Source organism: Peromyscus maniculatus, chromosome 23 (genome assembly GCF_049852395.1).
Source record: "Peromyscus maniculatus bairdii isolate BWxNUB_F1_BW_parent chromosome 23, HU_Pman_BW_mat_3.1, whole genome shotgun sequence".
Lineage (NCBI taxonomy): Eukaryota > Metazoa > Chordata > Mammalia > Rodentia > Cricetidae > Peromyscus > Peromyscus maniculatus.
Genome location: NC_134874.1, coordinates 50910152 through 50982240, shown reverse-complemented (window position 1 = coordinate 50982240; position 72089 = coordinate 50910152). Strand labels below are relative to the sequence as shown.

Genomic DNA, 72089 nt, shown 5'->3' with positions numbered 1-72089 from the left:
TATCCTGGGTTTTTTGTTTTTCCATATGAAGTTGAGTATTATTCTTTCCAGGTCTGTGAAGAATTGTGTTGGTATTTTGATGGGGATTGCACTGAATCTGTAAATTGCTTTTGGTAAGATTGCCATTTTTACTATGTTAACCCTGCCTATCCATGAGCATGGGAGATCTTTCCATTTTCTGACATCTTCTTCAATTTCTTTTTTCAGGGACTTAAAGTTCTTGTCATATAGGTTCTTCACTTGCTTGGTTAGTGTTACCCCAAGGTATTTTATGTCATTTTTGGCTATTGTAAAGGGTGATGTATCTCTAATTGCCTTCTCAGCTTCTTTGTCCATTGTATATAGGAGGGCTACCGATTTTTTTGAGTTGATCTTGTATCCTGCTATGTTGCTGAAGGTGTTTCTAAGCTTTATCAGTTCCTGGGTGGAATCTTTGGGGTCACTCAAGTATACTATCATGTCATCTGTAAATAGGGAAAGCTTGACTTCTTCCTTTCCAATTTGAATCCCCTTAATCTCCTTATGTTGTCTTATTGCTCTGGCTAGAACTTCAAGTACTAATTGAATAAGTATGGGGAGAGTGGACAGCCTTGCCTCGTTCCTGATTTTAGTGGAATTGCTTTGATTTTCTCTCCATTTAATTTGATGTTGGCTGTTGGTTTGCTATATATTGCCTTTATTATGTTTAGGTATGTCCCCTGTATTCCTGATCGCTCCAAGACTTTTATCATGAAGGGATGTTGGATTTTGTCAAATGCCTTTTCTGCATCTAGTGAGATGATCATGTGGTTTTTTTCTTTGAGTTTGTTTATATGGTGTATTACATTGATGGACTTTCATATGTTGAACCACCCTTGCATCCCTGGGATGAAGCCTACTTGATCATGGTGGATAATTGTTCTGATGTGTTCTTGGAGTCTGTTTGCCAGTATTTTATTGAGTATTTTTGCATCAATGTTCATGAGGGAGATCGGTCTGTACTTCTCTTTCTTTGTTACATCCTTGTTAGGTTTAGGAATCAGGGTAATTGTAGCCTCATAGAAGGAGTTTGGTAATGTTCCTTCTGTTTCTATTATGTGGAACAATTTAGAGAGTATTGGTATTAACTCTTCTTTGAAGATCTGGTAGAATTCTGCGCTGAAACCATCTGGTCCTGGGCTTTTTTTGGTTGGGAGACTTTTAATGACTGTTTCTATTTCCTTAGGGGTTATTGGACTATTTAAGTAGTTTATCTGGTCTTGATTTAACTTAGGTATCTGGTACCTATCCAGAAAAATGTCCATTTCTTTTAGGTTTTCCAGTTTTGTGGAGTAGAGGTTTTTGAAATATGACCTTATAATTCTCTGGATTTCCTCAATGTCTGTTGTTATGTCCCCCTTTTCATTTCTGATTTTGTTGATTTGGATTCTCTCTGTGTGTCTTTTGGTTAGTTTGGATAAGGGCTTGTCTATCTTGTTGATTTTCTCAAAGAACCAACTCTTTGTTTCATTAATTTTTTGTATTATTCTCTTAGTTTCTAATTTATTAATTTCACCTCTCACTTTGATAATTTCCTGGCGTCTATTCTTCCTGGGAGACTTTGCTTCTTCTTGTTCTAGAGCTTTCAGATGTGCTGTTAAGTCACTAGTGTGGGATTTCTCCAACTTCTTTATGTGGGCATTTAGTGCTATGAATTTCCCTCTTAACACTGCTTTCATAGTGTCCCATAAGTTTGGGTATGTGGTGTCTTCATTTTCATTGATCTCTAGGAAGTCTTTAATTTCTTTCTTTATTTCTTCCTTAACCCATTGGTGATTCAGTTGAGCATTATTCAGTTTCCATGAGATTGTAGGTTTTCTGTAGTTTTTGTTGTTGTTGAAATTTAACTTTAAACCATGGTGGTCTGATAGAACACAGTAGGTTATTGTAATTGTTTTGTATCTGTTGAGATTTGCTTTGTGGCCAAGTATGTGGTCGATTTTAGAGAAAGTTCCATGGGGTGCTGAGAAGAAGGTATATTTTTTCTTGTTAGGATGGAATGTTCTGTAGATATCTATTATGTCCAATTGGGTCATGACATCAGTTAGGTCCTTTATTTCTCTGTTAAGTTTCGATTTGGGAGATCTGTCCAGTGGTGAAAGTGGGGTGTTGAGATCTTCCACTATTAATGTGTGGGGTTTTATATGTGGTTTAAGCTTTAGTAATGTTACTTTTACATATGTGGGTGCCCTTGTGTTTGGGGCATAAATGTTCAGAATTGAAACATCATCTTGGTGGATCTTTCCTGTGGTGAGGATGTAATGTCCTTCTTGATCTCTTTTGATTGATTTTAGTTTGAAGTCTATTTAGTTGGATATCAGGATGGCTACCCCTGCTTGTTTCTTAAGACCATTTGATTGGAAAGTCTTTTCCCAGCCTTTTATTCTTAGGTAGTGTCTGTCTTTGAATTTGAGATGTGTTTCTTGTATGCAGCAGAAAGATGGGTCCTGCTTTCATATCCATTCTGTAAGTCTATGTCTTTTTATAGGTGAATTAAGTCCATTGATATTAAGGGATATTAATGACCAGTGATTCTTCATCCCTGTTATTTTTGGTGGTAGTGTGTGTGTACTTCTCTTCTTTGGGGTTTACTGTTGTGGCTTTATCTATTGCCTGTGTTTTCGTGTGTGTATCTGACTTCCCTCGGTTGGAATTTTCTTTCTAGTGCTTTCTGTAGGGCTGGGTTTGTGGATAGGTATTGTTTAAATCTGGCTTTGTCTTCGAATGTCTTGTTCCTTCCGTCTATGATGATTGAAAGTTTTGCTGTGTATATTAGTCTGGGCTGACATCCATGGTCTCTTAGTGTCTGCATTACATCTGTCCAGGTCGTTCTGGCTTTCAAAGTCTCCATTGAGAAATCGGGTGTTATTCTGATGGGTTTACCTTTATAGGTCACTTGGCCTTTATCCTTGGCTGCTCTTAATATTCTTTCTTTATTCTGTACATTTAGTTGTTTAATTATTATGTGTCGAGGGGACTTTTTTGGGGGGTCTAGTCTGTTTGGTGTTCTATAGGCTTCTAGTATCTTCATAGGCATTTCCTTCTTTAAGTTGGGAAAGTTTTCTTCTATAATTTTGTTGAATATATTTTCTGTGCCTTTGAGTTGGTATTCTTCACCTTCTTCTATCCCTATAATTCGTAGGTTTGGTCTTTTCATGGTGTCCCAAATTTCTTGGACATTTTGGTTCATGACTTTGTTGGCTTTAGTGTTTCCTTCAACTGATGAAACTATTTCTTCTACTGTATCTTCAGTGCCAGAAATCCTCTCTTCCATCTCTTACATTCTGTTGGTTATACTTGCATCTGAAGTTCCTGATCTTTTACTCAGGTTTTCTATTTCCAGCATTCCCTCTGTTTGTGTCTTCTTTATTTTTTCAATTTCCCTTTTTAGTTCTTGGACTGTTTCCTTTGTTTGTTTCATTACTCTTTCATGATTTTCTTTCAGTGCTTTATTGTTTTCTTGCAGGACTTTATTGTTTTCTCCCAGGACTTTATTGTTTTCTTGGAGGGCTTTATTGTTTTCTTCTAATTTGTTTGCCCTTTCCTCTAGTTGTTTACAGCGTTCTTCCAATTTTCTTGTCTTTTCCTCTACACAAGCCTCTACCTTCTTCATGAAGTTACTTATAAGGCTACTTTCTTCTGCTTCTTCCAATTTTTGGTGTTCAGGTCTAGATGTTGGAGGCGGGCTAGGTTCTGATGATGCTGTATTGCTCTTCATTTTGTTGTATGTACTTCTGCCTTGACGTCTGCCCATCTCCTTGTGGTTCCTTCTTGGTCTTATCAGTGTACTTGTTTCAGAAAGAGCTGACAGATTCAGGAAGTCTCTCTCTCTTGTCCAAAAGGAAGTTCTCTTGTCCAACTCTCTCTGGTCCAGAAGGGAAGTTGGGCAACACTATTGAGATTTTTTCTGTTGGCAATCTAGTGTTAGCTTTGCATCCTATACTTAGAAGGAGCTTTTTTTCCCTTAGTGAGACTCTCTTGGAAAAAATTAGACTTTCATTTGCAATTGCTTAGCAATTGGAAACAGCTACTGGGTTAGGAATGGAGGAATGTGAACACATCCACTTTCACCCCATCTGGTACAGACCAGTGCAGGCCCTGTGCATGTTGCCACAGTCTCTGTGAGATCACTTGTGTACCTATCTTGTTGATGTAGAGGGCCTTGTTCTTCTAGTGTCCTGTAGTCCTTCTCCCTCCAACACTCTTTCTGCCTCATCTACCACAGTGATCCCTACATCCTGAGGGGAGGGATTAGATGGAGACATAACATTCAGGGCTGAGAGTTCCCAGGTCTATCTTTCTCAGCACAATGTCCGACTGTGGGTCTCTCTATTTGCTCTCATCTGCTGCAGGAGGAAGCTTCTCTGACAGTGGTTGAGGAAGGCACTGATCTATTGCAGAATGTCATTAGGAGTCATCTTATTGCTATGGCCTTTTAATAGAACAGTGGCATTTGGTTTTACCCTCCTCCCTTGTTCCGTTTACTTTCAGGTGTTTGGCACACACACAAAAGTGTCAGGTGTGTTTTCCATAGAGTGGACCTAAAGTCAAAGCAGATGTTGACTGGTTACTCCCTCAAAATCTATGCCACAGTTGCACTAGCTTATATTGCAGGCAAGACACCTGTGTGTGTAAAAGTGTGTTTGTGTGTGTGTGCCTACCTTTCCATGTGTTCTACACACTACCTAGTTTTGTTGTTGTTTTATTTTGTTCTGGTTGGGTGTTTTTCCTGTTTGTTTCCTAAAGAGAGAGAAAAAGGGGTCAGGGAGTTGGTTGGTTGGCTTTAAGGAGGATCTGGGAGGAGATGAGGGAAGGCAAACCATGATAACAACTTATTGTATGCGAAAACATATTTATATAAGTCACCCTGATGAGCCCATTCACAAAGACAGACTCTGGCTTGTTTTCAGTTTACCTGTAGTGATTGACATAGTTATCCTCTACCTTATTCTTGAAAGTTTACAGCTTGTAAACTACAAAAAAAACTCGACAAATGTCAAGATACAAGGCACACATCACATAATGTCTTACATATTTATGTAAATGTACACTACACAAGAAATTAGAAGAGTCAGAAATGTTGTTCCCAAAGAATTACATATCTCTTAACAATATTGATAAAATATGGAGAAATGAGTACTCATAAATACGCAGGTGTTACACAATAAAGAATATAGAGTATTTTATCAAAATTGAAAAATTGTGAATGAGTGAGTAGAAAAGCCATTTTGATATCTATAGTCAAAGATAGACATGAACACAGATTCTACAGAACTGGTTACAGCAGGACATTTCACAATCTTTACAGATTTAACAGAAGCTTCATGTAATTGGGTAAATATCTTATTAACTGATATCTGACTTTGGGTTATAATTAAACGAATTGGTCTATTCTATTCTAGTATGCAGCTAATTATGCAGTATTTTTGGCAGAGTAATTCCTTCATGTCAAAATCATATTCATTTTAAAAATGTGCCTTCCTTCATAGCAAAAGCATACATGAAATGTAAGCATGATGAATCCAGGAAACATACCAAAGGCATCAAAAACACATGGATCCATATGAAAACATTTGATGCTGTAAAGGCAAAGTTATGCAATTTGGGAGAGTAAAGAATATATACGCATCCCATTCATATTCTCTTTAATATTTATTGAGAGAAACAATGAAATTTTTATGAAAACAGGCTTTCTAGTTTAGAGAACTATGTAAAAACAATAGAAGATGAGAGAATAAAGATCAATTTCATCAGGAAACAGAACCAACAAATATAAAATCTCAAATTGCTATATGAACTCTGACAATTGGATTTGTGCTAAACAGGCTTGAAGACTTCTGTGTAATTAAGAAAAACATGGAGTAATCTATAAGATCCACAGAGGTATGCCAGGAAAGAATGGAAGGCAATAGTGGAGCCCTTGTTGCATATAATAATTATGTGTCCATGCTCAGAGTAAGCATCTGACTCAATAAATGGAGGAGAGGTTCTCAGCCAAATTCCACAGAGCACAAGGTGGATAATGGTGCAGATGGGAATTATGTAGTTAGGTGCTCTTGATACCATTATTCACCTTATTAGTCTCCCTGCAACAGTTATCTTGAAATCCAGAACCACAGTAATAGTTTGGCCAAGACTGTGGAGAGAGCCACCATGAACAGAACTACAAATCTATGTGCTCTGCTGCAGGATACAGGTGGCTGTGTTAGGACGGCCAATGAAGAGCAATGGACAGAGAAAACAGAAGGTCAGAGTGATGAGCTGGATGTAAGTGAGAACCAGATTGTTGGTCTTGACAATGGGAGTGTGGTGGTACTTCACAAAGACACCAAGAACACCTCCTGTTAGTTCAGAGAAGCCCAAGGCCAAGTAGGTGAGTGCCTTTCCCAAAGGGTCTTCATGGTACTGCTTTCTGGATGCAGTGGATCTGCTCTGTGTTTGCATAATGACTTTCTGGACACGTCACACAATGATCCACATCTACTAGGAACAAAAGTTGTTGTGGGTCTCTGCTCAGGTTCTCCTTTTACTTCAAGCCATTTCTCTGCACCAGCTCTCTGGCATTTGCCCACATTTCCTTTGACTTTTCAGACTCAAGTAAATCATTTCTCAATAGTGAAAATCCCCAAATGCTCTCAATTAGCCATTCCAGATTGATATTGCTCATCTACTTTGTTGGACATAAAGTAAACAATCTATCTATTTCATTGTTATACTTTAGTATATTTTCAATTCCGTGATAATTTGTATTTATTTATATTGACAAAAATTATTGAAATAAACTACAAAAACCTAATATGATCATAGAATTTCCTCCTTCTGAATTATGTTGTCTGACTTTTTCATGTGAGTTCAGTATAAGGAGTACGTGCTTTGAATTTCTTCCTTGTAATGTTGTTCTCAGTCATCAGAAACAATTCTATCTATTTCCATAGGATTTATTGAATTCTCCTGTGTGTTCATTCTGTGACTGTACTTGAGAGAATGAGAATTATTAGATTCTTGAAAGCTGGGAAAAACTCCCTTTGTGAAACTGTTTAGTCATTTCCAAGGAGAAAAGATCTTTTTAACAGATAGATATAAAACTCTTGCTTTAGTCTTAGTTGGTTATGAAATAATTTTGTGATACTTGCCCACTTACAATTTGTGACTGTCATCATGAATTCAAAAGATATAACTATCAATATATTTGTTATTTATTTTCATTCTTTAAAAATATCCAGTATATTTGCAAAGTAGATTTTTCAATTTTGCTTTTTCTGAAAAATCTTATTAATATCTATTGAATTCATTATTTTTCTAGTGCCTATCGTATCATTTCCTCCGTTATCAGCATTTTATTTGTTATTTCTTCCAGATGTTCCTAACTGCTACTCTCTACAGAGGCACTCCATCTCTTCTATAACTCGTGTGTTTACTTGTGTTTGTTTCTCACAGAGTATGAATGCTTCATATGCACAACACCGTATCTTCATTAGTAAAAGCACAGGGTATATAAGAAATTGCAAATATTTTATAGAATTTTAAACATATTTTTTAAAGATAGATACACCTTTTCCATAGGATTGGAAGTATATGATTCACTGTTTTGAAATATTTAGCATTTATGTTTTAGTTTCTTCTTTCAAACTAAAAATATTTTTGAAGTGTCTTCTTAAAATGCAACCATGCAGAGTTTGACTTTGATGTTTCTGGTTTCCTCACATCAACGTGTTTAACATAAACTTAAGCATGACTCCAATGTACAGAAAGTACTTATTTGCACATTAAGTTTTGGTGGTCTGTATAATCAGTCTCAATATGCACATTTTGAATTTAGGCATATTAAAGTCACCAAAAAATTGGAAGTTTTTATGTTTATGAAGTAATGTTAAAATATCTGAGTATGGGCTGCAACTGTTGCCTGAGACAGAGCCTGCCAGCACCCAACTGGACTAAGAGGTAAGTCTTTATTCCTCATACCTAAACACTCCAGCCCCTAGGCTTTGGGCCCAGGGACACAACCCTGCGCCCCCACACCACCACCCTGATTCCTAGGCTGAAGTGGCCAGAGGATTACCTAGTAGAGTGTCTCCAGGTATTGGATGGCTGATACAAAGTTGTGGAAATGGGTCAGAGCAGAGTCGGACAAGGTCCCCAGGAAAGAGGACACCTGAGTCTGCCATGAGAATCCCTTTGTATAAAGTAAGGGCATGACCACTCCAAGGTATGGTTGAGGAGAAGGTTCTTAATGTTGAAAGGAAGAAGAGTACAGCCATGGGCATCTGGAAGAGTCTAGAGGAGGGAAAGAAATTAGTAGACTATACGTGGTCGGTAGACTACTGAACTGGGCCATGAAAGGAGAGGGATGGGAATAGAGAGAGAGAAACAGAGAGACAATGACAGAAACAGAGGAGACAGAAGAGGGAGTACAAAGAGGAGAAAGGGTCAAGAGAGAGGGGACCAAGAGGACCACAAGACAGCCAAGAAGGCACAAGACCAAAATTGCAGGGCTATATATGAATGAGAACCTGGAGGAAGAGAACCCATGAATGAAAATTTTATGGTAGGGAGCATTGTGAGAAGAGCTGGTAGGAACCAGGATGCCAGCATGCACTCTGAAAGAGCTACTTCAGATGCTGAGAGAACCTGGAAACCAGTATGTATTTTGTTATGCTGATATGCATCACAGTTAGCAATTGGTTCCAATTTTTTTTTGACATGACACCCTGGAGTCCCCAGGGATAGGAGTCAGGGAGGCAGTATAGGCCCTGGTAATGAAATAAATCCTTTGGAGTCTGTTTAAGGAGTATTGGCGAAATTTATTAGGGTAAATTGAGGAAATACACTCATGAATACAGAACAGAGTAGACAGCTGAAGTCTTCCTCTGATCTGACCAGGGCAAATCCACCTGGCAGTTCAATCACACTAGGAACCAGGCAGCAGGGAACAAGGGCTCATCACACTTCCCCTTTTCCTTTTAAGAGGTCACATACAATGGCAAGAAGCACCACCTCCTACTGTTCCTATAGCCCAAGGTCATGGGCAGAGCAAATACAACTACATTCCCATGAAAGAGGATCTTATTTTCTTTTTGTTGTTCTTCTTGATTTTTAAAGGTTTATCTATTAATTTAAAATTGTTGTTTTCTTTATAAATCCACTTTTCCCCCTCCCTACTCTTTTCCCTCTCCCCCCACATCTCCCCATCCCACTCCCATCCACTACTCGTAGTGGGTAAGACCTCCCTTGAGTATTCAACACAGCCTGTCTCACCAAGTTGGGGCAGACTCAACTCCCTTCCCCTGCATCAAGGCTGAGTAAGGCATGGCACCATAGTGAACAGGCTTTAAAAAAAGTCAGTTCATGCACTCAGGATGAGTCCTGGTCCCATTACTAGGGAACCCACAAACACATCAAGCTGCACAACTTTCACCCTCATTCAGAGGGCCTAGTGTGGTCCCATGCAAACTCCCCAGCTGTCAGTTCAGTATCCATGGATTCCCACTAGCTTGGATCCACCGTCTCTGTGGTCTTTCCCATCATAATCTTGACTCACCTTGCTCCTATAATTTCTCCTCCCTCTTTTCAGCAGAATTCCAGGAGCTTGGCAAAGTGCTTGGCTGTGGGTCTCATATCTGCTTCCATCTGACACTGGATATAGGTTCCATGATGAAAATTAGGGTTGTCACTGATCTGAGTACAGAGGAAGGCTAGTTCAAGCACCCTCTCCACCATTGCTATGAGTCTTAGCTGGGGACATCCTTGTGGATTCCTGGAGATTTCCTTAACACCGCATTTCTCCCTAACCCCATAATGGCTCACTCTGTCAAGATATCTCTGTCATTACCCTCCCTCACTGTCCTTCCCCGAAGTTGGCCATCTCGAACCCTCATGTTCCTCTCATCTCCTCCCTTCTACTCCCCAGCTCCTAGTTTACCCAAGACATCTTAATCCTTTACCCTTCCTGGGATGATCCATGTGTGTTCCTTTTAGGGTCCTCCTCTTTACCGGCTTCTCTGGAGCTGCGGTTTGTAACCTGTTTATCCTTTGCTTTGCCACTAATATTCACTTATAAGTGAGTACATACCATGTTTGTCTCTCTGGGTCTGGGTCATGTGATTCAAAGTAATTTTTTTCTAGTTCCATCAACTGGCTGCAAATTTCATGATGGCATTGTTCTTTTGTTTTGTTTTGTTTTTTGTTTGTTTGTTTTGTTTGTTTTTTACGACTACGTAATACTCCATTGTGTAAATGTGCCAAAATTTCTCTATCCATTCTTCAGTTGAGGGGCAACTATGATGTTTTCAAGTTCTGGCTATTATGAATAGTGCTGCCATGAATATAGTTGAGCAAATGTCCTTGTGGTATGGGTGAGCATCTTTTGAGTATATGTCCAAGAGTGGTATTGCTGGGTCTTGAGGTAGTTTGATTCCCAGTTTTCTGAAATACTGCCATACTGATTTCCAAAATGACTGTACAATATTGCACTCCCACCAGCAGTGGAGAAGTGTTCCCCTTGTTCTATATCCTCTCCTGCATAAGAGGTCATCAGTGTTTTTGATCTTAGCCATTCTGAGAGGCATAAGATGATATCTCAGAGTCATTTTGATTGGCATTTCCCTGATGGCTAAGGATGCTGAACACTTTCTTGCATGTCTTTGGGCCATTTGAGATTTTTCTGTTGAGAATTCTCTGATTAGATCTGTACCCCATTTTTAATTGGATTATTTGGTATTTTGATGTCTAGTTTCTTGAGTTCTTTATATATTTTGGAGATCAGCCCTCTATCAGATGTGGGGTTGGTAAAAATCTCTTCCAATTCTGTAGGCTATTGTTTTGTCTTATTTACTGTGTCCTTTGTCTTACAGAAGCTTCTCAGTTTCAGGAGGTCCCATTTATTAATTATTTCTCTCAGTGTCTGTGCTATGGGTGTTATATTTAGGAAGTGGTCTCCCATGTTAATGCATTCAAGACTACTTCCTACTTTCTCTTCTATCAGGTTCAGTGTAGCTGTATTTATGTTGAAGTCTTTGATCCATATGAACTTGAGTTTTGTGCATGGGGATAGATATGGATCTATTTGAATTTTTCTACACATGTTGACAGCCAGTTATGCCAGCACCATTTGTTGAAGATACTTTCTTTTTTCCATTGTATCGTTTTGGATTCTTTGTCAAAAATCAGGCATTCATAATTGTGTGGATTAATGTAAGGATCTTCAACTTGATTCCATTGGTCCACATGTCAGTTTTTATGTCAATAACAAGCTGTTTTGTTACTATAGCTCTATAGTAGAGCTTGAAGTCAGGGATTTTGATGTATCCAGAAGTTCCTTTATTATACAGGATTGCTTTGACTATACTGTTTTTTATATGAATTTGGGTATTGTTCTTTTGAGGTCTGTGAAGAATTGCTTTGGAATTTTGATGGGGATTGCATTGAACCTTTAGCTTGCTTTTGATAAGATTGCCATGTTTACTATGTTGATCCTACCTACTCAAGAGCATAGGAGATCTTTCCATTTTCTGATATATTCTTCAATTCCTTTCTTCAAAGACTTAAAGTTTTTGTCATACAGGTCTTTCATTTATTAGGTTAGAGTTACCCCAAGATATTTTATGTTATTTTTGGCTATTGTAAAGGGTGATGTTTCTCTAATTCCTTCTCAGCCTGATTATCATTTGTGTATATGAGGGATACTGATTCGAGTTAATCTTGTATCCTGCCACATTACTAAAGGTGTTTATCAGTGGTAGGAATTCCCTGGAAGAGTTTTGGGGGTCACTTATATATACTATCATATCATCTGGAAATAGCGAAAGTTTGACTTCTTCCTTTCCAATTTGTATCCCCTTGATCTTCTTTTATTGTCTTATTGCTCTAGCTAGAACTTTGAGTACTAGATTGAATAGACCTGGAGAGAGTGGACAACCTTGTCTTTTTTCTGATTTTAATGAAATTGCTTTGAGTTTATGTCCATTTAGTTTGATGTTGGCTTGCTTTGTGTTGTTTTATTATGTTTAAGTATGTTCCTTTTCTACCTGATCTCACCAAGACCTTTATGTGAAGGGCTGTTGGATTTTGTTGAGGCTATTTCAAAATCTAATGAGATGATCATGTTTTTTTCTTTCCATTTGTTTATGTGGTAGATTACATTGACAGATTTTTGTATGTTGAACCATCTCTGCATCTCTGGGATGAAGCCTACTTGATCATAGTGGATGATTTTTTGATGTGTTTTTGGATTAAATTTGCCAGTATTTTATTGAGTATTTTTATATAAATGTTCATGAGTGAATTTGGCCTGTAATTCTCTTTCTTCATTGTGTCCTTGTGTGGTTTGTATGTTAGGGTAACTGTAGTTTCATAAAGAGTTAGTCAATGTTCTTTCTGTTTCTATTGTTCAGAACAATTTCAGGAGTATTCATAGTAGCTCTTTGAAATTCTGGTGGAACTCTGCTGAAACTTTCTGGCTCTGGATTTTTTTGGTTGGGAGACTTTTAATATGCTCTGGGCCACAGAAATATGAAGCAGGAATTCAGCTGACTATAACAAATGCTAATACCTGGAAGAAGAAGCAGGGCTCTTTCAGAGGAAAAAGCCAAGGCTCAATTATATATATGCTAATAATATTATATATACATATGCCAGTTCCTGCAATGATTTTCTTGTGTACTATGTTTTCCCAGTTGATTATTTTCCTAAGAACTTCGAACTTCTAAACAGTATGGATTGATCATATACATATACAACTAAGGTATTGGATACACTCAGACAGGCAAGGCTTCCTGCTTCCAGGCTTTCTGCTTATTCTATATAGCATTAGAATTCAGATGTTTGCCTTCTGCAATTATTTTTTTAGCAAGCACATGAAGCCAGAGCCAGCTCTGGACAAAAGAATCCAAGGACAAATGGCAGACAGAATAAGCTCTCCAGAGCACCTACCAGGTAAATATCCATATGGAGACACCACCTAGGTCAGGCAGATGTTAGATGTTAGGTTTGACTCTTGTGCAAATTTAGCTCAGACCCCCCTTTCTCTCACAGCCCAAGTGGCACCCTCAAGCAACTTACTTAGAAGAAAGGGGCTTTTACATACCAGGTTCATCAAGCTATGAGGCATAGTTCCTATCTCTGAGCAGACTTACCCCACCTGACCAGAAAGCAGGAGGGCCAGAGTATTGCTGATGGTAGCTGTATGGACGGGTCGCAGGGAGAGGAGAGGAAGGAACAAGGATGAAGAGAGTAGTGAAGAGAATGAGGAGAATGGAATAGAAAGAACTTAGAACTATGAGAGGACAGGAGGAGAAGGGACAGAGAGGAGCTAAGGATGAGAACAGAATTGAAACTGTGTAGATAGAATTTTGTCTCAGAAGAATAAAGTGAATGAACCTAACAGTTTCATGTAATTAGTTTCATTTGATATCCTTGAGATTGGTAACCCCTGCCTGCACAGCATCTTCCTCAGGACTCTGGAAGAAATCTCAGGGCAGGCACCTGAGGGGAATTTGATATTAACAACTGCTTCTATTTACTTAGGAGTTATGGGTATTTAAATCGTTTATCTGGTGTTGATTAAATTTCGGTATGTGGTACCTATTCAGAAAACTGTCCATTTTTTTAATTTCCCAATTTTATGGAATACAGGTTTTTGAAGTATGACTTGATGATTATCTGGATTTCCTCATTGTCTGTTATGTCTCCCTTTTCATTTCTGATTTTGTTAATTTGGATGCTCTCTCTCTCATTGCCTTTTGGTTAATTTGGATAAGGGTTTATCTATCTTGTTGATTTTTTTCAAAGAACCAACTCTTTGTTTTATTTTTCTCTGTTTCTATTTCATTGATTTTAGCCCTCAATTTGATCATTTCCTAGTACCTATGCCTTCTGGAAGAGTTTTGCTTCTTTTTGTTTTAGAGCTTTCAGGTGAGCTGTTAAGTCATGAGTGTTAGATTTCTCCATCGTCTTTATGTAGGCATTTAGTGCTATGAATTTTCCTCCTAGCCCTGCTTCCATAGTGTTCCATAAGTTTGGGTATGAAGTACTTTCATTTTCATTGAATTCTAGGAAATCTTAATTTCTTTCTTTATTTCTTCCTTGACTCATTGGTGATTCATTTGTGCACTGTCCACTTTCCATGAAGCTTTCTGTAAATTTTGTTGTTGTTGAAATCAAACTTTAAGCCATGGTGGTCCAAAAGGATACAGGAGGCTATTTCAATTTTTTTTATCCATTGAGATTTGCTTTGTGATTGAGCATATGGTCGATTTTAGAGAAGGTTCCATGGGGTGCTGAGAAGAAGGTATATTCTTTTGTGTTTCAGTGAAATGTTCTGTATACATCTATTAAGTCCATTTGAGTCATAACTTCTGTTAGGTCCCTTATTTCTCTGTTAAGTTTCAATCTGGCAGATTCACCCAGTGGTAAATGGGGGTGTTGAAATCTCCCACTATTAATGAGTGGGCCTTGATGTGCAATTTAACCTTTAGTAATGTTTCTTTGGTGTATGTGGGTGCTCTTGTGTTTGGGGCATAAATATTCAGAATTAAGACTTTATCTTTGTGGATTTTCCCTGTGATAAGTATGAAATGTCCTTGCTGATCTCTTTCAATTGATTTTAGTTTGAAGTCTGTTTTCCTGGATATTAGGATAGCTACACCAGCTTGCTTCTTAAATCCATTTTACTGGAAAGTCTTTTCCCAGCCTTTTACTCTGAGGTAGTGTCTGTCTTTAAAGTTGAGGTATGTTTCTTGTATGCATCAGAAGGATTGATCCTGTTTTTGTATCCATTTTGTCAGCCTATGTCTTTTTATAGGTGAATTGAGACCATTGATATTAATGAATATTAATAACAGTGATTGCTAATACCTGTTATTTTTGTTGGTAATTGTTGTTTCTCTTTGTTGGTATGGAATTATCTATTGCCTGTATTTTCATGGTTGTATCTAACTTCTTTAGGTTGGATTTTTCCTTCTAGTGCTTTCTGTAGGGCTGGATATGTGGATAGGTATTGTTTAAGTCTGTTTTTATCATGGAATATTTTGTTTGCTCCATTTATAGTGATTGAGAGTTTTGCTGGATATAATAGTTTGGGTTGGCATCTATTGTCTTTATTTCTGTATTAGTTCTGTCCAGGACCTTCTGGCTTTCAGAGTCTCCATTGAGAAGTCAGGTGTTTTTCTGATGGGTCTGCCTTTATATATTATTTGGCCTTTTTCCTTTGAAGCTCTTAATATTATATCTTTATTCTATATGTTTAGTGGTTTGATTATTATGTGGCAAAGGATCTTTTTTTTTAGATCCAGTCCATTTGGTGTTCTATTAGCTTCTTGTACCTTCATAGGCATTTCCTTCTTTAAGTTGGGAAAGTTTTCTTCTATGACGTTGTTGAATATATTGTCTATGCCTTTGAATTGGTATTCTTTTCCTTCTTCTATCCCTATTATTCTTAGGTCTGGTCTTTTCATAGTGTCCAAGATTTCCTGGATGTTTTATGTTAAGACTTTTTTGACTTTAGTTTTTCTTTGACTGATGAATCTGTTTCCTCTATTGTATCTTCAATGCCAGAGATTCTCTCTTCCATTTCTTGCATCTGTTAGTTATGCTTGCATCTGTAGTTCCTGTTTGTTTACTCAGATATTCCATTTCCAGCCTTCCCTCAGTTTGTGTCTTCTTTATAGCCTCTATTTCAGTTTCCAAATCTGGGACTTTTTCATTCACCTATTTAACTGCTTTTTCTTGGCTTTCTTTAAGGGATTTACTGATTTCTTCCAATTATTTGTCTTTTCTTTGAGTTCTTTAAGGGCAGTCTTCATTTCCTCTTTAAAGGCTTCTATCATCTTCTTAAAGTCATTTTAAAGGTCTATTCCTTCTGTTTCTTCTGCTTTGGGATGTTCAGGTCTTACTGATGTAGCACCACTAGGTTCTGATGGTGCCATATTAGTCTTTATGTTGTTGACTGTATTTTTGTAGTGGTGTCTACCCTCCATTCCATGAAAGTGCTGTCTGGTTTTAAGGGAGACTCTATGTGTTTGAATGATACTTTTGGTCTAATGGGAGCTCTTGGTCTAATCCAGGCTCTTTGTCAAATCTGTGCTGATGGATTTTGTGTCTCAGGGAGCAGAACTTAGTCCAATGGGCAAGAGTGGGCTCTGTCTCAGGGAGGAGCTATTTCCAATGGGTACAGAGTGGGACCTGTTTTCAATTCCCAATTGGTGCAGGGTGGGCTTATGTTTCTGGTTTTCACTGGTGTCACCCTGGGCTGTTTTCTAGGGAAGGAGGTGGGGGAAGGGGCAGCTGGCTAGTCCCTGGGGCTCCAGTGGCTTAGAGGAGAGGCACAGGGTGTTCCCTCCAGGGCCTAGGAACTAGGGACCTTGTCTGCCCAGTCCAGAGATGGGGCCTCACATTTTCCCAAATGGTTCAAGGTGGACCTGTGGCTCTGGTTTTCACTGGTGTTGCAGGGGGCTGTTCTCTTGGCTGTAATTGAATTTTGAATATGTCTGTTGCCCATAAATTTATAGATAACAAGAATAGCTAAATAAAGTAAATTTTCAGCAGTAGCTTCTATTTGGAAATAGATTGTCTGTATGTGAGACACAGTGAGGGGCTCTTCTACTTTATTTAAATATATATTTCAGAAAATCTTACTGAAAAGTTAAGTAAGTTCAATTTTTACTATAATAAACTAAAGGATTTTATGAAAAACACTCAATTCATTAACCAGTCAATTTTTTCTAGATTGTGTTTTGTTCTTAAAATATTTCAAAGTGTTTTCATCAGGTTTAACAAGAATAATGTAGCACTTTGGGAAAAAAATGCATCCTAGCAACCCTGCACTGGAAGTCAAGATGGAGAAGACCTCCACAGCCACCATGGCCTTGTCCTTGGTGCTGTGGTAGACAGGGAGGAAGGTGACCCAGACACTGCAGAACACCAGCATGCTGAATGTCAGAAACTTGGCTTCATTGAATGTGTCAGGCAGGTTCCTGGCCAGGAAAGCCAGAGTGAAGCTCCCTAGGGCCAGGATCCCCAAGTATCCCAGCACACAGTAGAAAGCAGTAAGTGAGCCCTTGTTGCACAAAATGATGATGTGACTCTGTTCAGAGTGTGCATCTGCTTCAATATAGGGAGGTGAGGTTCCCAGCCAGACTCCAAGAAGAATAAACTGGATCAGGACACAGATGGGGATGACAGAGTTATGGATGCCTGAGACAAGCAGCCTTCTCATTGTCCTTCCTGGTTTCAGGGCTCTAAAGGCCAGAATTACAGTTATAGTTTTGGCCAAAACAGTGGACAGAGCCAGAGTGAACACAAGTGCAAATGCAATTTGCTGCAATATGCAGGAGGCTGTGCTTGGGTGGCCAATGAAGAGAAAGGAACATAGAAAACAGAGGAGGAGGGAGATGAGCAGGATGAAGCTGAGTGTCCGGTTATTGGCCTTAACAATGGGTGAGTCTTGGTGTTTGAGAAAGATCCCCAAAACTACAGCTGTGCTGACAGAGAAGCACAGAGTTGTGCAGGACAGAGCCTTGCCCAGAGAATCCTCAAAAGACAGGAATGTCACTGACTTGGGAAGGCAGTTGTTTCTTTCACGGTTTGGATACTCCTGAAATGGGCAAGGGATACACTCCTGCTGATCTACGGGAGGAAATGAATCAACATTTAAGCGTCTATAATTATTTACATTTTGTACTTCAGCCATGAAGAACACTGAGGTTGTGTGTAGCCTTGTTCATTCTACCTTACTATCATGTCGAGAAGGACACTAACTCTTTAGACATCCCCTTCCTAATTTCTTTCATGAATACCTCATGGTACACCATGTGCTGACAAGTTTATTCTTGTTTTTCTAGGGCAATAAAAATAAAATTGTAATCTACTTGTTCAATTGAAGTAAAACTGTCAAGTAATCCTTTAAAGAATTCTAAACTTAAGTCACACCAGCTTGATCAGCCTTTAGGTTCTCATGTGTGTAGTCAGAAAGTTTTTTTTGTGTCCCCACCTGCTGGCAATAGGGACAAATCTCTCTCAATCACATCCCCCAAGTAAACACACAGAAGCATTATTATCTCTCAACATCAAGGGGCTACATTCCCCCAATAAAAACACACTGGCTGTGTTTTGTATCCATCTACCAGAATGGATACAAAATAGGATTCACCCTTATGTTGTATACAAGAAACATACCTCAACATTAAAGTTAGATATTACCTCAGAGTAAATGATTGAATAAAGATTTTCCAATCAAATGGACCTAAGAAGCAAGCTGATGTAACTCTCTTAATATGTAACAGCATAGGCTCAAACCAAAGTTAATCAAAAGAGAGGAAGAAGGAAGTGCATAATTGGAAAAATCCACCAGGATGACATCTCGATTTTGAATATCTATGCCTCAAATGCACATTTGTGGCATTTGTGAAAGACACATTTCTAAAGCGTACATCACACATCAAGCCCCACACGTTAATAGTGGGAAACTTCAACACCACATTCTTGCCATTAGACAGGCCATCTGGATAGAAACTAAACAAAGAAATAATGGAATTAACAAACATTATGACTCAAATGGACCTATCAGGTATCTACAAAACATTTCACCCAAACACAAAAGAATATGTCTTCTTTTCAGCACCTCATAGAACCTTCTCCAAAATTGATCATATACTTGGTCATAAAGCAAATCTCTGTAGCTATAAAAAAATATTGAAATAACTCTCTGTATCCTATCAGACCACCATGGATTAAACGAGATAAAGCCTACAAACTAAGAAAACTTAACAATTCTCTAAAGAATGACCACTGGGTCAAGGAAGAAATAAAGAAAGAAATTAAAGCCTTCCTTGAATTCAATGACAATGAACACACAACAAAGGAAACTGATGGTACACAAGGAAAGCGGTGCTAAGAGAAAAATTCATATCACCAAGTACCTTTATAAAGAAATTAGAGAATTTTCATACCAGAAACTTAACAACACACTTGAAAGCTGTAAAACAAAGAGAAGAAGGCCTACCCAAGATGAGTAGGTGGCAAGAAATAAAAGTGAATGCTGAAGTAAATAAATAGAAACAAAGAGAATACAGAGAAATCAATGAAACATAGAGTTGGTTCTTTGAGAAAATCAGCATGATAGGAATACAAGGAACACACTTAAAGATAATCAAGGCAACATATAGCAAGCTGATAGCCAACATCAAATTAAACTGAAATTCAAAAGATTCCACAAAAATCAGGTACAAGACAAGGCTGTCCACTCTCCCCATATTTACTCAACATAGTACTTGAAGTTCTAGCTAGAGTACTAAGAAAACTAGAGGAGACCAAGAGGATACAAACTGGAAAATAAGAAGTCAAACTTTCACTATTTGCTGATGATATGATAGTATACATAAGCAACCCAAAAAATTTCTACCATGGAACTCCTCCACCTGATAAACACATTCAGCAGATTGGCTGGATTCAAAATTAACTAAAAAACCAGTACCCCTTCTTCATACAAAATGATAAAGGGGCTGAGGAAGAAATAAAGGAAAGAATCCCCTTTACCATAGTGTGATAATGGAGTAACCTCTGAGAGTGTAAGCCAGTAAATTATATGTTTCTAATTATTAAACTTGGTTTGGTCAAGGTGTCTCTTCATAGTAATTGAAACTCTAAATAAGACACCACAAATTTTATATTCCCTCCCTCTTTCTTTTATTTTCTCCCTCTGTCTTTAGGACAGAAAATGTCCTAAACACACACACACACACACACACACACACACACACACACACACACACTCCATAAAAGCAGAAATGAAATTAAACAAGCAAAGAAAAAAAAGGAAAAAATTTCCACTAAAGCAAAATGAGAAGAAAAAAAAGTGTACAAACATACAATTGAGTTCATTTTTTATTGGCTTTCTAATGATTTGCATGGGGCCTGCCCTCAAATGTTGTTAATACATCCAATAGGACCCCTTTGGGGGAAATTGATTTTATTCTTTAACAACTGAATTATATCCCAATGTCTAAATGTACCAAATGTGCATTATCTATTATCAATTGTTGATATTTAAGCTCTTTCCAGGCTCCGACTATTCAAAGTAGTGCAGCAATGAACATGGTTGAGTAAGGGTCTCTGTAGTAGGGTGCAGGTCCTTTTGATAGAACCAAAGTGTGGTTTATCTGGATCTAGAGGTAGAATTATTCCCAGCTTCCTGAGGAACCGACACTGTTTTCATAGGGTCTGTACAAGTCTGCACAACCACTAGTGATGGATAAGTAAACGTTCTCCCTTCCGCAGACCTTTGCCAGGGAATACTGTCATTTCTTTCATTGACTTTGCAATCCTGTAGTTTTGATCTGTATTTCCTAGTGACTAGAGATGTTGAACATTTTTGAGTGTTTCCCAGCCAATTCAGTTTTATCTTTTAAGAAAACTCTGCTTCCTTCTGTACTCCATTTTAACTGTCCTGTATTTTGATGTTCAGTTCTCTTTTGCGTTCTTTACACATTTTATATATTAGCCATCTCTCAGAAATATAATTGGTAGAAATAGTTTCCAACTTAGTAGAATGTAACTTTGCTCAAGTTCTGGTGTCCTTGTTATACAGAACCACTTCAGCACCATGAGGTCCTATATATTAATTGATGTTCTTAGTGATTGTGCTAACGATATTCTCTCCAGAAGGTCATTCCTGTGAAAATTGGTTTAAGGGCACTCCCCACTTTCTCCTCTATGAGGTTCAATGTATCTGGCCTTATGTTGAAGTTATTGATCCATCTGCAGTTTAGTTTTGTGTAGAATAATTAGTATGTGTCTATTTGCATTCTTCTACATGCAGTCATCCAGTTAGATGAGCATCATTTTTTGAAGATGCTATCCTTTTTTCAGTGTGTATTTTCGGATTCTTCATAAAATATCAGGTGTCCATATGTGTGTGGATTTATGTCTGGATCTTCAGTTCAATTCCCTTGGCCTATGTGTTTGCTTTTATGCCAATACCATCCTTTTTTTATTACTTTAACCGTATAGTAAAACTTAGAACTAGGATAATAATACCTCCAGCACATTTTAATTATTCATGAATGTTTCAGCAACATCCAAATTCTTCATCCAAACTCTGCATCCAGCCGGATGTACCCCCACACTTCAGGCATCAGTAAGGACCCACATGCTGTACAAAAGCCCAAGCCATTCTTTGTATTTTATTTCATTACATATAAGCTATTTTCAACCTCTAGACATAACAAGCTTATATATAATCTCTTTTGCCACAATTTGCATTGTGTATATGAATATTAGGAGTAATAAAACATCCACATGGCCAAATATTATCAAAAATACCAATAATATCACAGATACAGACAGTGTATTCTCTCCAAATATACCAGTCTGGTAGAAATGTTTGCCAATGAGTATTACCTAATAAAATTCAGGACACAGACTGTAAAAGAACATTCCTTATATTCATAGAGTAATTTAAGCAGTTGAAAGAAGACACAAACAGTTTAATAAAACTAAAGAGAACTCAAGGAGAATCAATGCCATAATGATGCCTGAGAAAACACAAACATAAACCTGAAGTAAATGATGAAGACAATGCAAGACTTGAACATGGAATTCAACAAAGAAATAGAAAGTATGACGAAGACTCAAGCTGAAATGAGAACAGGACTGAAAAAACACATAGTCCAGCCAGAAACTCCAGGACAGCCTTCCATGTCAGAGGAAACAAGCAGAAAGGAGAAGTTAGGATCCAAGATAGAATAGAGGATAAAAGTAATCAAGAAATATGAAAAATTGAAACGGTAAAGGAAGTGTGGGATGCTTTGAGAAAACTGAATTTTTACGTTATTGGCATAGATGATGGAGAAGAATTCCAGGTCAATGACATAGACCAGTTTTTCAATAAGGTCAGTTTCATAGAAGAAGAGTTACCGAAACCATGGAAAGATATATCCAAATATATAGAGGAAGCACAGAGTACACCAATAGACAAGACCAGAAAAGAAAATCCCTACAGCATATTATTACTAAAACACTAACAAAAAAATATTTTAGAATAAATTTTAATTATCACTTAAAAAACATAATAAGAAGGTGTGCTGAAAGCTGCAAGAGGAAAACAAAAGACAAGGCAAATATAAATGAAAATCCAAGAGAATAGAAGCTGATTACTAAATGGAATCCATGAGAGCCAGAAAAGCCTAGAGCAAAGCATGTCAAGTCCTGAAAGACTATATTGGTCAGACTAGAGAAATGTACCCAGCAAAAATAACTGCCAAACTGAAGGAAAAATACAAAATTTCCAAGACATAAACAGCCTACAACATCATATCCACCAAACCAGAACTAAGGAAAATACATAAAGTTATATTTTAGACTGAAGAGAGCAATGAATACAGCAGAGATGGTGGAAAGAAATAAGAAGACATAATTATTACAACATGAAACACCACTGCGACCACAGAAAACAACAAATTTCAACAGCAGAGTGACCACAGTAACATAAGTTTCTACAATATCTTAAATATCAATGGCCTCAATTATTCATTTAAAAATGTGGACTAGCTGAACGGATCATAAAACAAAATCTATCTGCCTCTTCTCTTCAAGAAACATATCTTGATTTTGAAGATAAACACCACCTTAAAATAAAATGACAGACAAAATACTCCAGTTACATACATTCAGGAACCAAGCATGCATGCGACCATGACATCTGGCAAAGTAGATTTTAATTTAAAATTAATTAGAAAAAGTAAAACAGGAAACTACATTCTAATCAAGGGAAGAGCAATCAAAAAAAGACATTACAATTCTACAAGTGTACGCATCCCATTCGGGGGCAGCTAGTTTTATAAAAATTGTACTGCTGTGTTTAGTGACACAGTAACAACAATCTACTAATAGTGTGTGAATTCAAAAGCCCTCTTTCTCCAACACACAGGGCATCTGGGAAAAATAAAGAGAAATATATCAGAATTAAGTCACATCTAAAATCTCCTGGACTCAACAGATATCTACATAGCATCCCCCACAAACTGCAAAGAAAATTTATTCTGCTCTTTAACACATGGGAGCACTTCAAAAATAGACCAAATCATGGAACATAAAACAGGTATTTACAAATTCAAAAATATTGAAATACCTGTTCTATCTTATCCCAATATAACAAAACTTAATCTTGACAGCAAATATATCTGTAGTAAATACACAGACTGCTTGGAGATGAAACAACTCAGTACTTACTGACGAATGAGTCAAAGAAGAAATCAAGACAGAAATAAAAAAATTCCTGGAACTAAATGAAAATGAAAACACAAACCAACAAAACTCCTGGGATACATTGAAAGGTATTTTACAAGGGAAATTTACAGCTCTAAGTGCCTATGTTAAAAGTATCAGATGGAACACAAGTAGATGGCTTAATGATGCAACTCAAAAATTGGAAAAACAAAAAATGCAAACACAAGCCAAAATAATGGCAAGAAATAATAAAATCTGTAGCATGAATATTAAAGAGTCTTATTAATAAAAACAAACCTGAGGCCAGTTATTGGGGTGAATGCTGGAAGATCAGAGAAGCAGAACAAGCCACAGCTTCCTCACCTCAACAGTTCCTCAGCTGATCCTGTTTCCTCAGACAGGAAGCTTCTGTGTCCTCATCCCAATGGCTCTCAGCTGAACTGCTGTTAGAAGCCTAAAAGCTTAACCAGCCAAATGCTTCTAGTTTCTGGCCCTCACACCTTATATACCTTTCTGCTTTCTACCATCACTCCCTGGGATTAAAGACTCACTTTCTGGGATTAAAGGCATGAGTCACCATGCTTGGCTGTATCCTTGAATACATGAATTTCTGCCTCTGGAATGCTAGGATTAAAGGTGTGTGCTACCACTGCCTATCCTCTATGTTTAACATTGTGGATATTCTGTCTCTGACCCCAGATAAGTTTATTAGGGTGCACAATATTTCGGGGAACACAATACCACCACAAAAATCAGAGCAGAAATAAATGAAATAGAAACAAAGAAAACAATACAAAGCAACCAACATAAGAACTGACTCTTTGAGGAGATAAATAAAGACAGACACTTGGTTCAAGTAGCCCGAAGAAAGAAATGGAGGAGTCAGATTAAGAAATCAGAAATGGAGCCAGGCAGTGGTGAAGCACGCCTTTAATCCCAGCACTCGGGAGGCAGAGCCAGGCAGATCTCTGTGAGTTCGAGGCCAGCCTGGGCTACCAAGTGAGTCCCAGGAAAGGCACAAAGATACACAGAGAAACCCTGTCTCAAAAAACCAAAAAAAAAAAGAAAGAAAGAAATCAGAAGTGACCCAAAAAAAAGGAAGAAAAAAATCAGAAATGACAGGGAAATATTACAACAAACACCAAGAAGCATAGACTATTGTAAGGGACTATTATAAAAACAAAAGAAAATCTGTATTCCAGTATTCTTGAAAACCTATATGAAATGGATAAGTTTCTAGATTCGGCCAAACAATTAAAAAATCAAAACACCAAGTCAACAAGCTAAACAAACACATAATACACAGCAGATTGAAACAATAAATTCCTTCCAGGTATAAAAATGTCCAGGTCCAGATGAACTCACAGCAGAATTCCTCCAGACATTCAAAGAAGATATACAGTCAGACCTTCTTAAAATATTTAAAAAATAGAAGAGAAGGATCATTTCCAAGCTCCCTTAGAAAGCCATTTTCATTCTAATACCAAAACCAGGAAATGGCCCAACAAAAACAAGAAAACCACATGCCATTATCCCTAAGAAACATAGATTCAATAAAATGGTTGCAAATAGAATACAGACTCACATCAAAACTATTGTATACCATGACTATGATGGCCTTATCATTGAAATGTAGGAATGGTTCAACATATTTAACTCAATAAATGTAAAATCCACATAAGTGGATTATAGACAGAAGTCACATGAACATCTCAATAGATGAAAAAAGGTGACAAAATTCAACTCCCTTTATCATAAATGTTCTAGACAACATACAGAAAGAGGGAACATACCTCAACACAATAAAAGCAATATATAAGAAACCCATAGGCAATATCATTCTCAATGGAGAAAAACTTAAAACAATTGCACTGAAGTAAGAAATCAGACAACTAAGTCCACCACTCCCACTCCTTTTCAATATTGTGCTCAAAGTATTATCTGGAGCAATAAGGCAAGATAAGTAAGTTAAAAGATTACAAATAGAGAAAGAAGTCAAACTATCCCTATTTGCAGATGATATGGTATTATACACTAGAGATCCCCCCAAAATATACCAAAAAAATTCTTGAAATGATTAACAAATACAACTATGTGGCAGGATACAGAATCATCTTGCACAAATCAATGTCCTTTTTTATACACTAACAACAAACATAGGAAGGAGAGCATGGACAGACTCCCATTCACAATCCTCCTAAAGAAAATAAATTACTTAGGAATAAATCTAAGCAAGGAAGCAAAGGACTTTGACAGGAGAACTTATAACCCCTGAAAAAAAACATTAAAGACAGTAGAAAATTAAAAGACATTCCATCCTGTGATCACTGATTGGTAGAATTAAGTTTATGAAAATGAACATTCTACTGAAAGCTATTTATAAATTCAATGCAAACCCAATCAAAACCTTGAGCTCATTTGTTGCAGATAGAAAAAAACTCTACCAAAATTCAACACACCAAGGAGACCAAACTAATACTGAATAAGAAATAACTATGACAGAAGGATTACCATTCTGAATTTTATGATATATTACAGAGGCATAGTAAAAAAAAAAAAAAACCACCAAAATTTGCCAGAAGCCATTCCCCGGTGGTGGATGGGTCCTGCGGAGGATGTAAGGAATCCACAGGAGAATGAAGTGAGCCAGGCCATGGTGGTCGGGAGAATCTTGCAGCCTGACTGACTAGCAGCCAGAGTGTTTCTTTATTTATTAAGAATTTAGTTAGCAGGGATACATTCATGATGTTCCAAAACATAGATCATATCATTTCTGTTTTTGGACAAATGTTTCACTTCCTTTTGCTTATCTTTTAGTCACCATTAATAAACTATGGCAGAACAGAGTTATCATTTCCAGTCATTTCCCCTCAAGTTTTGACTTCATTAATAGAGTTATCCTTCTTACTCATAAACCCCATAACCCAATTTTTGAGTATCTAGAGGAATATGACAACATGTGCTCAGGCTGGTTGTTTTGGTTGCTTCAAGGATATTAGACCAAAACAAAATCTTCAACCACCCTGGGCATTTTTTCATGTCCCAAGCAGTGGATTAATAACTCTTAGTGGTCAGAGTACCCAGGAAAAATCCTCAGGCTAAAGCTGCTGCAGTTATTATTCAAATTCTGGCATAATACAATCAATGTTCACATTTATATCCTTATAGAATTCGTCTATATGTCTAATCCTGGCATTCTGTTATTCCTTGGTCATATGACATTATAGTGGCTCTACATGAGCTAACTTCTAAGAGAGGGAGGTCCTAACACCTCATACTTTTATCATCTTTCCACTTCACACTTTGCTCATCAATATGTCTCTATGTAGGGCAGACTTGTGTGGTGGTATTGCATTCTCCAAAATATTGTGCACACTAATAAACTTATCTGGGGTCAGAGAACAGAAAAGCCACTAGATACTTAGGATAGGCAGTGGTAGCACACACCTTTAATCCTAGCATTCCAGAGGCAGAAATCTATCTGTTTAAGGCCACATTGGAAACAGCCAGGCATGGTTACATATGCCTTTAATCCCAAGAAGTGAGCCTTTAATCCCAGGGAGTGATGGCAAAAACAGAATGATATATAAGGCTTGAAGACCAGAAACTAGAAGCATTTGCCTGGTTAAGCTTTCAGGCTTCTAGCAGCAGTTCAGCAAAGACCCATTCTGGATGAGAACTGAGAAACTTCCAGTCTGAGGAAACAGGATCAGCTGAGGAATTGTCGAGGTGAGGTAGCTGTGGCTTGTTCTGTTTCTCTGATATCCCAGTATTCACCCCAATAAAGGGTCTCAGGTTTGATTTTATTAATAAGAATTTTTAAGACTCCTGCTACAGAGTTGTATGCCACACAAATGTCTGAGTGTACAATGGGAAGAGCCTTGTAATCTGAACTGTGGCCAACTCCTCTAGCCCACCAGATCTTGTTGACCTTTTTGAATTTACTTTGTTTTGAATATCTTGTTCCAGTGTAAGTACAGAGACAGATGTTTCAAGAATGTCTCATAGCCTCATGAAGAGACCTCTGGCTTCTTCTTTATGTGTCACAACCTCCAAAGCATAAGGAAGACCTTCGAGTAGATAAGGATATCTCCCTCAAAGTGGGGGCGGATAGTATGTTCAGTACTTTCCTGGGTAAGCTTAGAAGCAGCATTCCTTGCAGTAGGCATAATTGATTCATATGGAATTTTCCATCAGTACAACATGCCCAAATTGTACAAATATTAAAAGTACCCCAAGAATGTAACAGGTGGAGATAAAAACCAAAGGTGGCATGGCAGTCATCATGTGGCTCAGCTCTGCTGAATCTTTGTCAAGCAGCTGTGCTGGCTTTATGACTTCTGCCATTACATTGAGATATGACTGTGCCAAAAACAACCACAAAATAATATGGCACTGGCAGAAAAATATACCTGTAGATCAATACATAAATCCAAAACCCAAATTTGAGCATATGTTAGATTAGTCATTTAATATTCAATAAAGACACTAAAAACAAGATAGATAATTGAAAGCATTATGAAGACATGTTCTTTGAAAAACTGGAGTTCCACAAATAGAAAAATGCAATTACGCCCATATCTAGCACCTGTTGCAAATGTAACTCCAAAGGATCAAAGACCTGAACCTGAAAACAGGAACACTGAAATTGTTAGAAGAAAACATAATCAAAAGTCTCCATGATCCAGGTTCAGGAAAAGACTTTCTGAATAGGACTCCATTTGACTAAGAATTAATGCTAACAACTGAAAAGTAGGACTTCATGAAATAAAATGCCTCCTTACAGCCAAAGAAACAGTCAACTGAGTGAGGATAAAGCCTGTAGAATGGAAGAGGATCTTTGCCGGGTATATATCTGACAGTGGATTTATATCCAGAATATACAAAGAAGTGAAAAAAAAAACAAAGTCTTAAAAAACAAATGACCTATTCTACAAGAAATGATCCTGGCATCTGAAAAGAGATTTTCAGTTGGAAATAAAATGGCTAATTAAGAATTCAAAAAAGTCTGCCATCCTTAGACATTATGGAAACATAAACCAAAACAACTTTAGATTTCATGTTACCACAGGAAGAATATAAAGATCCACAGAACAACCAACAAGTGCTGGAGTGACACAGAGGAAAAGGAAATCCTCATTCATTTATGGTGGGATTGTAACTGGGGCAGCCACTGTGCAAACATGGGGAAAGTAATTCTGAAATATGACCCAGCAGAACCACTCCTTGTCTTATGTCCCTAGGACTCCACATCCTGCTCCACAGGTATCTGCTCTGCATGTGCAATGCGACTTTGTTTACAGCAGTTAGGAAATAGAAAAACATCTAAATAATCTAGAACTGACTAGAGGATAATAAAACTGTGATACCCGTAATCCATGGAAAACCATTTGAGTATAAAGAAAAATGAAATTATAAACATTGTGGATATGTGGGTGGAACTAGAAAAGATTATACTGAGTAAAAAAATCCTGACCCACCAAGACAAATGTCACATGTTCTTTCTCATCTGAGGCTCCTATCTCCAAATCTTCAGATGTGAGTACATGTCCTGGAGAAACTGCAGAAGACAGGAAACTGAGCAGGACCACTGCAGGAGCTGGGGAATAACAGAATAGAATAGCAGAGAAGAGATGACTAGAAAGCTGACATGCAAAAGAGGGAGACTCTAATCATGGAGGTAAGAGAGAGATAAATACAGGTGAGGGAGGGAAGAGACTGAAATAATAATAAGGATGTCCAGAATAAGTGATGTGATCAAAAAGGAAAAAAAGGGATGAGGGAACTTTAGGGAAGAGGAAGGGAAGTAAATACAGAACAAGGAGGGAGGTGGTAAAATATCAGTAAGAATGTCTGAAAACCACAGAGTCTCATAATATTACTATAACTAGAAAAACCCTACAATACCATTAATTCTCTTTATACTGATACATATAGCTTTAATAAAACTTTCTCCTCTGGGCTGATGCTCCTCTCTCCAAGAACAAGACTATAAACACAAACCCAACACCAGACACGAGAAATTTCCTTTGAAGTTGTTGTCAAGGGTTGGTGAAGAGGTTCCCAAAGCATACCGCCTATCATTGCTGCCATTGTTCATCCAGCAGAGTTGAAAAGTGAGTCCCTACTGCTGACGACACCATGTATTTCAGAAACAGAGCCCAGAGACCCTTGAGGTAGAACTTACATGAATGTCCTTTCTCTGAGGACTGGCTTTCACAGTACCAGAAGACACCATGCAAGCTTCCAAATGATGGAGACTACCAACAGTCCTAGCCTGCTATGTCCACTAAGAACCATATCAGTGACCAGCACAAAACCCTAAGGGTGCAGTAGTGACATGCATGCCTTGACAGTATTCAACAGCTCTTTAAATAGGACTCAAGACCCACTCAACAATAAAGAAACCATTCCTCTGCCTGAAACCTAAGTACTCAGTGATAGTGAAGTCATGATTATTAATAATTTACTAAACCAGCATGATCTGTAACAACAATCTGTAAATGTTTGCCCTGATTCCCACAGATAATTATAGTCTTTACTCCCCAGCAAGAAAACTTCTCTTTACAACAGATGAGACCAATATGGACCGACCAATCAAATGCAGAGTTGTGGAGGGCACCTCCAGTGGATAAATCTCCAATACCATTCCCAAACCTAAGGCTCACAGAACATTTCAGATTTGGGTGTGGAAAGATCATAAGGAGCAAAAGTTCAGGGTTTGTCTGTGAGATTGTGTCTCCTAGTAACATCATAAGCTGAACCCATAAGTCCTACCAACATGACCACCTAGATATGTGGAACTGACGAGGGACAACAGCAACAGACATGCCAAAGTATTCAGGAGAATGATCACAATGCCCCAACTGTACCCAAAGAACATGATGCAACTACAAAATGTTGAGAGGGGGAGAAATGGTCTTCCCCAGGGAAGAGCACAGTTTGTCATTCAATACAAAGTGGTTAGCCCTAAGGACATATATGCAAGTAATGTCATACAGAACAATCCAGTTATATTAGTAAATCATGTGTATACATATATAATTGTAATCCAATCAATGAAAAAAGGCTGTTAATATGAAAGAGAGTAATGAGTTATATATGACACATTTTACATCAAGGAAAGTGAAAAAAATAACACAAGTTCATTATAAATTCAAAATCAAAAGAAAAGGAAACAAAAAACAAATGCTTGGTGTAGCAAATGCTCTAAGAATCAGGGTAGGTGTTAGTATAATATATAACTCTGTAGAGAAAAGGGCTTACCATGCAAACCTGATAATCTGAGTTTGAACTCTAAACATGTCAAAGTCAAGGAAGATGCCCCAGCTCCACAAAGATGTCCTGTGTTCTCCATATGTCAGCTATGGCACATACATGCATGCACACATCAAAATAATCAGAGTTATTTTAATAACCTTTTCTTTACCTGAAGACATCCACTACGGAATTAGATATTTCCAGTTATCCTGCCCTTATGATGATGACAATCACAGAGCACTCTGCCAATAATTTCACCTATGGTAACATTACCTTTTAGAAAACTAAATTCTATTTAATTAATCTCCCCATCTTTCATTTTGTTGTGATAATGTATTCCATTTGTTATACAGTTCCTTAAGTGTCGGTTTTATTGAAGCCAGTAGTTAAGTAGTAGATTGTCATCATTATTAGAATTTCATATTCTACTTTCACCAATTTTTTCTTTATGTTATCCTTCCTTATTTAAATTGTAATATAATTACCTCATTACCTCTCTTCTCATTTTTCCCTCTAATCTCTCTCCTGGACTCAACATAGTCTTATTTTCTGTTAAATTTATTCCTCTTTTTCATTAATTGTTGATTTGTGTGTGTGCATGAATGCATGTATTCCTAAATACCATCTGTTATGTCTGTATAATATTAGCTGTATATATGATCTCAGGGCTGACCATCATCCTAGACAAATATCTACAGGCAGCTGGACCTTCCTTTACAAAGACTTGTTTTTCCATACTCTGTTTGATATTCTAAATGAAAACTGTAAGTGTTGAAAAATTAATTCTATGTATGTACATTTAAGAAACAGCCCCACATGTACTTGTCCAGGACTTATTTTCAGGAAAGAATCATTGGATTCATTTATTCAAGGAATACACATGCATCTTGGACACTTGCACACCTCATATTGTCTGGCAGTACATTGCATGGATCACTGCAAGAGCTGAGATGAAACTACCATATAATGAAACGTAGTTTTGGGAAGTGGGGATGCAGATGACACAATAACATGAGGGCTGTCACTCAAATATTCACACATTGTGTGGCATCAGCAGTGATTACTAATGAATATGGGGATAAGTGGAAAAGATATGGAGAACAGTGCTGCATCACAACACCATGGTCATGTCTTAGTTTTCTCCTTCTACATTCACAAGCAGATTGAGGAAAGTATTAATTCTCTACCTGTCTGGTTGGATATGTAACTCTCTGGACAAAGCATACAAGAAAAACAGCAGATTGGTCTTTCATCTTGTAGAATTTTCCAGAAACCTGGACCACAGCTTTGTGTACATACAGATTGAGGAGTCTGAGGGCAACACAGAAAAAAATCATCATATTTTGTGCATCAGTCACAGCCTTAAAATATTTTTAAGCTAAACTACCTAAACTGCAAGCAAAATCTGAAAATTGTACATACTTATGAGGCACTGTGATTTCTCCATATAGTAGTGTAGAATGTAGAGTTGAATTTATCACACTTCCCGATGCTGAAAGTTCAAAATTTCATTATGGTGTCCCAACTGTGACTAACTTCTGCTGGCTTTTGTGAAATTTGTAGGACATCTATATACTCTTTCCTGTGAGGCAGAAAGCCAGAAATCCTTCCTTGTATGAATTATGGAACAGCTGAGTTGTCAGACATAAACCCAGACACATTTTTCTATCCATTTCTACCTTTACCTTCCCAGCTTGTAGTCACAACCATTCAGTCTGATTCACATTTCCCATGAAAGAAGGTCTGGCCATTGGTGGATGGCCACAGCTTCTCCTGACACCATTATATGTTGATAGTCCATAGATGCTGAATTATGATCCATTACTGTGACTTTTATCCTTGACTCCCCATATTCAGAATAGTGCTATGTTTTTTCTTCCAAACATTAGTGACATCATCACTTAGAATTTTCATCGATTGCCTTCTTGGTTAATCACTTAATAACTATACTTCTGAGAATCTACCAGTGCAGATTAGACTAAGAGGTGAGTCTACTCTCATAGCTGATCACCCCAGCCTCCAGGCTTTGGGCCCAAGGGCACATCCCTGTGCCCCCACACCACCCATTGCAGTCCCAGTTTGAGGCCAGCAGGCAGGTCTCTTGCAGGCAGGTCAGACTACCACCATCCCTCACTGGACCCTGTAAGTAAAAGCCCCACCCCACCTCCTAAACCCACTTACCCTTTGAAACCACATCTGCTCCCTGAGACACAGAGTCCATCAGCACCAACCAAGAGCTCTGATTAGACCAAGAGTTCCAATTGGACCATGAGTATGTATTGAACTGAAAGGCTCCCTCAGACACAGACACCACTTTCACCAAGTAGAGAAAGAGATGAGTATACACCAGTGCAAAAATAGAGTCAACAATATAAAGACCAATATGTCAACACCAGAACCTAGTGGTTCTAAATCAGTAAGACCTGAACATCCCAATGCAAAAGAAGCAGAATAAAGTGACCTCTAAAATGTTTTTAAGAAGACGATAGAGGTCTTTAAAGAGGAAATGAAAAATTCCCTTAAAGAAATTGAGGAAAGATAAACAAAAAATTGGAAGAAATCAATAAATCCCTTAAAGAAAACACAAAAAAGCAATTAAAGAGGTGAAGGAAACAGTTCAAGATTTGAAAACTGAAATAGAGGCAATAAAGAAGACACAAACTGAGGGAAGGCTGGAAATAGAAAATCTGAGTAAATGAACAGGAAACAAAGATGCAAGCATAAACAACAGAATGAAAAAGATGGAAGAGAGAATATCTGGCGCTGAATATACGATAGAGGAAATAGATTCCTCAGTCAAAGGAAACATTAAGGCCAACAAAGTCATAACAAAAAATGTCCAGGAAATCTGGGACACCATGAAAAAAACCAAACCTAAGAATAATAGGGACAGAAGAAGGAGAAGAATACCAACTCAAAGGCACAGAAAATATATTCAACATAATCATGAAAGAAAATTTTCCCCTCATAAAGAAGGAAATACCTATGAAGATACAAGAAGCCTATAGAACACCAAATAGATTAGACCCCTCCAAAAAGTCCCCTCAACACATAATAATTAAACCACTAAACATACAGAATGAAGAAAGAATATTAAGAGTAGCAAAGGAAAAAGGCCAAGTGACTTATAAAGGCAGACACATCAGAATAACACTCGACTTCTCAATGGAGACTTTGAAAGCCAGAAGGTACTGGGCAGATGTAATGCAGACACAAAGAGACCATAGATGCCAGCCTAGACTAGTATACCCAGCAAACTTTCAATCACCATAGATGGAGTGAACAAGGCATTTCAATACAAAACCAGATTTAAACATTACGTATCCATAAATCCAGCTCTACAGAAAGCACTAGTAGGAAAATTCCAACCTAAGGAAGTCAGTTTCTATTGTGTGGAACAATTTGAAGAGTATTTTAATTAGTTCTTCTTTGAAAATCTGGTAGAATTCTTCACTGGAGTCAACCCCACAACTGACAGAGGACTGATCTCCACAGTATATAAAGAACTAAAAAAAACTAGATATTAAAATACTGAACAATCCAATTAAAAGTGGGCTAAAGAGCTAAAGAGAGAATTCATAAAAGAAGAATCTCAAATGGCTGAAAGACATTTAAAGAAATTCTCAACATCCTTAATCATCAGAGAAATGCAAATCAAAATGACTCTGAGATACCACCTTACACCTGTCAAAATGACTATGATCAAAAACATTAATGACAATCAATGATGGAGAGGATGTAGAGCAAAAGGAACACTCTTCCACTGTTGGTGGGAATGCAAACTTATACAACCACTGTGGAAATCAGTATGGCAGTTTATCAGAAAACTGGGACTCTAACTACCTCAAGACCCAGCCATATCACTGTTGGGTATATGCCCAAGGAATGCTCAATCATACCACAAACATACATGCTCAACTATGTTCATAGCAGCACTATTTGTAATAGTCAGAATCTTGAAACAACCTAGATGCCTGTCAACTGAAGAATGGATTAAGAAAATGTAGTACATATACACAATGGAGTACTACTCAGCAGAGAAAAACATGTCCAGGAAATTTGTACATCCTGGAAAATGTTTTTGATTTGATAAAAGAAATGGATAATTTTCTGAATAGATACCACATACCAAAGTTAAATCAAGATCAGACAAACAATTTAAATACACCTATAACCCCTAAGGATATAGAAACAGTCATTAAAAGTCTCCCAATCTGGCCAGGTGTGGTGGAACATGCCTTTAATATTCCTTGCACTTGGAAGGCAGAGGCAGGCAGAAAAATGACAGCATGAAATTTGCAGGCAAATGGATGGAACTAGAAATAATCATCCTGAGTGAGGTAACCCAAACCCAGAAGGACAAACATGGTATGTACTCATTCATAAGTGGATTCTAGATATAAAGCAAAGAACAATCAGACTGCAACCCACAGAACCATGGAGGCTATATAGCAGGGGGGACCTTAGAATGACTGTGGCTTATAATAAGTTATGTTTTTACTCAATTACTGAGCAAGTCTCAATGAAACATTTCACTATTAAGATAAGAATGTATACTGTATCAAGCTGATAATAGAAAAAAATAAATTTAAAAAAAGAAAAACTAATTTTAAAAAAGGAAGTCAGATACACCCATAAAAACACAGGCAATAGATAACCCCGCAGCAGTAAATACCAAAGAAGAGAAAAACACACACACTTCCACCAAAAGATAACAAGAATTAACAATCACTGGTCATTAATATCCATCAATATCAATGGAAGTAATTTACCTATAAAGACACACAGGCTAAATGTAAAAGAAACATTACTAAAGTTTAAATCACATATCAAACCCCACACACTAGTATTGGGAGAGGGCAACACCCCACTCTCACCAATGGACAGGTCTGCCAGACAGAAACATAACAGAAAAATAAGGGAACTAAGATATATTATAACTCAAATGGACTTAATAGATCTCTATAGAACATTCCACTCTAACAACAAAGAATATACCTCCTTCTCAGCACCCCATGGAACCTTCTCTAAAACTGGAAACATACTTGGTCACAAAGCAAATCTCAACAGATACAAAACAATTGGAATAACCTCCTGCATTTTATCAGACTATCAGAATCTAACGTTAATCAATGAAAATGAATGTACAACATACCCAAACTTGTGGGACACTATGAAAGCAGTGCTAAGAGGAAAATTCATTGCACTAAATGCCCACATAAAGAAAATGGAGAAAGGTTATACTAGTGACTTAACAGCACACCTGAAAGCTCTAGAGCAAAAAGAAGCAAACTCACCAAGGAGGAATAGATGCCAGGAAATAATCAAATTGAGGGTTGAAATCTATAAAATAGAAACAAAGAAAACAATACAAGGAATCAATGAAAACAAAGAGTTGGTTCTTTGAGAAAATCAACAAGATAGATAAGCTCTTATCCAGACTAACCAAAAGGGAGAGACAGAACATCCAAATTTACAAAATCAAAAAGGAAAAGGGAGGCATAGCAACAGATAATGAGGAAATCCAGAGGATCATAATGACATACTTCAAAAACCTGTACTCGACAAAATTGGAAAATCTAAAAGAAATGGATAATTTTCTGAATAGATACCACATATCAAAGTTAAATCAAGATCAGACAAACAATTTAAATACATTTATAACCCCTAAGGATATAGAAACAGTCATTAAAGGTCTCCCAATCTGGCCAGGTGTGGTGGAACATGCCTTTAATATTCCTTGCACTTGGAAGGCAGAGGCAGGCAGATATCTGTGAGTTATAGGCCAGCCTACACTAGAGAGCAAGTTCCAGGACAGGCTCCAAAACTACACAGAGAAATCCTGTCTAAAAAAGTCTACCAACAACAACAAAAAGAAATCACAGGACCCAACAATGGTTTCAGCAGATAATTCTACCAGATTTTCAAAGAAGAGCGAATACCAATACTCTTCAAATTGTTCCACATAATAGAAACTGAAGGAACATTACCAAACTCCTTTTATGAGGTTACAGTTAGCCTAATACCCAAACCACACAAAGATGCAACAAAGAAAGAGAATTACAGGCCAATCTCCCTCATGAGCATTGATGAAAAAAGTTCAATAAGATGTTGGCAAACTGAATCCAAGAACACATCAAAAAAGGTATCCACCAAGACCAAGTAGGCTTTATCCTATGGATGCAAGGATGGTTCAACATATAACAATCTGTCAATGTAATTCATCATATAAACAAACTGAAAGAAAAAAAACATGATTATCCCATTAGATGTTAAAAAATTCTTCTACAAAATCTAACACCTATTCATGATAAAGGTCCTGGAGAGATCAGAAATACAAGGAACATACCTAAACATAATAAAGGCAATTTACAGCATGTTCACAGTCAACATCAAATTAAATGGAGAGAAACACAAAGCAATTCCACTAAAATCAGGAATAAGACAAAGCTGTCCACTCTCTCCATATCTATTCAAGATAGTACTCAAAGTTCTAGCTATAGTAATGGGACAATAAAAGGAGATCAAGGGAATAAAAATTTGAAAGAAGAAGTCAAACTTTTGCTACTTGAAGATGATATGATAGTATACGTAAGTGACCCCAAAGAGTCTACCAGGGAACTCCTACATCTGATAAACTCCTTCAGTAATGTGGCAAGATACAAGATTAACTCAAAGAAATCAGGAGCCCTCCTATATACAAATGATAAGTGGGCTGAGAAAAAATCAAATAACATCACCCTTTACAATAGCCACGGATAATATAAAATACCTTGAGGTAACTCTAACTGAGCAAGTGAAAGACCTATATGATAAGAAATTTAAATTTCTGAAAAAAGAAATTGAAGAAGACATCAGAAAATGGAAAGATCTACCATGCTCATGGATAGATAGGATTAACATAGTAAAAATGACAATCTTACCAAAAGCAATCTACACATTCAATGGAATACCCATCAAAATCTCAACACAATTCTTCACAGACTTGAAAGAACAATATTCAACATCATATGGAAAAACAAAAACCCAGGATAGCAAAAAGAATCCTGTCCAATAAAGCAACCCCTGGAGGCATCACCATCCCTGACCTCAAGCTTTACTATAGAGCTATAGTAAAAAAAAAAAAAAAAAAGAAAGAAAGAAAAAAGAAAAAAATCAGCTTGGTATTGGCATAAAAACTGACATGTAGACCAATGGAATCAAATTGAAGACCCCGACATTAACACACACATCTATGAACACCTGATTTTTGACAAAGAAATCAAAACTGTACAATGGAAAAAAGAAAGCATCTTCAACAAATGGTGCTGGCATAACTGGATGTCAACATGCAGAAAACTGCAAATAGATCCATATCTGTCACCATGCATAAAATTCAATTCCAAATGGATCAATGCCCTCAACACAAATCCAGTTACACTGAACTTGATAGAAGAAAAAGTAGGAAGTAGTTGTAGTTGAAAGTTTTCCTGTGTCCTGGCTAGCCAGCTATAGGGACAAATCTCTCCCACTTGTGTCCCCCAGGTAAATACACAGAGGCTTATATTAATTATAACTGCTTATAAAAGCTCAGGCTTATTACTGACTAGCTCTTACATTTAAATTAACCCATAATTCTTATTTATGTTTAATCATGTGGCTTGTACCTTTTCTCAGTTCTGCCTGGTCATCTTGCTTCCTAAATTTCTGGCTAGCAACTCCTGACTCAGCCTTTGCTCTTCCCAGAATTCTCCTCATCTACTCACTCTGCCTATACTTTCTGCCTGGCTACTGGCCAATCAGCATTTTATTAAATGAGTGTACAAGGGCATTATCCCACAACAAGTAGTCTTGAAGGCATTGAAATGGGAGACCACTTCCTAAATATAATACCAGTAGCACAGACACTGAGAGCAACAATTAATAAATAGGACCGCCTGAAACTGAAATGCTTTTGTAGGGCAAAGGACAAGGTCATTAAGACAAAACAACAGCCTACAGAATGTGAAAAGATCTTCACCAGACCCACATCTGACAGAGGTCTGATATCCAAAATATATAAAGAATTCAAGAAATTAGACATCAAAATACCAAACAATCCATTTAAAAAATGGACTACAGAGCTAAACAAAGAATTCTCAACAGAAGTATCTCAAGTGGCTAAAAGACATTTAAGAAATTGCTCAACATCCTTAGGTATCAGGGAAATGCAAATAAAAACAACTCTGAGATACCATCTTACACCTGTCAGAGTGGCTATGATCAAAAACACTGATAATAGCTTATGTTGGAGAGGATATGGAGGAAAGGGAACACTCCTCCACTGTTGGTGGGAATGCAAACTTGTACAACTACTGTGGAAATCAGTATGGCAGTTTCTCAGAAAATTGGGAATCAATCTATCTCAAGACCCAGCTATACCACTCTTGGGCATGTACCCAAGGAATTTCAGTCATACCACAAGGACACATGCTCAACTATGTTCATAGCAGCATTATTCATAATAGCCAGAACCTGGAAACAACCTAGATGCCCCTCAGCTGAAGAATGGATAAGTAAGGTGGCTCATATACACAATAGAGTACTACTCAGCAGTAAAAAATCAATGACAACATGAAATTTGCAGGCAAATGGATATAACTAGAAAATAACACCCTGAGTGAGATAACCCAGACTTAGAAGGGCAAACCTGATATGTACTTGCTCATAAGTGCACACTAGATGTAAAGCAAAGGATAACCAAATTACAACTCACAGCTCCAAAGAAGCTAGCTAATAAGGAGGACCCAAAGAAGAATGAATGGATCACCCTGTGAAGGAGAAAGAGATGAGATCTCCATGAACAAACTTGCAGTGGGGGGGGGGCTTTGTCTAATAACTGATGAATACAAGTGCAGAGATTCAAAGCCAAGCACCAGGCCAGGCTCTAGGAGTCCAGTTGATGAGAGAAAAGAGGGATTCTATGAGCAAGAGGCATCAAGATCACAATGGGGAAACCTACAGAGACAACCATGCAACCTAGTGGGAACTCAGGAACTGTGGACTAATAGCTGTGGAGCCCCCCTGGACCACACGAGGCCTTCTGCATAGGAGAGATAGTTGAATAGGTTGAACTGATAAGGGGACCCCTGGCAGTGGGATCAGGATCCATCCCTGGTGCATGATCAGGCCTTTTGGAGCCCAGTGCCTATGGTGGGACACCTTACACAACCTTGGTGTAGGGGGAGGGCTTTGGACCTGTCTCTACTGAATGTGCCAGGCTCTTCTGACTCCCCATTCGAGGGCTTGCCTTGGAGGAGGCAGGAATGGGGGGTGGGGTGGGGTGGGAGGGAAGGCTGTGGGGCGAGAGGAGGGAGGAGAGGGGGATCTGTGGTTGGTACATAAATTGAATAGAAAATTTCTCAATAATAAAAAAAGACGAAAAAAGAAATTAAAAATGTATTTATATTAAAAAACAACTATATTCCTAACACAATTTTAATATTAATAGTTTTGGAAACTGTATGTGCAAGAATATATTTCTGTCCTTCCCTTAGACATGCTTCTTGCCATGATTTGAAGTCAGTGTCTGTTTCATAAATATCTACATATTAATAGGTACATGGGGCTGGAGAACCAGCTCAGTGACTCAGAGTGCAGGCTGCTCTCACAGAGAAACCTGAGTTCAGCTCCCAGGATACAAATCAGGCAGCTCACAAACATCAGTTATAATGAGAAATTGCATAAACTTTGGTAATTTATTTCCTCTTTGTAAAACCTGTGGGCATGTTTGAGTATGAGTTGTCTTAATTTGAGGAAAAATTAATCATCAGCATGCATATATATAAGGAAATATGTATATATTTATACACATGATTGTGTGCATATATGTGAATATTCACAGAAACATAGACTCACATATACAGTCATGTACGCTGATTTATTCATTCACTGCAGCATGAATGAACACACCCAAATTGAATTTCAATTTAAACTAATTCTATCTACCAGCATTATCCATCAATAAGTGTGTGCTTATGTGTATATGTATATGTACCTGAACATGTATATGCATATCTATACATATATCAAAGTAAAATCAAAAGACTGATTTATTTTTAAATTGAAGATATCAAACAGAACTAAGGAGATGGCTCAGTACTTAACGTACTTGCAATATAAGCATGAGGTCCTGAATTTGATCATGCAAAAGGGAAATATAGAAAAGTGAGGTGGAGAACTGTGTTCCTGTATTCCCAATATGGCATTCATGGAGACAGGGTATCACTGTCCAGTTGAGTACAGCTAAATCAGAAAGCAAGGGGTTCAGAAAGAGACTATGTTTAAAATAAAATGAAGAAAAGCTGAGGAAGGTAACCAGTGCTGACTGTGGCCTCAACGAGCACAGGCAGTGACATGCATGAGAATTCACACACAACCTCACAACAGGAGCTAAGAAATTAGAATATAAAAATAATTTAAAATTTCAAAGAGACATCACAATCAGTTCTCATAAATCTTTCCAGGTATTTGTCTACATATTAAATATTGAAATTCAGCCAGACCTGATTGAAGTTGCTTGGCCATTTGATCATAACTTCATTGATAAACAAGCCTTGATCTCGTGGACTCCTGGAGACAAACTCTCCTACTTTAACTAGAAATGAATAATGATTTGTATGTCCCTTAAAATTTTGTATATCATACTTTTCCACATGATTCTTGTTCTCATCAAAGCATATTTGGTCTCCAGCAGCATTTGTAAATTGAATTTTTCTCAGAAAAGGATGAAGCTGGAGAGAGACATCAATTGGGTATGAGTAGTGCATACAAATCTCTCACTTGTGGTCCCTAAGAGCAATCCTCTTTCTCTCTCCCTGCTCTGGCTTTCTTTTTGAAGAGGCTTCATGTGAGCAATTGTCTCCCCCACTTGTTCCAGTGAGATGAACTTTTCTCCCTATGAAATTAATGTAGAAGTAGCTGAACACAAAGAAAAATGTTGTCTAAGGAGTGGAACATAGTGCAGGGTGGACAGGCCCTGTGTCTCTCCCCAGCAAGAGAAAAATGTCTCTAATTAGAAAATATAGATTATTTCTGAGTGAATCTGGAGCAAAATGGAAGCAACACTATGTCTATTGGTTTATAAGTGTTAAGATATTTACCTTCTTTATGGCACACCATGAACCTATGTGTGTATGGTTAGGTAGGTAGATAGGTATACATATAGATATAGTGTCTGGACTTGATAATATTAGCAGGGGTTCATGCAAAATTCCAAACTGTTGAAAATATATATTAATATGCAGAAATTTTGTATGCCATTTGTACTTCAGGAAATTGGAAATAGACTCACTGCCTGCCTCCAATCCTTAATTCAGTTTGGGTCACAACTTTTGTCTTTCAACTTTGATAAGAACAATATTGGAGTCAAAATTAAAATCTAAATGTTCTGTGATTAAGCTAGATTTTTAAAAAGATTACTTTTATTTTTATATTAATTTATTTTATGTATGAATTTCCTTCCTGGACATATGTATGTGCACTACACATGTTCCTGGTGCCCGTTAAGACCAGAAGAGGGTGCTGGATTGAGTGGAAGTGGACTTGGAGACATTTGTAAGCTGCTATGTAGACACTAGGAATTGAACCTGCATCTTGTCAAGAGCAGCAGTTACATCTGACTTCACAGTCCTCTCTGGTCCCTAGATTTGTATTATTTTTAATTATGTGTATTGCCTATGTGTATGCATGTATATTCCCAAACTGTATTCCTGATATCTGCAGAGAGCAGAAGAGAGTGTCACATTCCTAAGACCTGGAGTTACAGACAACTGTGAGCTGCCATGCTAACAACCAAACACAGGTCCTCTGACTGAGCATCAAGTGCCCCAAATGCTGAGCCATCCCTCCAGCTTGATTTCATTACGTATTTAAATTAATACAATGGGTTAATTTTTCACATTCTGAGATTCATTATTGTATTAACTAATTAACAACTCATTTCATAAAGAACTGTTTTTTTAGATATTCAGTTTTCTGTACAAGAGACACACTAACTTACCTAAGATCACATCTCTGGAAGCCATGTTCACAAACAGTGTCAATGTCTATGTCAAATATTGATATTCATAATATTAAAAGCTACATAGTACACTAAACCTTCAGAGTTCATTTTCTATTTATCTACTTTAGACTGAATGAAAATGAAATAAAAATGAAAAGTTTGTTCAACAAACTTCTTGATGATCACCTATTTGAAGGGGAACATCAAGGCTCATAGGTATAATTGAGTCCTAAGTTTATATCAGGATGGTTTAAGCCCAAACATACCCACTTGTAACTATAAAAAGGTGATATGGCCTAGGCTCATGAGCACCATCTGTATTATAATATTTAATGATGGAGGCATGGTCTTCGATTTCTCCTCAATTTTATCTTATTTAAGAGTAAATAGTCTGTAAAAAGCAAATTTTTTCTCAGTTACTTTTGAGGTTATGGCAGGCTATTTTTATTTTCCATAAAAGTTTCTCCCCATAGTCTTGGGTGGTTAAATATATATTATATTTTATGTGAAATAGCTGCTGTTAGATATGGTGACTATGTCTCTATCTGATGGCATCAGATATATTCCATGAAACTGTGTAAATTTTTATTATTGAACTTGCTAATTTTGACAATCATTGATTTTTGGATATTTTAACAGAATTTCATTTCATAAAAGGAAAACATTTCTTAAAATATACACAAATTTCATGTCTTGAAATCAAAGCTACAGTAGCCCAAATTGTGCACCATAATTACAGACACATACACACCCACTGTGAAAAACTCTTTCCATTTTGCCTTTTATTTTTACTATAAGATGAAAACGTGTTCTATGTTTGACTTCAGTGACTCAAGTGCTAATAAGTTCCCAGTGCTACCCTTGCTTTTGAGATAGGCTTACCTGCCAGGGTAGAAGCCTGTCGTGGTTTGTGTCTTCATGAGATCCCATTTCTGTTGTCCTCAGAAGCATTTTATGGAGGGTGTGGGCCACTGCATACACTGCACTCCATATGGAAACGCTAGGCTCAGAAGTGATCATCACATTTATTTCTTGCTTTGTCTTTAGGGATGTATTCAGTGGGCAGGGTTTATGATTTCCACATAGCAGAGGAGGAGGTGAGCAATAAAAATTGTCAATCCAGAATTTATGGAAATAAAGATCTCCTGGGTACCGGGAGGGTGTAAGTGCCTCTAGAAATGGCTTGAAGCCAGGGATATCTCTCTTCTTTGAAAATGAGAAGCTTCCTTCAAAAAAGTCCATAAAATCATTTTTTTCATAGAATACAGACTCTAAGTAAACAAAGTGGGACTTTGCCATGATCCACACCTTCCTTTTGGCGTTCATGATTTCATTTACCACGCAGAAAAATACTAAGTCATCTAAATCACCATAGAATACATGCACATTTACTTGTGTATGTTGGATCAAATACACCAACCCAACATTAGATGTTAACTGAAACTTCCAATTAGCCTGGAGTTTTTCTGTAAAAGCCACACAGATATCTTCTGATACCATCTCTGCTTTCAGGTCAGAGAGGAACTCCTTTCCTTTCAGATCATCGGACACGATGAGCCCTACCCACTTCCAGCCAAAGTGCAGCAGTAGAGAGGTCACCCCTTGGGCTAGAGCTGTGTCTTTAGGAGACATCTGGTAAAGGGATGGGAATGTATCTCTGTCACTTAGCATAGAATCAAAAGTTCCATATGTGACCTGTAGAAGCAAACAGAAAAAAAGGGGATTCTGAGTTTCTAGGTATTTGAATTCCTCACCCTTAGAGAGAAAGTGAGTTCATTAATCGCATAAGGGGATCAGGAAACTGAATGTTGGTAAGGAGACTGTCTTCTGTGATATTAGCTTCTCTCTCTCATTGTGTGATGGAATATGGTCTTTGTCAAGTACTATGGGCTCCAAAGTTATTAAGAACTCTGAAGCGCCGGGCGGTGGTGGCGCACGCCTTTAATCCCAGCACTCGGGAGGCAGAGGCAGGTGGATCTCTGTGAGTTCGAGGCCAGCCTGGGCTACCAAGTGAGTTCCAGGAAAGGCGCAAAGCTACACAGAGAAACCCTGTCTCGAAAAAAACCAAAAAAAAAAAAAAAAAAAAAAAAAGAACTCTGAAGCAAGTGAGTGAACAATATTCTGTTCATGTTAGATTTTAAAGGCACCATGGATTTCTCTTGTTCCAATAACAATGGAACAGAGTATGGGGTGTAGAGATAGACTGCAGAAGCATTACCAAGTGCTTTACTCGGACCACAGGACATCACCTTCCCTAGAACCTCTGCCTTCAGGAATGTAAATAACACATTTTTCACAGATTTCGCTCCTGTGTTAGAAAAGAGCAAATCATGAATATCTGGGGTAACTTCACCAAGCACTGTTGCATCATACTTCCCAAATGATAGGTTTGACAAAGTCATTACCAAGAAACTAATTTAAAATACAAAACTATAAGATGATGGAAATTCCTGTGTATATAATTTTTTCTTACTTTAGGATACATTAAATGTATAAATTGTTTCACTGAGTGATAATAATCAGTTTTACACTGTCTGATTTTATAATTTTGATTATCCATGAGTTAGCACTCACCAAATATTTTCTCTACTTGCAGTGATGCCTACTGATGGTTGCTTTGCTTCAGTAGTGCCTGGCAAGAACTAATTGTCGGGATGTATCTAAGTGGATGTTCTCTGTGAGTGGTACTCTGAGATCTACTTTCCAGAATATAAAATTAAACTCCTTGTAACATTTTCATTTGTTATGGCGCAAGGATTGTCCCAGATTTGTTTACATGTCCTGAACTTACTATTTCTCTATCTGTCAGTCATCGAACACAGGGTTAACTTATATGTTTATACCCCAGCTTGGGCAGTTAGTTATCTGGGTTGTATGTTTTACTTATGAACAGCACTCAGCTATGAGCTGCCAAGTACATCTTGCCAATGACTGGAGATATAATCATGAATATTACTAAGTGATCTTCATAGAAATCCACAGTATTTACTGCTCATGTTTTTCACCACACTCCACTATTGATCATACCAGGATCCACATAATTCTTTCACTTACATTTGAAATCACCAGCAGGAAGCATAGACAACTTCTCCATTTTCTTTTGGTCAGATGTTTTATGTGATTATGGACACCAAAACTTTGCCAACTTACTTGTGGAACTTTGTAGAGCTCTAAAAGTGTTCCAATCGCAGCAGAAAATTCAGGCCTGGTTCCTGCAATGATTCCAAGAGCTTTGTGTTGAGTTTTGCATTTGTAGTTAGGGATAAACTCACTCCTTCCAGACAGCCACATCAGAGGGCCCTCCAAGGTTCTCCGGTGGGAGTTAAAGGCATTGTAGAGGTGGAAACCCAAGGTCACATTGGGAAGCAGGTGGACATCCTTATTGATCTCCTCAATGGCAAAGTAGAAGGCCAGCAAACATTGATAGTTTTTCCATCTCTCTCTAAACAGGAGGGGCAGGATGTTGTGCACAGTCAGGCCACTATTCTCAGTAGTTCCTTAGCAAATTCAGGAAATTAGAGGTCATTAAGTTCTGAATTCTTTTCTGACATATAAAGCTTTTGTGAATGAGCCCCTGTCAGCTCAGAAACATCATGGAATGACTCATGAAGTCTCAGTACTTGGTTTCTTGAAGAGCATAGTGTGGATTTAGTGTTACTTGTCTGTGTCCTGTGCCTATCAGTACATGGTGCTTATGATGTTTCTATTCATGGAAGTATTGGGCAAGGAAAGACACTAGCCTTCTCTCTAGGATTGTGAATAAGAGTTTCATATCCTTTTATTTTGTAATGATTTGATTTCATACTCATTCTTGAAAAGTGTAATAATTTTGTTTGCATGCACGCCTAGTGTTAAAGTGTTTCTTATGGAGATAGACTGAGAGTTAGGCACTAGGCATTCTGCCTCCTGTCGTAGAAAACATTGCAACAATCCCACAACCTACATGATGGTTCAGAACCATCTGTAGATCCAGCCAGGAGCTCCTCTTCTAGCATATTTGGGCCCCAGGCACACATGTGGCATACACACATATACAATAAGGAAAGCACTCAAACACCTGCCATAAAAATAAATAAACCTTTTTGGAAGTGCTTCTGGGGCTTGAGAAGTGACTGAGAAGTTAAGACTACTTGCTGTTCTTGGGGAGCGCTCTAACAGGTCAAAGCAGGTACTCTTTGGGTTACAATAGTGTATACCAGTTTTAAGAAGTTATGTTTTCTCCTCTGCCATCTTCAGTCAGAAGACACACATATGGCATATGGTACACAGATAGACATGTAGGGAAAACACTCATAGACATAAAATAAAAAAAATTAAAAATCGAAAAACTAAGAAAGAAACAAAAGAGAGTTTCTCTAAGCTTGCAGATTAAATGAGTGATAGCATCTCCTGTGTAAGCCAGTGAAAGAATCAAAGTTCATGAAAATAGAATATGAAAAGAGGAAAAGCTCCCAAATCCATGAAGGCAGTGAAGAGTGCTCAGAATGAGAGGAAAGGAAACTCTGGAAGCAGGAAGTTGGGCTGAGCTGTCTCACACAGGTCATTTGGTGGTTGAGGAGTGGTCTCTAGGAGGTGCTTTCAAAACTTTGCTTGACAAGAGCCTGCCTAGTCCCACTGCAGACAAGTCAGAGAATTCATGAGGCCCAAGTCCCCTGGGTTCTGTTGAAGCAGAATCTACCTAGAGGCCTGAGGGCAGCAGGAAGAAATGTAGTTTGTTTACACTGTGTTAATTTGAGATCTATGGCTAGATCCTCTGTTAAGAGAGATCTGTTATTCAAACCTGGTAATTGGAAGCTATGGAGAGAGGGAGAAATTATTCTTCCCCAGGGATTATCCAAAACCAAATATTCACCAGTAAAAGTGCATGCATGGCTAAAAATGTACACATGTGTATCAATGTGTACATGTATATAAATGAATACATGTGCATAAGTGCATCTATGTGTACAAATGTATGCATGTGTACACATGCATGCATGTGTATAAATGAATACATGTATATAAATGTATGCATGTATATAAATGCATATATTGTAAAATGAATAGATGTGTATAAATGTATTCATGTATAAAAATGCATATGTGTATATAAATGTATGCATGAGTATGAATGCATGCAGGTTTATAAATGCATACATATGTATAAATATATGCATGTATAGCATGCTATAGTCTATGCATGCTTATAAAAGAATACATGTGTATAAATGCATGTATGTGTATAAATGAATACTTGTGTATGAATTATGAATTTCTATAAATGCAAATATGTATACAACACAATGTGTACAAAAGTATACATGTGTATAAATATACACGTATAGAAGTATAAGCATGTGTATAAATGCATACAGGTATATAAATGCATACATGTGAATATAATTGCATACTTGTGTATAAATACATACATGTGTACAAATTCATAGATGTGTTTAAATGCATACATGTGTATAATTGTATGCATGTTTATAAATACATACATGAGAATCCCTGGAAAGAGCCGTGTCTGCAAACTGACTGAATAGAACTTCTATGATATGGAAGGTTGAAGTGTTGTAGGTCTAGAGGCTTATTAACTTATTCCAGGCTAACTGTAGTACCCTGAAAAGCCTTTTCTTGGACATGTCTGCAGGTGAGCTAACCTCCTATAACTAGTTAATTAAATATGTTTGAAATCTACTAACTTATGAGACAACTGACTTCCAACAACCTAAAAGCTAAAAATGACATTGCATAGCATCTTGGGTCTGTGGGATAAGTTTTCACATCTTGTCTGTGACTTCCTCTCTGTTGTTTTCACTAATCTTTTGATTTACAAATTTCTTATATTTGACTACAAAAACTTCATGAAACTGCCCCCACCTTGGAACATGGAATCTGGGGTCAGCCAAATCTGTGTTCACCAGCCATAGTCACTCAAATTTGGTTCTAGAATGAGTTGTCTCTTCTGTTTGATCTGAGGGCTGAGGTTTTTCCTATGACACAAAAGCAATACTTAACACGAAACAATAGGTTCAGCTGGTTAAATTTGTGTACTCATTTGTTTATATACGTGTGCATCCTTCTTCATTAAAATGACAAAACAAAATTAATTTGAGAGAGAGTGGGACTGGGAGGACAGGATAGAGTTGGAGGTAGAAAATGAAAGAGAAAATGATAGAATTGCATCTTAAATATTGAGGAGCAGAGAGATCAAAATAAATTGTCTGAGATATTTTTATGAGTACTGTATTTAGTCTGCCACATGTCCTGAGTGATAGAAAGTATAGAACGTTTATTTTAGAGAGCAGGAGTGTAGGAAAATTATGGACCAAAGGGATTAGGCAGCAGGCAAGCTATTCCAGGAAGGACATAAGAAAGAGAGCCCAGCCCTGGGCAACCACAAAACAGGCTTCTCACCAAAGAGTTATCCTGGAGTTTGAACAAAACCTCTGAGACCATGAGGTCAGTAAAAAATACAGAATTGCAAACCTGTTGGTCATTGCAGTGAAGGACAAGACTGTGACATCCTGTTGTCAGTCTGAGAATCACACAGCAGCCCTCTCACCTGGTGATTAATACTGAAAAGGTTTTCAAGGGTCAGCGCCTGTAATGTTCTCATGATATGGTGGCTTCCCAGTCTCAAGTCACCAAGGAGACATCCTCCACCTAAACAGTAATCAGAGCAGTATGGTTGGGGTTGACCCCAAAGAATGAGAAAATCTTGCTAGTTCTCAGAATTCACAGCTCAAAGTAGCTACATGGCTCTGATGTTCAAATGGGGAAAATGGCTCCTATGAGCACAGGCTGGTGGACTTCAGATTCTCATCCAATAAAGACTCAGGAACAACATAAGCCAAAGAAAAGACAAGATTCCACACTGTCAGCTGACCTCCCTCCATATGCTCATCTTCTTTTTTTAATTTTTATACTTGATTCAATTTTCTCCACTCCATTTAGCAGAGTATGTATGCTTAAATTACTTGAGAATACCTTATATGCACAGCATATGTGTTCAGCAAATCTGTGCCACCCCCATTACCACATATTCCTCCCTTATCCTTCCTGACAATTTCTCCACCCAAATTCAAGTGCATTCTCTGTAATTCCCCATAGAGTCCACTCTGCATTACCAACATATACATTATAGCAAGGCCTTCTGCTGCAGTATGGGAATCCTCTCAGTGTTTACACCCTAAATAAAACTGAATTTCCCTTTCCTGAAAGCTATCAAATGCCAAAGGCTCCTCAGGCAGAAAGGCATTCATGATCCTCTATCCCATTAATGTGTTTGGCATCTTTTCCTGCAGGTCCTGTGCAGTAGGTTTGTGTGTGCCATGACCATGTGATGTAAGGAATAATTTCACCCCAAATCATGCACTACTTTTGAATCTTAGAAAAGTCTACCGGTCTTCTGACATGGTCTCTGAGCTTTGGGGAAAAAGTACATGATGAACATGCCCCATGTAGAGCTGAGCACAGTCTCTTATTATCTGGTTGGTGATCACTTATAGGTCTGTGTAATAACCACCAGCTATTGGAACATGAAGCTTCTCTGAAAAGGTATGAAGGAAGTATGCATTGAACTGTCCATATAAAGGTAAGAACTGAAGAGTAAGGTACAATATTTGTCTATTTAGCATAATAATTATAGTAGTTCTCATTTTGGATTAATGGCATGACTAGCCAGAGTTTCTTAGGTCAGTTAAGGGAGTGAGGCATGAGATCTGTCTAATGGAATTGGACCTAAATATAATAAGAATATTATGGGTTATCCTTATAATATTCATGCCACTATAAACATATGCTACCAGTGTGCATATCTTTCCCTGCCAGTCATAGTTGTAGGTTTCACAAATCACCAGTGTGTTAGACAGTTGATTATGTTTTCTTTTTATTAATGTGCATAAAACTTTTCAGCTCTGTGGATGCTAGCAGGTAGGAATAAAGTTTCCATGTCAGCCCCAGCTTGATTTCTCCAAGTCCTATAACTCAAGTATGCAAACACCATCAAATTCTGGAGGGCAACCACGAACAACAAAAATAGCTTGTAGGGGTTGGGGATTTAGCTCAGTGGTAGAGCACTTGCCTAGCAAGCGCAAGGCCCTGGGTTCGGTCCTCAGCTCTGGGGAAAAAAAAAAAAAAAAGACAAAATAACAAAAGAGGTCTAGCCATTGTTCTTTGCCGGGCGGTGGTGGCGCACGCCTTTAATCCCAGCACTCGGGAGGCAGAGGCAGGCGGATCTTTGTGAGTTTGAGGCCAGCCTGGGCTACCAAGTGAGTTCCAGGAAAGGCGCAAAGCTACACAGAGAAACCCTGTCTCGAAAAACCAAAAAAAAAAAATAGCTTGTAATGTTTGGGAGTGTGTTGACAGCATTGACAAACAACTTGAAACATACCTAGCGCTGGGATTTTTGTTTGATGGCCGATGGTATCTGGGAGAAGCACTATTCTGCAGCTATAGAAGGATGACATTTAAATTCCTTAGATATGTATGCATTTTAGGATGCTTCCATATTAATACATTCCCATGTAGTTTTCTCCAAGGTCTTACTGTTAATCCTTCACACACTCCCTCTGCTGATCTGCACTCCCAGAACTCACTGCCTAACCTTTCCTGCTCCAGTATTTCCATTCCCCTGTTCATACCACATGTGCTCCATTCCTCTGCTAGTGAAATCCCTTTTCTATTGCACCTTACTAGTTCCCTGGTTTACATGGGTACACCAGTAAGTAGAGATACCTGAAGATTCAAAATTAGCATCTGCATATGAGAGAAAGCATCTGGCTTTGTCTTATTGTGTCTGGGTTACCCTCTTCAGAGTGGTAATTCCAGCTGCATCCATTACATGTAAATTTTATAATTATATTTGTGTTTTCAGCTGGATAAAATCAGTTGGTGTACATGTACTACAGTTTCATTATCCATACATCAGTAGAGGGACATCTATGCTGCTTTCACTTCGTGGCTACTGTGAATATAGCAACAATGAACCTGGATGTTCAAGAATTTCTTTAGTAGGATGTGTAGGCCTTTACGTATATACCCAGGATTGATAAACATAGAGGATATTGTAGATCTTTTTCCACACTTTTGGAAACCCTCCACACTAATTTACATAGGGCCTACAGCAGTCTGTGGTCCCCTTAACCCACATAAGGGCCAGCATTTGTTGTAATTTACGTTCTTGGGTAAGACAAAATATCAAAGAAGCTTTAATGTTTATTTCACTGGTTGCTGAGGAGATTGAACTCCTTTAAAATCTTTCTCAGCCATTTGTATTTCATGTTTTCTGCATTCTCATTTCAGTGCCATGTGTTTTAAATTGGTTTGTTTGTTTTATCTAGAGTTAAATCAATGCCTGTTGATAAGACATTGGGATCTCTGTTTCCTGTGATCCCAACTTCTCTGGTTTTAGATAAAGTGAGAATGTTTGAGACGCAGTCTTGAGGCCACTCCATGTTGACGTGTGAATGTGTTGTCTAGAGTGTGTGTAGCCTGTGTGTCAGTCACATAGAAAGGGATGCTGCTCCTTTGTTATTTCAGACATTTCCTTCTGACAAATCTCTAGGTCACTTGGAGACATCATGGTTGAAATTCTTGTCACAGGGACACTTACCCTTCTCTCTCCCATCCTTGCTCTCCCTCCCAGTGTGTTCCCTCCTTATGCCTGGAGCTTGCTCTGCATACTCCTCATGTGCCTTCTCCAATACCTTTTCCTTCTCAGACTTGGAGATTCCATTAATCCTAGTTGTCTTATTGCACATGACTTGGCCTCAGGACAGCTCAGTGACCATAGATGGCACACTGGATTTCCAAATGCCCACAGACTGTAACAATTTCTGTTATCATAAGCATATGATCCCAAACTAAATTCTCATTCTCTCTCTCTCTCTCTCTCTCTCTCTCTTTCTCTCTCTCTCTCTCTCTCTCTCTCTCTGCCTCTTCTCTCAAAAATCTCTTGTCTCTGCTCTTGTGTTATCTCAGAGCCCTCTTTTCTCTCTGCTTGCTCCAGTCCCTTCTCTCACCACTGTATACACTTTTACAAGCATTCACATATATTTTGGGTATGGACAATATTATAATATTAAAATTGTTTCATGCTTTTGTGTTCTATAAATAAAGTGTCTGTGGGGTTGGGTATTAGTTCTCTCCCTCCAGACCTGAGCATTCTGTTTAAGGGTTTTGTTCATATCTGTCCTGTGTCAGGTGAGCCACCTCAACCTGTGACAAGAGAAGTAGAGAAAGCAGAATAGCACAGGGAACGATGCTGTGTGTTTAAAAACAGCTAAAAAGTAAATTATTCCCGATACAGGTCAGGGATGCTAATCTGCTTCCCTCTCTTACATCCCTAAAACTTTTACTAAAGTATAAAGTTTATCTTTATGTTTGTAAGAAAAGTCTGTAAACTTTCTCTATCTCAGGCTTTGTAAATTCATTGAATGTGGTTGAAAAATCTGTAAAATCTGTAACAAAAAGTTAGGGTAAAATTTATTTTAAAAAAAGGATTGAGAGACATAAAATCTATATCATGCTTCTGTGTAACTTTAACTTAACTCTTGTTCTGGAAGATCCATCTGACACAGCACACTGTATATGTGACTTTAATTCAATTACTGCTTGTGGAAAACAGAACTTACAGCAAATGTTTGATGAATCTGCCAGCTCTCACTGGACCAAGAGGTGAGGGACTCTTCTCCCACCCAGACAGTCCTGCCTCTTGGACCCAGGCCCTGGGACACAGGCAGTCCCCAAGAACCCCGACCCAACTCTGTCCCAGTTGCTGGCCAGCAAGAAAAAGTCCTGTGGGTAGACTCCCCTGCCGAAATCCCCCACTGGACCCTGCAATCTACAAGACCAATGCCCTACCCAATACCCATCTGCATGTGACCCCAGTTACTTCCAGAGATAAGGAATCTACCAGCTCTCATTAGACCAAGAGGTGAGTAACTCTTCTCCTACCCAAAGATCCAGGCCCTAGGACACAGCCTGTCCATGAGAACCCCCACCCAACTCTGCCCAATTGCCAGCCAGTAGAAAAAACTCCTGTGGGCAAGCTCCTCTACCAAAACCCCCCATCAGACCCTGCATTCTACAGGACCCACGCCTTACCACAATAACCATCTGCCTGCGACACCAGTAACTTCCTGATACATGAAAAACGCCAGCTCTCATTGGACAAAGAGTTGCTGGCCAGGAGGTAAGATTCCTGTGTCAGGCTCCCCCACCAAAACTCCCCATAGGACCCAGCAATCTACAAGACCCATACCCTACCCCAATAGCATCACCCTGGGATACCAGTAGATTCCTGAGACACACAATCTGCTAGCTCATATTGGATCAAAAGATGCTTCCTGAGACACAGAATCTGCCAGCTCTGACTGAACCAAGATCCCTAATAAGACCAAGAGAGGCTCCCTGAGTCTCAGAATCAGCTAGCTTTGACTGGACCAAGAACAGTTCCCTGACATACAGAATCTGCCAGCTTCAATTAGACCAAGAGCTAAGATTGGACCCAGAAAGGCCCCCACTGCGACACAGATACAGAAAGCACAGAGTGGACCAAAAGCACCTCACTTTGACACAGGCACCTTTTGCAACTATTGGAGGAAGAAATGGGTAGATGTCAGTGCAAAAATACATACAACAGCATAAAGAGCAATCTGGCATCACCAAAACCTAGCCCTCCTGCAACAGCAAGATCTGAATATCACAATGTAGAAGAAGGTAACCTTAAAAATAACTAAATAAAGATGCTAGAGGCCTTTAAAGAGGAAATAAAATTTCCCCTTAAAGAAACTGAGGGAAAGACAAATGAAGAAATCAATAAATCCCTTAAGGAAAGCCAAGAAAACCATGAAAAAGCAAGTAAACATGTGAAGGAAACAGTTCAAGACCTGAAATTTTAAATAGAAACGATGAAGAAGACACAAAAAGAGAAAATGCTGGAAATAGAAAATCTGATTAAACAAACAGGAAACACAGATGCAAGCATAACCAACAGAATACAAGAGATGGAAGAGAGAATCTTTGGTATAGAAGATACAGCAGAGGAAATAGATTCACTGGTAAAAGAAAACAGTAAAGCCAAAAGAGTCATAACACAAAATATCCAGGAAATCTTGGATACCATGAAAAGGCTAAACATATGAATAATAGGGATAGAAGAAGGAGAAGAATACCAACTCAAAGGCACAGAAAATATATTCAACAAAATCATGAAAGATATTTCCCAACATAAAGAAGGAAATACCTATGAAGATACAAGAAGTTTATAGAACGCCAAATAGACTAGAACCCCCAAAAAAGTCTTCTAACCACATAATAATTAAACCAATAAACATACAGAATAAAGAAAGAATATTAAGAGCAGCAAAGTTTCTCCTTTCTCAGTCAAGTGACTTAAAAGGCAGACCAATCAGAATAACACCTGACTCCTCAATGGAGACTTTGAAAGCCAGAAGGTCCTGGACAGATGTAATGCAGACAATAAGAGACTATGAATGCCAGCCTAGGTTAATATACCCAGCAAAACTTTCAATCACCATAGACAAACTGAACAAGATATTACAAGACAAAGCCAGATTGAAATAATACCTATCCACAAAACCAGCCCTACAGAAAGCACTAGAAGGAAAACTCCAACCTAAGGAAGTCAGATGTACCCTTGAAACCACAAGCAACAGATAACCCCAAAATAAGGAAAATACACACACACTAAAACCAAAAAAATACTAGTTATTAACATCCCTTAATATCGATGGACTCCATTCTCCTATAAAAGGACATAGGTTAACAGAATAGATACAAAATCAGGAACTATTCTTCTTGGGCACACACCTCAATTTTAAAGATAGGCACTACCTCAGAGTAAAAGACTGAGAAAAGACTTTCCAATCAAATGGACTTAAGAAGCAAGATGGTGTAACTATCCTAACATCTAACAAAATAGACTTCAAACTAAAATTAATCAGGAAGGACACAACATATTCATGACAGGAAAGATCCACCAAGATGAAGTCTCAATTCTGAACACTTATGCCCCAAATACAAAGGCACTCACATATGTAAAAGAAACATTACTAAAGCTTAAATCACACATCAAACCCCATACATTAATAGTGGGAGACTTCAACACTCCACTCTCACCACTGGACAGATCTGTGAGATCAAAACTTAACAGAGAAATAAGGGACCTAACAGATGTTATGACTCAAATGACCTTAAGTGATATCTACAGAACATTCTACCCTAACAACAAACAATATATGTTCTTTTCAGAACCCCATGGAACTTTCTCTAAAATCAACCAGATACTCAGTCACAGAGCAAATCTCACCAGATACAAAAAATGGAATAACCTCATGTATTCAATTGGACCACTATGGCTTAAAGTTAGATTTTAGCAACAAAAATTACATAAAGCCTACAATCTCATGGAAACTGAATAATGTCCAACTGAATCACCACTGGGTCAAAAAAGAAATAAAGAAAGATATTAAAGACTTCCTAGAATTCAATGAAAATCTGGGTACTACATACCCAATCTTGTGGACACTATGAAATCAGTGCTAAGAGGAAAATTCATAGCACTAAATGCCCACATAAAGAAGTTGGGGAAATTTCACACTAGTGACTTAACAGCACACTTTAACAACTCCAGAACAAAAGGAAGCAAAGAAGCAAAGTCACCCAGGAGGAATAGATGCCAGGAAATAATCAAATTGAGAGTTGAAATCAATAAAATGGAAACAGAGAAAACAAATCAAAGAATCAATGAAGGAAAGAGTTGGTTCTTTGAGAAAATCAACAAGATAGACAAACCCTTATCCAAGCTAACCAAAAGGCAGAGAGAGAGCATCTAAATTAATAAAACCAGAAATGAAAAGAGAGACATAACAACAGACAACAAGAAAATACAGAGAATCACCAGGTCATACTTCAAAATTAGAAAATTTAAAAGAAATGGACAATTTTCTATTTAGGTACCACATACCAAAGTCAAACCAAGATGAGAAAAACAATTTAAATAGACCACTAACAGCTCAGGAAATAGAAACAGTCATTAAAAGTCTCCCAGCCAAAAAAAAAAAAAAAAACAGCACAGGACCAGATGGCTTCAATGCAGAATTCTACCAGATTTTCAAAGAATATTTAATACCAATACTCTTCAAATTGTTCCACACAATAGAAACATACAGAATATTATAAAACTCCTTTTATGAGGCTATAGTTACTCTGATTCCCAAGCCACACAAAGATGCAACAAAGAAAGAGAGTTACAGATCAATCTCCCTCATGAACATTGATGCAAAAATACTCAATAAAATATTGGCAACCGAATCCAAGAACACATCAAAAAATTATCCACCATGATCAAGTAGACTTCATCTCAGAGATGCAAAGATGGTTCAGCACATGAAAATCTGTCAATGTAATACACCATATAAAAAAACTGAAAGAAAAAAACCCACATGATCATCTCATTAGATGCTGAAAAGGCCCTTGACAAAATCCAACACCCCTTCGTGGTAAAGGTCTTGGAGAGATCAGTAATACAATGAACGTACATAAACATAATAAAGACAATTTACAGTAAGCCAACAGCCAACAAAAAATTAAATGGAGAGAAACTCAAAGCAATTTCACTAAAATGAGAACAAGACAAGGCTGTCTACTCTCTCAATATCTATTCAATATAGCACTTGAAGTTCTAGCCAGAGTAATAAGACAAAAAAGGAGATCAAAGGAATACAAATTGGAAAGGAAGAAGTCAAACTTTCACTATTTGTAGACGATATGATAGTATACATAAGTGACCCCCAAAATTCTACCAGGGAACATCTGCAGCTGATAAACACTTTCAGTAATGTGGCAGGATACAAGATTAACTCAATAAAAATTTAGCTCTCCTGCATACAAATGATAAAGGGGCTGAAAAAGAAATCAGAGAAACATCACCCTTTACCATAGCCACAAATAATATAAAATACCTTGGGGTAACTCTAACTAAGCAAGTGAAAGATCTGTATTACAAATACTTCAAGTCTTTGAAGAAACTGAAGGCGATATCAGAAAATGGAAAGATCTCCCACTCTCATTGATAGGTAGGATTAACATAGTTAAAATGAAAATCTTACCAAAAGCAATCTACTGATTGAATGCAGTCTCCATCAAAATCCCAACACAATTTTTCCCATACCTGGAAAGAACAATACTCAACTTCATATGGAAAAACAAAAATCCAAGATAGATAAAACAAACCTCTACAGTAAAGCAACCTCTGGAGGCATCACCATCCCTGACCTCAGGTCTACTACAGCTATAGTCATAAAAACAACTTTGTATTGGCATAAAAAACAATCTGTGGACCAACAGAATCAAATTGAAGACCTGACATTAATCCACATGCCTGCGAACATCTGATTTCTGACAAAGAAGCTAAACTGTACAATGTGGACTGTAATTATGGTTTAAGGTTTTACTTTGATGCTAAAGGATCTTCAATTAAATCTTCAACTCAAAATTTTAGGGCTCAGATTGACAGGGATAAAACTATAAAATTCTAATCTTATACAAACTATGAACTTGGTATAAATTGTAGAAGATCATTAAGACACGCAAGTTAATGGTCAGTTGTAGTTAGATAGGCCCATAGGGTCAAGGAAATTGGCTCAGACCAGGAGCCAAGGCATGCACATAATGTACTTCCAACCTGGAGCCAACCTGCAGTCTGGCTGAGGGCCTAGCAACAGGAGCTATCAGAGTTCCTGGTCACTGTCAGAGGTCCTGACTGCTGTCAGAGTTCCTGATCATGCAGAGTCTGCCTAGGACCTAGCAACAGTCCCTGTCTAAGTTTCTAATCATGCCCAGCCAATGAAGGATGACCACACAGACTAGGCACTAGGGAGGAGGGTATATAAGGGCTTCCCTCTTATTGAATAAGAGAGTTCGTTATTTGCCTTCAATGGACTCTTGGTGTCTGTGCCGATGATGCTGTGCATTCTCACCCACTACCCCAAGGGAGCCATTAGAATCTAAGCAACAGTCAGTTACTTTATAAATGATCAAACTTTTTACTGTGCTCCGAACTGTGGTTTTGGTAATGCTGAGTATAAATGTAATTCATTTACAGAGGGGTAAGCCATAGCCTTCTGTACATGCTATCAAAGACAAGCACAAAGCAAGTAACTGAAAATAAGTAAAGTTTGTTTAAAATCAGGTATAGTTAATAAATCAGATGATGTCCCTCACACTGCTCAGAGAGATCTGCTGAAAATGGAATGTAGACTATTTAACAAAAAAAAAGCTTCCCCTGATACACAAAAATACCAGCTTCTAGAATCAGCTTCTAAGACTATTCACAAATATGGTGGAAGAACATACTCCTCCTTGACCTTTCCTCAGTTGTGCTAATGTGGACGACTGGGCTCATACCTGGCACACAATTTACCCACCACCAGGTCCATGCCAAAATGTGGACACTATTGAGTTAGATGCCCTACTCTGCCTTCTCTCTCTCTCTCTCTCTCTCTCTCTCTCTATATATATATATATATATATATATATATATATATATATATATATATATATAGAGAGAGAGAGAGAGAGAGAGAGAGAGAGAGAGAGAGAGAGAGAGTGAGAGAGAGAGAGAGAGTATAAAACTTGGTCAGAAGAAAAAGTATTCATGTTTGTAACTGAGAACCATCCTTTGGGTCCCCAAGTTTTTACTAAGTCTATAAAGTACAAATCTACACCAGCTGTACACAAACACTGGTTTTGTTCTTTTATACAATGAGAATTTAAGCCCCGATTACAGACAGTGTTCATGACAATATATATCTAAAACTTTTATCTCTGAGAGTAAACTTAAAAAAATTAATGTAAGCTTCAGGAAGTCGTGACTTGAATCCACCTATGACAGATCAAACAGACTCCTGAAAAAAGCTCCTGTCAGTTAACAGTTCAAGCTTTCCTCTCTACTGCCTATCCCTGAAGATAGACTCTCTCCTTCTCCTGGCCTTGGGACTCAATTCGCCTCCTGCTGTAGCATGATCCTGAACTACATACAGTCTTTCCATCCTGTGAAAGTATTCCTAAGAGAACTTTAAGTGCTAAATAAGTTAGGCATGTATGTTGGCATTTTTCTTTTCACATACTCCATAATACCACAACTACCAGGACTACAGGCATGGAAGACTGTTTCCTGCTCACAGAGCAGTGCATGGATTGGACCTTCAAGAAGATACTTTTCAGTAGAGGACGATCTTAATCTAGAATTGATGTTCAAATGAACAAAGGTACCAAGAATAGCAACAATAGAAAAAAAGTAGGAAATATGAAAAAGCAAGGTCAAATAAATTCTCCACAATATCATAACAAACCAACAAATGAACTCAAAGATACTGAGAGAGACCAAGTGCCAGATGAGTAGTTCAAAAGGCAAAAAGATGATATCCTAAAAGAACATGGAAACAAGCAAGCAAAACCAACTGGGCATTGAGACGAGATGCAACACTGTACAGGAAAACCAAGGCTGAGGGACAAGAACCACAGCAATTATATATATATATATTATATATATATATATATATATATATATATATATATATATATAATATATATATATATATATATAAAGACTCAGTATCAAGGAAGTCAAATCCTAAATGGAAACTGAGATTCTTCCAGGGGAGAGAACAGATAGAAATGTTGGAAATGAAAAACACAAAACCTCCAATAAAAATACAGGGGAAAGTGACCCCAGGAGAACTGACTAAGCAGAAGACAGACTATCAGCCATGAAGGATGTGATTTCAGAACACTGCATTAAAATATCAATAAGGAATTAATAAGTAATAAACATGACCACAGTGTCTAAACTCTGAGATATTTTATAAAAGACATGGATAATTTTTTGCATAGGTATCAAATACCAAAATTAAATCAAGATCAAATAAATAATTTAAATAGACTTACAAACCCCAAGGCAATAGAAGCAGTTACCAAAAGTGTCCCAACCAATAAAAGCCCAGGGCCAGATGCTTTCAGCCTAGAACCTACCAGAATTTCAAAGAAGATCCTGAAATTGTTTCAAACAATAGAAACAAAAGAAACATTGTCACTCTATTTGTGAGGCTACAGTTACCCTGATACCCAAATCATACAAAGATGGAACTAGGAAAGAGAATTACAGACCAATCTCCCTCATGAACATTGATGCAAAAATTCTCAATAAAACACTAGCAAACCAAATCCAAGTAAACATTTAAAAAGGTTGGATAAAGCACAGGGACAAATAACCAAATGAATGGAAGCACAGGATCTATGAACCAAAGGCTGAGGGGCCCCCAACTGGATCAGGCCCCCTGAATGGGTGAGACAGTCATTTGGCTTGATCTGTTTGGGAGGCAGCTGTGTGTTGGTGCCGGGTCCTGGGCTCGTTGCATGAGTTGGCTGTTTGAATCCTGGGACCTATGCAGGGACGCTTGGCTCGGTCTGGGATGGGGGGACTGGACCTGGCTGGACTGAGTCTACCAGGTCGATCCCGTCCTCGGGGGAGACCTTGATCTGGAGGAGGTGGGAATGGGGGGTGGGGTGGGGGGAGGAGGAGGGGGGCGAGAGTGGGAGAACAGGGGAATCTGTGGCTATTATGTTGAACTAATTGATGTTGTAAAATAAATTTACTAAAAAAAAAAAAAAAAAAAAAAAAAAAAGATATTTTAAAGAGACCAATGCAAGAACCTGAGGGAGAGGAGATGCACTAAGGACATGGGGATTTAGCAGAAACTATCCAGGCCTGTAGAAAGAAAGAGACATTCTGACAGGAGGCATTTAGATTCTCAAAAATATGAGAACAGAGTGGAGCCTCTCCTTGTCATGTTAGAGTCAATGTGTGAAAACAATATAAGCCTGTCCACGGACACACAGAATGGACTGACACAAAAGTTGTTTTCCCTCTTTGATCTCTACCTGACTGAAAAATAAACAAGAGGAAAGCAAAGGTCTGTAAGATGCATAATGAAGGAGGAAAGTTTGCAAATGAGTTTCACATTTCTGTGTATACAGTTCATTATATTCAAAGGAATTACATGTGCACAGAGGAGCACGCACTGTCATGTAGCCAGAATACCCTTAGCACAGTCACACAATTACTTACGGAAAATTATCAAATATATCTGGTTTGATCTCAAAAAACATATGGCTTTTGTAGAATCCTTCCATTGTGATGTAAATGGGAACAAATGCACCTAGGATGATGTCAGCCTTCATGTAGGTGCTGGGCTTCCAGTAATCAAAGCATCTCTGGTGAGTCACTTCCCCTAATGTAAACAAAGACTGCAGGAGTAGGAAGAGACAAAGCAGAGGAAGGGACATGTCAGGGTCTGCACCACACAGAGACAATGTCCTGCAACTAGGCTGAGCTGTGGAGGAGATGATTGGCTTAGGTCATGGAACAGGCTCAGACCTCAACAATGTCATAGGAGACTCTGTATGCTACAGCTGTTCCTGATGTTGCATCAGGCTCTGAGGCTGCACATAGTCTATGGTTCTCATGCCAGACAAGGGCACAGACAGAAGCAAAGTCCAGACAACTGAGGGTAAGTCAGAGTGCTGAGCTTCTCCCTAACTGTAACTAGAGTGGCCGTGAATTTTCTGGCTTTTCTTGATTCTATTCCGCTCTCACACATGTGCTCTGGGGAATCTCCCAGTCCTGGGGCTCTGCACCTGCATCCTCTATGCTGGTGAAAAATATGTTTGTTTCTTTCCTTCTTCACCCACCTCTATGATTTCATAATGGTCCACAGTGGCTTTGAAGAGCGCCATAGCCACAGACAGAATTGTGGGTCGTCAATCCAGATTGTTTGATTTAGACACAGATAAAAATTATAAACACTGAGAAAAAGCAATAGCTGGCCGCCACAAAGCATGCACTTGTAATATTCCATACAATGATTTCACAAGAGGGTGAAGTGGTGATGACAGTTTCTAGTGTCTGCCATTCAGAAGCACAATGAACTTGTATCTATCTTGACTTCCTGGTCTGCTTTCTCCTCATTGTAGAAATAATTATGAAGATGGAGAAAGGAGTAAGGACATTCCAGACAAGTACAGATCATTTCCCACCTCAACCATCCAAAATATTAAGATTCCCAAGCAGTATTCTGTGTTCTGCTATTAGTAGACTCTGGTACATCCTTTCCCCTCTACATTTTTAAAAATTCACAGTGAAATAGAATCATACTTGAGTTATACATTTCTTCCTCTCTCCTGTAATGCTATTCATCAGAAATACCATTGATATACTGTTATATATTATGGATAATTATTATATAGTATAAGACAAATCAAATTTTGTATATGTATATAAGTTAGATAGGTAGAAACAATTTATGAAAAAAAAGAGGCCATGGATTTTCAAAGGAGCAATGAGGACTACACTGGGGAATTTGTAGTACATAAATGGACGGAGAAATCATGCAATAAATTAAAAAATGGATGTCTCTTATGTATAAGCTTACAAAATTTTGATTATTGGAATCCTTAAAAAATATACAAAGTACTTTTCAATTCAACACTGTGTATTTAGTAGTAGTAGTAGTAGTAGTAGTAGTAGTAGTAGTAGTAGTAGTTCTGCACACACCTTGAAGTATTTCTTTAAATTATCCCTCTTTTGTCACTGAAATGTGTTCTTTGACAAGCAATTCCTCAACACCCTGATATTCAGTCTCTCACAGTCACCATTCAAACTTAGGTAAGGGGATTGACTTTAGGATCCAGGTTTGAATGAGGTCAGACAGCATTTGATTTTTTGTGCCTAGCTCATGTTCCTGAACATAATCTCTGCATTCATCTGTATGTTCAAAATAATAGGATTGCCTTTCTTGAAAGGTTTAATACTACTTATATGTATGTAGGAATACATATGTATATACATACACATATATGCATGATGCATGTAACAACAGTTACTGATGATACAACTCCTGATAATCAAAGAGCCCATGGAGGGCTGTATGGCAAAATTTGAAGGGAGGAAAGGGAGGTGAGAGCAGGCATGATTATAATACAATCTCAAAACCAAAAGAAAAATGTTTTCTCTGCATTAAAAAATCAAATAATACAATATCTTGTATTCATGTGTTGAAGGACAATCAAGTCATATTTAACTGTGTGCACTCTAAATTAAGCTTCATTAAACATGAGTGGAGATGTGTCCTTGATCAGCACATGTCATGTGTTGTTTTTGTATGTATGATGTTGGAATTACTCAGTGTATAAAGTGAATACTCTATTTTTAATTGACTGAGGAATTCTTATGTTATTTTCCCTGCTAACTCTGTAATATTAACTTATTTCTGTCTTGGTTAGGGTTTCTATTACTCTTATAAAGGAAAACAATTAACTTTTGTGGCTCTCTTACAATTCAGAGGTTACTGCATTATCATCACGGTGAGAAGAAAGGGTGCATACAGGTAGACATGGCACTAGAGCAGGAGCTGAGAGTCCCTACATATTGACTTGGAAGCAACATGAAGTGATCTGATTCACTAATCTTGAGCATATATGAGAACTCAAAGCCTGCCTCCACAGTGACACACTTCTTCCAATAAGGCCACATCCATACCAACAAAAGCATATCTCCTAATAGTGCCCCTCTGTGGGGAGCCATCTCTTACCCCGACATTTCCCCCAGGGTACTCTTGAGTAAGAGCAGCAGGAAATATTAGTTAGAAGGATAGAGAGAAGGGAAACAGAGAGAAATGCAGGATAGTCTCAAGAGGGCCTGGATCCTAATCCATCAGGCCTCGACTATCTCTGCCCCAGGGAATTTAAAGGTGTGCCAAGAGGTGGAACAAAAGGCCTCCCTCCTGCCCTCACAAAGCCAAGTGCAGACCATCTCAGACACCTGCACTCAGGCCCATGGTGCAATCATTCTCTCTTTGCAGACCTGCTAGGTAAAGCCACTAGGAAACCTAAAAATGAGCTCCAATAGGTCCCCCTTCTTAATATATGAAAAACCACAACCTCCCTCCCCCATTAAGAGCTCACAGCAATCTCCCTACCTGTCACGCCTCCCACTATGGGAGTAGAGGATGATAAAGATTGCATTTCTTTTTTGAAATGGGACTAAGGTGACTAAAACAGTCTTGTCTGCACAAGACTTTTAAATCAAGAAACGCCTGATGCAACTGCATCAGTCTTAAAAACACCAATAGCTTCTTCACTAACATTAAAAGGTTAACATAATTCTAATATGAATATCACTATACAAACTAGAGGCTGTCTCTTTACACAAATTCATAGCAGCTTCCCTGTGCCATAATTCAGACAAACGTTCCTGCTACAGCAGAACTTTTGGTTTGCTTTACCAAAAGCTTACCTTCTGGATGAGGGTGAAATTACCATATTGAACTGCAGTAAAGCTCTTAGCAAAAATTTCTTACACAGCTATTAGGGAATATAAGGCATTTTCTTAAAGGGGCCTGTGTGTCAGGTCTGCTACTGGTCAAAGGCAGAGCAGCTCAGAGCTCACAGTCCTTTTAGATTTTCATATGAGCTGACATTCAACAAACTCTTAAGACAGTTTTCCTCCTCCTTAAATTTTTAAAAGCTGTATTTGAAGTTTACTATCAGCATCTTTTTTTAAATTTTATTTTATTTTGCATATCAGCCACGGGTTCCCCTGTTCTCCCCCCTCCCACCCCCTCCCCTTACCCCCAGCCTACCCCCCATTCCCACCTCCTCCAGGGCAAGTCCTCCCCGGAGGACTGAGATCGACCTGGGAGACTCAGTCCAGGGAGGTCCAGTCCCTTCCTCCCAGACTGAGCCAAGCATCCCTGCATAAGCTCCAGGTTTCAAACAGCCAATGCATGCAATGAGCACAGGACCGGTCCCACTGCCTAGTTGCATCCCAAACTGATCAAGCCAATCAACTCTCTCACCTATTCAGAGGGCCTGATCCAGCTGGGGGCCCCTCAGCCTTTGGTTCATAGTTCATGTTTTTCCATTCATTTGGCTATTTTTTTCAATAATTGAGTAAAACCGAAATTTATTATAAGCCACAGTCGTCCTAGGGACCTCCATGCTATATGTATATAGCCTCCATGGTTCTATGGGTTGTGGTCTGATTGTTCTTTATTTTATATCTAGAATCCACTTATGAGTGAGTACATACCATGACTGTCTTTCTGGGTTTGGGTTACCTCACTCAGGATGATTTTTCTAGTTCCATCCATCCATTTGCCTGCAAATTTCATGCTTTCATTGTTTTTCTCTGCTGAGTAGTACTCCATTGTGTATATGTACCACATTTTTTTCATCCATTCTTCCATTGACGGGCATCTAGGTTGTTTCCAGGTTCTGGCTATTACAAATAGTGCTACTATGAATATAGGTGAGCATGTATCTTTATGGTATAAATCAGCATTCCTTGGGTATATGCCCAAGAGTGGGATGGCTGGGTCTTGAGGTAGTTCGATTCCTAATTTTCTGTGAAACCGCCATACTGATTTCCACAGTGGTTGTACAAGTTTACATTCCCACCAACAGTGGAGGAGTGTTCCCTTTGCTCCACATCCTCTCCAACATTGACTGTCATTGGTGTTTTTGATTGTAGCCATTCTGACAGGTGTAAGGTGGTATCTCAGAGTCGTTTTGATTTGCAATTCTCTGATGATTAAGGATGTTGAGCATTTCTTTAAATGTCTTTCAGCCATTTGTGATTCTTGTTTTGTGAATTCTCTGTTTAGCTCTTTAGCCCATTTTTTAATTGGACTGTTCAGTATTTTGATGTCTAGTTTCTTGAGTTCTTTGTATACTGTGGAGATCAATCCTCTGTCAGATGTGGGGTTGGTGAAGATCTTTTCCCATTCTGTTGGCTGTCTTTTTGTCTTATTAACTGTGTCTTTTGCCCTGCAAAAGCTTCTCAACTTCGAGAAGTCCCATTTATTAATTGTTGTGTTCAGGGTCTGTGCTGTTGGTGTTTTACTTAGGAAATGGTCTCTGGTGCCAATGTGTTTGAGAGTGCTTCTTACTTTCTTTTCTATTAAGTTTAGTGTAACTGGATTTATGTTCAGGTCTTTGATCCACTTGGACTTGAGTTTTGTGCATGATGACAGATATGGATCTATTTGTAATCTTTTACATATTGAGATCCAGTTATGCCAGCACCATTTGTTGAAGATACTTTCTCTTTTCCATTGTATAGTTTTGGCTCCTTTGTCAAAAACCAGGTGTTCATATGTGCATGGATTAATGTCAGGATCTTCAATTCGATTGCATTGGTCTGTATGTTGGTTTTTATACCAGTACCAAGTTGTTTTTATTACTATAGCTCTATAGTAGAGTTTGAGGTCAGGGATGGTGATGCCTCCAAAGGTTGCTTTATCGTATAGGATTCTTTTAGCTATCCTGGGTCTTTTGTTTTTTCCATATGAAATTGATTATTTTTCTTTCCAAGTCCGTGAAGAATTGTATTGGGATTTTGATGGGGATTGCATTGAATCTGTAGATTGCTTTTGGTAAGATTGCCATTTTTACTATGTTAATCCTACCTAATCATGAGCATGGGAGATTCTTCCATTTTCTGATATCTTCTTCAATTTCTTTCTTTAGAGATTTAAAGTTCTTATCAAAAAGGTCCTTCACTTGTTTAGTTAGTGTTATCCCAAGGTATTTTATATTATTTGTGGCTATTGTAAAGGGTGATGTTTCTCTGACTTCTTTCTCAGCCCTTTTATCATTTGTGTATAGGAGGGCTACTGATTTTTTTTTTTTGAGTTGATCTTGTATCCTGCCACTTTACTGAAGGAGTTTATCAGCTGTAGGAGTTCCCTGGTAGAGTTTTTGGGGTCACTTATGTATACTATCATATCATCTGCAAATAGTGAAAGTTTGACTTCTTCCTTTCCAATTTGTATCCCTTTGATCTCCTTTTGTTGTCTTATTGTTCTAGCTAGAACTTCTAGTACTAAATTGAATAAATATGGGGAGAGTGGACAGCCTTGTCTTGTTCCTGAATTTAGTGGTATCACTTTGAGTTTCTCTCTGTTTAATTTGATGTTTGCTGTTGGCTTGTTATAAATTGTTTTTATTATGTTTAGAAATGTTCCTTGTATTCTTGATCTTTTTAAGACCTTTATCATAAAGGGGTGTTGGATTTTGTCAAAGGCTTTTTTAGCATCTAAGGAGATGATCATGTGGTTTTTTTTCTTTTTTCTTTTCTTATATGGTGTATTACATTGACTGATTTTCGTATGTTGAACCATCCTTGCATCCCTGGGATGAATCTTACTTGGTCGTGATGGATAATTGTTTTCATGTATTCTTGGATTCGGTTTGCCAATATTTTGTTGAGTATTTTTGCATCAATGTTCATGAGGGAGATTGGTCTGTAGTACTCTTTCTTTGTTGCATCTTTGTGTGGTTTGGGTATTAGGGTAATTGTAGCCTCATAAAAAGAGTTTGGTAGTGTTCCTTCTGTTTCCTTCTGTTTCTATTGGGTGGAACACTTTGAAGAGTATTGGTATTAGTTCTTCTTTGAAAGTTTGGTTGAATTCTGCACTGAAACCATCTGATCCTGGGCTTTTTTTGGTTGGGAGACTTTTGATGACTGTTTCTATTTCTTTAGGGGTTATTGGTCTATTTAAATGGTTTATCTGGTCTTGATTTAATTTTGGTATGTGGTATTTATCCAGAAATTGTCCATTTCTTCCTGGTTTTCCATTTTTGTGGAGTACAGGTTTTTGAAGTATGATCTGATGATTCTCTGGATTTCCTCATTGTCTGTTGTTATGTCTCCCTTTTCATTTCTGATTTTGTTAATGTGGGTGCTCTCTCTTTGCCTTTTGGTTAATTTGGCTAGGGGTTTGTCTATCTTGTTGATTTTTTCAAAGAACCAACTCTTTGTTTCATTGATTTTTTGTATTGTTCTCTTGTTTTCTATTTTGTTGATTTCAGACCTCAATTTGATTATTTCCTGGCATCTATTTCTCCTGGGTGAGTTTGTTGCTTTTGGTTCTAGAGCTTTCAGTTGTGCTGTTAATTCATTGGTATGGGATTGCTCCATCTTCTTTATGTGTGCATTTAGAGCTATGAATTTTCCTCTTAGCACTACTTTCAGAGTGTCCCATAAGTTTAGGTATGTTGTACTTTCATTTTCATTGAATTCTAGGAAATCTTCAATTTCTTTCTTTATTTCTTCCTTGACCCATTGATGTTTCAGGTGAGCATTATTCAGTTTCCATGAGTTTGTGGGTTTTCTATAATTTTTGTTGTTGTTGAGGTCTAACTTTAAGGCATGTTGGTCTGATAAGATACAGGAGGTTATTCCAATTTTTTGTATCTGTTGAGATTTGTTTTGTGGCCAAGCATGTGGTCAGTCTTTGAGAAGGTTCCATGGAGTGCTGAGAAGAAGGTATATTGTTTTTTGTTAGGATGGAATGTTCTGTAGATATCTATTAATTCCATTTGAGTCATAACATCTGTTAGGTCCTTTATTTCTTTGTTAAGTTTCAGTCTGGTAGATCTGTCTTTTGGTGAGAGTGGTGTGTTAAAATCTCCCACTACTAATGTGTAGGGTTTGATGTGCATTTTAAACTTTAGTAGTGTTTCTTTTATGAATGTGTGTGCTTTTGTATTTGGAGCATAAATGTTTAGAATCGAGACTTCATCTTGGTGGATTTTTCCTGTGATAAATATGTCATATCCGTCCTGATCTCTTTTGATTGATTTTAGTTTGAAGTCTATTTTATTAGTTATTAGGATAGCTACACCATCTTGTTTCTTAGGTCCATTTGCTTGGAAAGCCTTTTCCCAGCCCTTTACTCGGAGGTAGTGTCTGTCTTTGAAGTTAAGGTGTGTTTCTTATATGTAGCAGATGGATGGGTCCTGTTTTCTTATCCATTCTGTTAGCCTGTGTCTTTTTATAGGTGAGTTGAGACCATTGATATTGATGGATATTAATGACCAGTGATTGTTAATTCCTGTTATTTTTGTGGTTGTGTTGTGTTGTCCTTCTTTGGTGTATGTTGGTGTGGGATTATCTATTGCTTGATTTTTCTTGGATGTGTTTAGCTTCTTTGGGTTGGATTTTCCCTTCTAGTGCTTTCTGTAGGGCTGGGTTTGTAGACAGGTGTTGATTAAATCTGGTTTTATCCTGGAATATTTTGTTTACTCTGCCTATGGTGATTGAGAGTTTTGCTGGGTATAATAGTCTGGGTTGGTATCTGTGGTCTCTTAGTGTCTGCATAAGATTTGTCCATGATCTTCTAGGTTTCATAGTCTCTATTGAGAAGTCTGGTGTTATTCTGATGGATTTGCCTTTATATTTTACTTGGTCTTTTTCCTTTGCGGCTCTTAATATTTTTTCTTTGTTCTGTGTGTTTAGTGTTTTGATTATTATGTGACGAGGGGAGGTTTTTTTTTTTGTTTTTTTTTTTTTTTTTGGATCCAGCCTATTTGGTGTTCTGTAAGCTTCTTGTATCTTCATAGTATTTCTTTCTTTAGGTTAGGAAAGTTTTCTTCTATGATTTTGTTGAATATATATTCTGTGCCTTTGAGTTGGTATTCTTCTCCTTCTTCTATCCCTATTATTCTTAGGTTTGGTCTTTTCATGGTGTCCCAAATTTCCTGAACGTTTTGTGTTATGACTTTTTTGTCTTTAGTGTTTTCTTTGACTGACGAATCTATTTTCTCTATTGTATTTTCAGTGTCAGAGATTCTCTGTTCCATCTCTCGCAATCAGTTGGTTATGCTTTTTTCTGTAGTTCCTGTTCGTTTAGTCAGGATTTCTATTTCCAACATTCCCTCAGCATGTGTTTTCTTTATTGTCTCAAATTCATTTTTCAGATCTTGGAATATTTCTTTCATCTGTTTAATTGCTTTTTCTTGGCTTTCTTTGATTTCTTCCCATTTTTTGTTCGTTTTTTCTTCCATTTCTTAAAGGGAGTTTTTTATTTCCTCTTTAAGGGAGTTTTTCATTTCCTCTTTAAGGAAACTTTTTATTTCCTCTTTAATGGAGTTTTTCATTTCCTCTTTAAGGGAATTTTTTATTTCCTCTTTAAGGGAATGTTTTATTTCTTCTTTAAAGGCCTCTATCATCTTCTTAAAGTCATTTTTAGAATTGATTTCTTCTATTTCTTCTGTCTTGGTATGTTTAGGTCTTGCAGGTGTAGAATCACTAGGTTCTGATGTTGCCATATAGGTCTTTATGTTGTTGCCTGTATTTTTGCACTGGTGGCTACTCATCTCTTCCTCTGCTTGTTGCAGGTGGTGTCTGTGTCTGAGAGTGTCTCTCTTGTACTAATTTTTAGTCTTGGTTCAGTAGGAGTTCTTGGTTAAATTGGTGCTATTGGGCTGTTTCTTCAGGGGCAGTTGATCTCAGTCAGTGAAGTATATACTTATGATTCTGGTGATCTGGTCTGGTGGTTGGGCAGTGCCTTCTTCTGTGTTCCCAGGTCACGTTTTGTTCATTCGTCAACTCCTCAGCTGATCTTGTGTCTTCAGACTTCAAACTGTAGGGATCTGAATCCTCTCCTGGATGGATTTCAGCTGAGTGGGGTAGTCTCACCAACACCTCCAAGTTGGGTTTTGCAGGATCAGCAGCTGGGCCCTGGGTTGGCCTCAGACAGAGTGTTCAGATTTGTTATGGTTCCATCCCACGGAGATAGCTTTTTCCCCAGGTGTTGGGGTTAGAGGCGTCCCTGTTCCAAGCTTTTGATTAAGAGTTTGTTTTCGCTAGCTCTTCAGCAGGTAATAGCTCTGTTTCTGGTCTTTATTGCAACTGTGTTTCGGCTGCCACCTGCTGTGCCTGCCTGCCTCCACTCTGGGCCTGCCTGCCTCTGCCCAGTCAGTCTACCTCTGCCAGCCACCGCTGCGGGCCTACCTGTGTCCGCTTGTCTCCGACGCTGGACCTGTCTACCTCGTTGGGCCGCCACCGGACCTGTATGTCCCTGTTGGCCGCCGCTGCCTGGCCTGTCTACCTCTGCTGGCAACCGCTGGGCCTGTATGTCTCTGCTGGCTGCTGCCGCAGGCCTACCTGCATCTCACTATCAGCATCTTTTAACGCTATCAATGTTTCTCTTGAATCTTAAATACAACTCAACCTCATAAGATTTTTTTCTTTTAAATTATCTCTTGTGAGGTAAGCTGTTTGTTTGTTCTCAACTTTTTGGAAAGTAACCTAAGCTTTCTAGCAATGCTTAGGAAAGAAACTTCATTTTGAGTTGGGGGGAAAAAAAGAAGTGTTTCCAGGCATCATCACCATGTTTAGTGAAAACTACCATTCCCAGAATACATTTCTCTTATATCAGCCTGCAATTATGAGCGACCTTTCAGACTCCATTTCCCATAAATGTTTTCGGGTCCAGGAGTCAACTTCTGGTCCCCTATTACCAGGCTTGTGTTCATACTTTTAGCCTGGGAGATTTGAGTCATGGGAGATGGAGAGATTTCTGTTCTCCCTGAGCTGCCCTAGCTAGATGTTTCTCTTTCATCTGATACTGGCCCCAGATCAGATTCACACAGGCCACATTAGTATGCACAGAGGGGAGCATCCCTAATACCAAAATTCTCTCTGGGCTTGTTCATC

General features: G+C 38.1%; 1 protein-coding gene across 1 annotated transcript; it reads right to left on the bottom strand.

The window, feature by feature from the left end:
• Positions 1 to 16723: 16723 nt before the first annotated feature.
• Positions 16724 to 61873, bottom strand: LOC143270436 (vomeronasal type-2 receptor 26-like). Its single transcript, XM_076560363.1, has 6 exons — positions 61656 to 61873; positions 45668 to 45959; positions 43400 to 44212; positions 41019 to 41246; positions 31683 to 31806; positions 16724 to 17637 (listed from the first exon to the last, which is right to left on the bottom strand). The coding sequence occupies exons 1-6, from the start codon at positions 61871 to 61873 to the stop codon at positions 16724 to 16726; spliced, it is 2589 nt and encodes an 862-aa protein (XP_076416478.1).
• Between the last annotated feature and the right edge of the window lie 10216 nt (positions 61874 to 72089).

Bases quoted from the DNA above. Each gene is read 5' to 3' on its own strand.
- LOC143270436 (XM_076560363.1), bottom strand. From the start codon at position 61,873: ATGTCCCTTCCTCTGCTTTGTCTCTTCCTACTCCTGCAGTCTTTGTTT. The intron at 45,960-61,655 runs GTAAGTAATTGT...CCTCCTGTTTAG, and splicing joins GATATATTTGATAATTTTCC to AGAGAGATGGAAAAACTATC. The intron at 41,247-43,399 runs GTAAGCCTATCT...GTCTCTCTCCAG, and splicing joins ACAGGCTTCTACCCTGGCAG to CTTCATCCTTTTCTGAGAAA.